This window comes from Gymnoscopelus microlampas, assembly GCF_963454915.1.
Source record: "Gymnoscopelus microlampas genome assembly, chromosome: 14".
Lineage (NCBI taxonomy): Eukaryota > Metazoa > Chordata > Actinopteri > Myctophiformes > Myctophidae > Gymnoscopelus > Gymnoscopelus microlampas.
This window is the reverse complement of record NC_139951.1, coordinates 27,419,528-27,491,270: the sequence shown is the minus strand read 5'-3', so window position 1 is coordinate 27,491,270 and position 71,743 is coordinate 27,419,528. Positions and strand designations below refer to the sequence as shown.

The following is a 71,743-nucleotide window of genomic DNA, read 5'->3' as shown; positions in this document are numbered from 1 at the left end:
TGGGACCGGAGGTGGTGGAAGGCCCCATCGTGAGGCCTCCGCTGAGGGAATTCGGCCCCAAACACCAGGTCTTCATGAGCGCTCACAAGGGCCTCTACCATCAGTTCTACGAGGATATGGTGGATAAAGGGAGAGCCGCCAAGCCAGACCTGGTGGTTGGATTTCATCCTGGTATGCCCCGTACACACAGCTCAAAAACGTTAAAAATAAACAAACTAGGGAACCTCCTCCCTGTCAGGTGATAAGAAGCGGCTTGCTATAGCTCTCATGCATTGAAGGAGGCATGAGCTCGGCTCTAGGCTCTCTCTAGGCTGGCAGAGGGAGTGTAGCGCCCAGGATTACTTAGACAATTGGCACTGGGTGAAAAAATAGGTCACAAAATCGTGGGATAAAAAATGTAAGTAAAAACAAAAAAACAGCATACAGCAGCTTCAAACGGGATCATCCAAAATCAGGCGGTCGGTAACCAAAGGCTTGCCTCCCCTTAAGCCAGGCTGATGATCTCCACTCCTCTTTTAGAGGGGCGAGGGGGGGAGGGGGGGTCTAGCCTACACAAATTTACGGTCCCGGCACTTTAAAATCCTAAGTGTTAATTTAACTCAGAGAGTGCACAAATGTAACCATTCTCTGAGTTACAAAATGGATAAATGAACACCGAGGATTTTTGCTGTGTTTTCATCAGTGCCAGGCTTTTATTGGGCATCTGGGGTGATTCATGACAACAGCCGTGCCAGGCTTTGGCTGGCGATCGCTGGACTCAGCAGTGTTTTCGGCAGGCCGCCATGCTGCGACGAAAGTCTCAGTTCTCCCCTAGGGACCACCCAGACACACTCTAGTGCCCAACGCCCTCCCCGGCTCTACGCTCCAGCTGTCTACCAGCTCACCCCTTTAAATCGTCCCCGCTCGCCTCAGTCAGACCCTTTCAGTCCCCTGTTTGTGCAAATGAAAGCTGCATAATACGCATAGATTATAGTTGGTATGCGCTGAATATCAGGAAAGATCGCTGCCCATGAATGTAATAGTCATCATTAATGTTGTGATTTATTTTAGGTACAACTAACTCCAGTCCAAGTCATAAACCCAAGGGATAACATCATTATTGTTGATTTATACAAATAAATCCAAGTAATGATAATAATTAAATAAAAAATTCAAGTTGGGAATTAAGCATGAACATGGCGCTACCTATAGAAAGCATTACAATAATTATCATAATGATAATAATAGTTATTATTATTAGTAATACTTTGACAAATTTTAGTTGTAGCAGTAGTTGTCAAAGTAGCAGTGATGTTGTTTTTGTTGCTATCATTGTATCACAATATTTCTATAAAATGTCTGGATGCTTTAGGCTAGTTTGACATTTTTATTTGTATATCTGCGATATCAAAGCACCATTATAAGGCAACAGTTTCTCCGAACAAGACATATAGCATTTCACAATTCATCCCTTTTGCTGCCACTTTGTCTGCCATCTGAGCAACGGCATTCATAGATTAAGGTCAAAGAGGTCACAGACCACCACACCTCACAGACAGCTGTGCTCAATACAGACCCTCTAACCTGCTAAGCACCAGCAAAGCCCCCCACCCAACCCAAACCCAACCCTACTGCAACCCACCCCGAACAGTCATAACCCCTGCAGTCTCAAGTGATCAAGCTAAATATACAGGAGCCTGTCATCCTCCAAGCTAACCCGGCAGATTGCCAGCATACGTCTCATGCTGCAAACCTGGCATAGAACTGCGTTACGAATTTATGACCACAGTTTTAAGAGATAGACCCAGCTAGCTGTATTGGAGACCCGAAGAATGAGACTGACTGAAAGGAGTGGTGAGCGAGACAGAGAGCGAGGATGAGAGAGAATTCGAAGTCATAGACAGAGAGAGATAGACGTTCAGGGACAGGAGTGAGAGTGGCGAACTGAGATGAAGAGAGCAATAGATGAAGAGACCAAAGAGACAGAAAGAAAGACGGGGCGGGCAACTCCTCATCATGACAGATAGCTAGAGGAGAAGGACTACACACAATAAGTATAAGTGTCATCATAGCAGCAAACCACAGAAAGCATGCACCTCATAGCAAATGATTCCAGCTTCTATCTGTGTGGAATACTTCAGTGAGCTTACAGTGACTGTACCAAGCACAGAGGCTTGGCACAGTCACGGAAATGCCATTCAGTTGACTGAAGTTTTCCCCATTCATCCGAAAAAAACATATTCTTCACTGCGGTTAAAAAAAGAAGCAATGAAGCGCTAGGCAGTGGTTTAAAGTAACTAAGTACATTTACTCAAGTACTGTACTTAAATACACTTTTTAGGATTTTTTACTTTACTGTAGTGCTTCCAATTTTCAATACTTTCACTTTTACTCCATTACATCTCAGAGGCAAATATTGTACTTTTTTTCTCCACTACAATTATTTGACAGCTTTAGTTACTTGTTACTTTGTAGATTTTGATTATTATTACAAAACCACTTCAGCCCTATGCATACTTGGGCTATTTGAAAATAGCCGATCTACAAGCTATTTTCAAAGCGTTTCTTTATACTTTTGGAAATGGGACATTCTGCTAAATGAGTACTTTTACTTTCAGTGCCCAAGTATATTTTAATGCGAATACTTTTGTACTTTTACTCCCCTAAATTTTGAATACCGAACTTGTATTTGTAACAGAGGATTTCTACATTGTGGTATTGGTATTTTTTACTTAAAGGAATAGTTCACCCAAAAAAATGCTTATTTTCTATCAATTACACACCACCATGAAGCTTTGAATTCATGGAGATATTTTTGTTTTTAATGCAGTCCTGAGCCAATAATTTGATGACCGGGTGTCATTTCTGGTAGGAGACTCAAACAGACTCCTTTGAGTCTCCTACCGGATAGTACATTAGCATCTTTCCACCGGTAATCAAATTATTGGTTCAGGAAGGCGACAAAAACAAAAAAATCTCTATGAATTCAAGGCTTCATGGGGTGTGTAATTGATAGAAAATAAGTCATATTTTTGGGTGAACTATCCCTTTAAGTACAAAACGTGAGTACTTCTTCCACCACTGGCACTAGGCCTACTCAGTGTTATTTTTATCTTCATACCAACTTCAAACGGTAGCCAGGCAGTTATTGCAGTGGTTAACGGTCATCATGGTGGTACCGTGTGTGTGATACCTTATCTCCTGAGGGGCTAGACGCTTATTTGGTGGTAAATGTTTGATGGACATCAGGATTGTAACCTCTGGGCATGCTGTATAATAACATGCATTATTCACACTCAAATCCTCTCCCTGTGGTTTGTTTTCCTCCCGAGAGAGATGTGATACCCTCGGTGTTCCAACACCGTGGACCTTACAATACACTAACCCTGGCAGTGGTGGAAAAAGTACTCAAATGTTTTACTTAAGTAAAAGTATCAATACTGCGATGTAGTAGTACTCTGTTATAGTAAAAGTCTGGAATTTCGAAATTTACTTGAGTAAAAGTACAAAAGTATTGGTATCAAAATGTACTTAAAGTACCAAAAGTAAAAGTACTAAAATGTTTGAAAATAGCAGATCTACAAGCTCACAACGCATCGCGATGCGACGCGCTGTGAGCTTGTAGATCGGCTATTTTCAAATAGCCTAGGTTTAAGATAGGACTAAAGTGGTTAATGTATGTTTTATAATGTAATAATTTCTCTGCAAAGTAACTAGTAACTAAAGTTTTCAAATAACTGTAGTGGAGTAAAAGTACAATATTTGCCTCTGAGATGTAGTGGAGTAGAAGTAGAAGTATTGGAAATTGGTAATACCCAAGTAAAGTACAAATACCTCAAAATTGTACTTAAGTACAGTACTTCAGTACATGTACTTAGTATCTTTCCACCACTGCTACCCTGGCAGGCAGCCTACAGTCTGTGCCTACATATCACACATCTCATTCATGCACACAAACATTATGCACGGGTGACTATGGACCAACATTTATTTCAGCTGAAATAAAACACACAGAGAACATAATCATCAGCTGCTATTTAAAGCAATACTGGGGGTGGTTGACAGGAGGTTGATACGAGATAATTATGACTTTTTATAGATTCATTAGTAAGTAGTAAGTAAGTAAATTTTATTTGTAGAGCGCCTTTCACAGACATCAGAGTCACAAAGTGCTTCACAACAATAAAAGCAGAACAAAATACAAAGTAAAACAATCAGCATTTAACCAGTCAGCCGGTAATTACACACTACTGTATCCCTGTCATGGAGAGACTAACCGCAGGTGACTTACGACTGTTGCCCCCTGACACCCTTGGGAACTAATGGCTTCCAGAGCCATGTGACCCATACTGTGGGTCAGGAGCCTATATCTCTTGTTTCAGCATACGAGGACATGACGCTAGTACATCACAGGGCAGGGTTTTTCAGGCCAAGGACCCCTTAGCTGAGAGAGAGATGAAGCAGGGACCCCCCCCCCCCCCCCCCCGCCCACTACATATTGTATAACATTGAGTTGCAGATTAAACGATCCAACCCTTGACGCTGAGTGCCCAAGCAGGGAGGCATCGGGTACCATTTCTATAGTCTATTGGTATGACTCGGCAAAGGGATTGAACTCTGACCTCCCAGTCCCAGGGGCGGACACCAGGCCACCGAGCTGGTTGACCCCTAACGCTCAGGGAAAGTGACATCTGTCTGTTCATTCGTGGGGATTATCGACTCCTCTCTGACGGCGAAATTGCTTGAGTGACTGTCACTGAATCGTCCGTTTATGTGCGCAATCATCACCTTGAGCTGAAACGGGAAGTGTAAGGTTACTCCAGTCAAGTGGAAGTATTCTAATGAGTTCAGCACATTTCCAGTTAAAAAATCTTGAATACTTGAGTATTTACTTGAGTATATACTTTGCCCAGCAACTGATTAAATAGGCTGGATGAAGTAAAATGTCTTCAGTGACGTATGTGGAAAGTAATATCTCTCGGCTAAGGGAATGATATAGCCGGCTGGTGTCAAGACTGTGAGTGTTATCAGACCTAATCCCCATAATCCCTCACCTTTCTGTCGGAAAAGGTCTTCTCTTCTCTGGCTGTGGAACTGCAGTACAGTACTTGGCCTGTCACAATCCTATCCTACATATAATTAAAGAAAACTCTGTCCGTCCGTCAGTCAGTCAGTCAGTCACACACACACACACAGAAAGGCCGTCTGTCCCGCATGCTTTCCCTCAGTGGCTTGAGCAATAAGATCTCAACTTGCACACTGGCATTGACCATTAGCATATGCACAAAATGACGACCCCCGTTTTTCACTTTCCCAAAATGTAAGCTGTTTAGTAGGGGTCCCCAAGGGGTCTGCAAAGCATTCGCTCCTCACGGCTGCGCAGGAAAACTTCTCTCTCTCTCTGTCAATGGCAATGACTGGAGCTGCACTGTGTGTGTGTGTGTGTGTGTGTGTGTGTGTGTGTGTGTGTGTGTGTGTGTGTGTGTGTGTGTGTGTGTGTGTGTGTGTGTGTGTGTGTGTGTGTGTGTGTGTGTGTGTGTGTGTGTGTGTGTGCGCACGCACATAACTCAAAGTCTGCAAATACTTTGAGTGCGCACATCCTCGGGGATGGACTAGTTGTTACATAATAATCTGATTGCAAATTATTTGAGATAATCACAATTATTTTGCATAATCATCAGAATCATTTTCATTCATCTGTATGAATTCTTCTGATGAAAAATATTCATACATTCCACTTTTTATACTTCAGCCCTACTTCATCAGAATGTCACACCAAAATACTATAGTGGAAAATAGCAGATTTACAATCTCAAGATGCATCGCTGGCTATTTTCACTATTTTTTTATGTTTTTAAAATAATAATAAAAAAGGAACGGTTTTGGACATACAAGGTTTCCACCCGACAGCAACGATTAGCTGTGGTAACCTAGTAATAAGTGATGTGTGTTTGTGTCGTAGGGTTCCATGCTAACCAGGGTCTAGTGGAAGGGTGGCTGCCAACTCTCCTGCTCCTCAGAGACTATGAGATCCCTTCCTTCTTCACCTTCTTTAGGTAAGTTATGTTACGTCAAAATTATACACTTTTCACATTTAATAATATAGGCTACAAATTATGCATTTCCAACCCTCTATACACAATGTTGAATATATGAAGTTTGTTGGGCTGAAAAGACAGCAATGACGTGTTAGAATAAAACATTTTATATACCCAACAAGTTAACATTTACCTGTTTTATCACATTTTAATTTTACACATGTATTTTAACCAAAATGTTCTTTTTGGAGACAATAGTGATTGATTGATTGATTGATTGATTGATTGATTGATTGATTGATTGATTGATTGATTGTCAAGGTTTCATTTCAGAGTTCTCTCTGAGTCGAATAGATACCATTTCTGTTTTGTTGTATTTTTTCATACTTGTATACAGAACAAAAAATATACAGTGCCCTATAAACACCAATATTTATAGCATTTCCAAATTTGAGTCCGAAATGTCAGAGCCTCGATTGAATGACTGACTGCCTGACATAATTGATCGATTTTTCCTCTTTCTTCTTTCCTTTGTAATTTATTCTCTCAATATTTCCCCCCCTTCAATTCATTGATTATGTCTCTCTTCACAGTGAGTCAGAGCTGACGGCCTCACTAGAGATACTGTTGGAGTTAGAGATGCACATCAAGGGCAGTGGACCCAATCCTTTCACATCTCACAAACCAGAGCAAGTCCAATCTAGTCCCAACATGACCCCTGTCTACTGCAACTCCAGCTGTGCCTGGTTCCAAGGGGCACTGGAAACAATTAGGACTTAAAATGAACTATGTTGGCTGCCACATATTCATACCTAACGGGCCTTTATCTTCAACAGGGGTGGGCAACTTTGATGATGGAGAGGGCCACTATATTTCCACACTCACTCCAGAGGGCCATATTGCATATATTGTCGGGCAGAAATGGATAAAATGTGATTTGCAAATCTTTACATCTGTTTATATATTTTTATATTGCTTGAGTGACTGTATTTTTATGTAAAATAACATAATATTGCTGATCCAACGCCTGTGTTGTACAACACTGCCCTCTAGTGGAATAAATCAGTTTGTCAATTTGGATTATTTTAAATTTTATATTTTGCTTCTATAACTTGCAAACGTCCATGTCATACACATGCGAGTTCGCGCGCACACACACACACGCACACGCACGCACGCACGCACGCGCGCACACACACACACACACACACACACACACACACACACACACACACACACACACACACACACACACATTTCATAAATAGGCTAAGTGAAATAATATTTTGACAAAAGCCTCATTGAGCATTGGTCATGCTTGGTTGTGAATGTGTAGCCTATTCAAGGCCTAGGGCAGTAGCTCTCAAAGTGGGCTCCGGGGACCCTCAGTGGCTCTTGAAGGAGTTCCAGGGGGTCCCAAGGAAATTTAGTTAGTACAGCATCAAAATCAGTATAACCACTTTAACCCTATTTTATACTTTGACTATTCAACCTCCTGTCAACATCACCCCCTCTCTAATCTGCTCTTTGTCCTGGAAGATGCTAGAAAGAGCTATAGGCTACTAGTCTAGATCCATAGCCTACCCTAGAAAGTCTACAATTTGCTCTTTTCTTTGTGACATACTGTAGGCTACTGATGTTTGTATGTTTGTAGGCTATATATTGTAAATAAATAATCTTTTTGGTGTTACCTGTCTCAGTGGACAATTGTGTCTTTTGTTTTTTGTAGTACACTTAGTCTAATTGTGACTACAACTCCCGTGGGCTTTTGTCATTGAAATTTTTGACACAGGTGTGACACATTGATCAATCAAGTGATGACACCCTGAACCTTCACAGGCGACTGTCACATTCAGTGATTGCTTTATGCCTGAAGAAGGTCTATGACCGAAAGCTCTATACAAACTAAAATAAAAAAAAAGTTTTTTTGCACAGCTTTCAGTAGAAAACTGTCTTTTATAGTTCATTTGGTTTCCTTTTGGCTCCAGCTGCAGCACCTCAGCCAAGTCGGCGGTCTTTTCACTATTCTGTCATACTTAACTTTGGCTATTCGAAAATAACCAATCTACAATTAATCTCACAGTGCATTGCAATAAGTTGTGAGCTTCTCTGCTATTTTCGAAAAACGTACGTAAAAATCTTCATTATTATTAATATGATTTTTGAGTGGTGCCAACCACTCCTACATTTGACCGTGTGTGTGTCTGTCCATCCGTATGTTTGCGGACGTCCTCAACATGTTTGTGTCTGGCCTCAACAGCTGCAGCTGATTGCAACACAAAGATGCAACCAGTTGCACTAATTAAACACAAACAGGAGTGCAACACATGCGCATAATGAACTCATCAAAGGCACCACTCACTTCACACTGGGTGTGATTTTTTTAAATGTGGATCATTTTGAAAATTGTTAACACAGATTTTCTCTTATGGGACTTTACAAAATGTTTTCAGATGTGTGTCCGCGGCCAAATACATATTAATCTGTCGTTCATTGATATGATGTTTTGCAGAACCTGGCCTAGCCTAGTCTAGGGCATTGTCTCTCAAAGTGGGGTCCGGGGACCCCCAGGGGTCCTTGGGGCGGTTCCAGGGGGTCCCCAGCAAAAGTAGCTAATATAGAGTCACAATCATTTTAACCACTTTAACTGTTTTATACTTTAGCTATTCAAAAATAGCAGATCTACAAGCTCATGCGCAGAGTGCCGTGCTATGAGCTTGTAGATCTGCTATTTTTGAAAAATCTTGAAAATGTGTGCAAATAATTGAATAATATTTATATTTTTTTAAAGCGAACATTTTTAACTCAAATCTTTACTTCTGGTGGTGGTGACTAGAATTATGTTTTTAGATGGTGGTCCGCGGCCAAATACATATCATTTTGGGGGTCCTTGACATAAAAAAGTTTGAGAACCAGCTTGTCTAGGTAGGAGGCCTTTCTCACCTCTTGCAACCAGCCCAGAAGGGTCTGGAGGTGTCAGATGGTTCTGGAAGAGCAAGAACAGGTGCTATAAATGGCAGCCCCCCTTATCCGTCTGTCCAACACTCACAAGTCAAGCTAACTGCAAGAAGAGAGAATCAACAGCGTGGGACTGACTGCTCTACACTATTTCCCATGATGGAATCTAAGAGGTATGCGAATTAAAGCGTCATAAATATGTACCAGCCTACTTAATTCTTATCAGTGCGTGCATGCGTCTTATTTTATTTTTATTTCAAGACCGAGCGTATAGCCTACAGAAAGTTTCACCCCCAGCACTGTAGGCCTACCTATAGAGACCATTCAAAGTCATTTAGGAATAGAAAGAAATGTGCGTGCCAGTTAAAATGGCAAGCTGACCGTTTCAACTGCCTTAAACTAGCCTCTAATGCTGTTCAATTCTTTTGTTTATAACTTCCCTAGAATGCAATGATTCCATGAATCTTTTTGTTATGCCTTAATTGTCTCTCACTTGAATATATGCTCCACCCGTCCCTTCAGTATTACATTTATTTATTATATTTATTACATGTAGGCCTACCATAGGCCTATTTAATTTATCTGAACTTATATATAACCATGTAAACCATGCATTCCATTCATTATGCAATTCTTAAATGCACCAATTCACCTCCTCCTCTCCTCATATGGCAGAACAGAGAACACATGGCCCACTCTAAGAATAGACTTGCAAGAGAAGCTACTGTATAGACAACTGGTTCTCAACTTGTGGGGCCAGGGCCAACATGAGGATATAGCAAGTGGTTCCCCCAATAATTGGCATAACACTAATATTTTAATGATAACATAACATCAATAAAAAAATTAAGTATGTTAACCCCCCCCCCCCCCCCACTGCATATTGTATAAAATTGTGTCGCAGATGTAACTTTTTCATAGAATGCATAGCTTCATAGACTTGTTTGACAGAACTATCATCAGTGTATGTTGTATTTTCAGACATTTAACCAGTAACCACTTCGCTCTGTACTTGGTCTGTTCTTTTTTCCCTCTATACCAAACGTCTTTACCAAAAATATTTTTGGCTAAAGTTCTCCGCAAAATAGGGATGCTAGGGTTCAAGTGGTTGATGTAAAAAAAAAAAGAAAGCCTATCACACAAAGATTTGGTGGCCCCCCTGTAGTAACTCTGAGGACCCCCTAGGGGTCCCAGATCTCCTGTTGAAGGCCCCTGGCCTACTACATTAGTTCCATTGATCTAAGTTGGAACGCAATTGATCATTAAAATGAGCATGCTCTGAGGATGCATGCGGCTCACCCAACTGATTACTATGATTATTATTATTATCAAATATTTCTACATATAAGTCTCTATATAAGTGCAGTAGCGGTTTAAAAAGAGTATTGTTTGGATTAATAATGTATCCTTCCTCTGCTTGTCTCTCAGTAGTAGAGCTGCTCCGGAGACTAAAGCCAAAGCCGTGGCCTTCAAGTCTCCGAAAGAGATGTTTGAAAAGATGGAAGAATCTTTTCAGTTCTGCGCAAGCTGTGAGAAGCGACCAAAACAGCTTTCAAAGTCACAGACCCTCAAGCGTTGCACCAGGTAAAAAAGAGCGCTCACCCTGCAAAAAGCTGTTCAACTTTTTTTTTGTCATTTCACATGTGCCAGTCATCTCACTTTTGGTTTTCTTGCTTTGCTCCTGTGGTCCTCTGGTTGCACAGATGTCTAAGTGTGTACTACTGCTGTAAGGAGTGCCAGAAGGCTGACTGGCTCCAGCACAAGAAGTTCTGCTCTCAGCTGCGTCTCGTGGCCATTGACAGAGTTGTGGAATGGCTTGTGTACAAAGGTAAAGCACTGCAACAAGTGAACTGACATGAACATTTTACACGTACTGTAAACCACCTATTTCACCAATACAAGTCTTAATTATGAATACAAAAATGTTTACTGTTGGACTGAGATGATTATGATGTAATCTTATTTTAGAATGATTAATTTGGTTGGAAGGAACTGAAAGGAAAGAATGAATACTGGTGGTGACTAACTGTTAACAATAAAAAATTAAGAGGGTCACAGATGATTTATTTTTAGTACAACCCTCTTCATTTTTAATCGATGAACAGTTCATTAGGACAATGCACCAGACGTGGTCAGAGCACGGTGGTGGTAACAGAAACAAATACTGGTGACTAACTGAAATGTTGTTTCTCCCTGCCACGTTATCAGGAGATCTGCCATTTGCTACTGACAAATGGTCCAAGCCTGAATCTGAGATCAAGGGCTGGGATGACTGGCGTGCCATGCAGGGAGACCTCGCGCCACGCCTCGATCCCATCGTGTCTGGTGCCAACATGAAAGACCTGTGGACCAACGCCGGCAAGTCTAGGCCAGAGGACGAAGACCTGAAGCAGTCACTGTGGAGAGTTTCCAGCGAGTTCTTCTCCAGGCCAATGACCATAGCCTGGGGGATGAGACTGTTTGGCCTCAACCCTACAAAGGAACCCCTGACAATTCACCTTGTGGGAGTAGGCCATAGTGAGACTTTGGGAGCCAGGTTGACGGACTACGATGAACTGAACCGTATGTTCCCCGGACACAAGGGTGTGGTGGTGGTGATGATAGGGCCAGAAATTGTGCAAGGGCCCATCGTGAGGCCTGCGCTCAGGGGGTCCGGGCCCAAACAGAACGTCTACATCAGCGCCTACAAGGGTCTCTACCATCAGTTCTGGGAGGAGGTGGTCGAGAAAGAGGAGGCAGCCAAGCCAGACCTCGTCGTTGGATTTCACCCTGGTAAGAACTCCTTCTCCAATCATTGAATGTACAACTTCCAAAAGCAGTGATCTGAATTATGACAAATTGTCTTCTGTGTCTATGAAATATAATAGCAAACTTATAGTACTTACACCAGTGGTTCTCAACCAGTGGTCCGGGGACCACTTGTGGTCCTTGATGGGGTTCCAGGGGGTCCCCAGACAAATGAATAGTTAGGAACCAAATTGAACCGTGTGTGTCTGTAACTGAGAGGAACCAAATGGACCCTAACGGGTCCATTTGGTTCCATTTGTACACTCTCAGAGTTAAATGAACACTGATGATGATACTACTGTGTAGATTGGGACCCCCAAGAAATCAAAATGGTTGAGTCCCTGGCATATCTTTTCAAATGGGGTCCCTGGGCTAATATGTGTCAATTTGGGGGTCCTTGACACAAAAAAAGTTGAAAACCACTGACTTACACAATTGTTTTACCATCGTTATAACCAACATACTTGCAATAAGTAAAAACTCCTTTTGCTTATGATGTTTTAGATTTTTTCATTTTGAATCTTTTTGTTGTCCAGGGTTTGATGCTAGTCAAGATCTGGAGGAAGGTTGGCTTCCAACTCTACTGCTCCTTAGGGACTACGACATCCCCTGTCTCTTCACTACTCTCAGGTAATTGCTGCACAACATTGAGGAATACATGGTTATGTGTAAATGATTTATAATCTCATTACCCCAAAAAATGTAGCTGTATGAAGTGATGCTCTGGTGGCTTAACCAGCTAAAGATAAGACACTGTACGATCTGCCCCTTGAGGGAAATACAGATGTCGTAGCAGCAACAAGGTTGACACTAGAGAGGCACAGGGAAGATTAAAAAAACAAACCAAGGTAGAGTATAGCAAAAAAATAAAAAGATACACTTGGGTTCTGGTACTACTATCTGCAATGCATTGTTGGATGAATGTATGTATGTACAGTTAGTTAGTTAGTTAGTTTATTTATTTCGGTCATGATTTCTTTTTACAACAAAACATTTGTACATACAGTACATCTTAGTCAACATGGTGTACACAGTGTATCAATACATACCGTATATATAATGTCTATCAGTAAATATATGAATGAATGTCTATGAATAATGAGTGTGTACAGTCTATCAACACTGAATATGAATACAATGTAAAGTTGAACAACAAACAGTGTATGAATGAGTTCTGTATATGCATGGTCTATCAACAGTCTTTCAACAATGAATAAGATATTATGTAGTTATCCTAACAAGTACTGTATATGTCAATATTCAACCATGTGCATCTTAGTAGTCTGTGTACAAGAGTGTATATATATATGCAAGTGTGCCAGAGTCCACATGGTGCAGTTGTCAAAAGTCAATAGTCAGTCACAGACAGTGCAGTTCTTAACCACTTAAACCCCAGCATGCCTCTTCAGGGGGGAGCCTTCGCCAACAATGATTGATTGCCATGGAATTTGCTGTGCACATTCATTGCAGGATGAGATCGCTAGATGAACCCTACTGATTGTGGTAACCATGCACTTTCCTCTAGTGCAGTGGTTCTCAAACTTTAAGATCTCAAGGACCCCCCTTAACTCTGACAGTATACAAATGGAACCAAATGGACCCGTTAGGGTTCATTTGGTTCCATTTGTATACTGTCAGAGTTACAGACTTGTACGGGTCAATTTAGAACCCCCTAAAAGAACCCTGAGAGTCCCTGGACCCCACTTTAAGAAACACTGCTCTAGGGCCATCCATCCTTCAGCCAAAACATTTAGTTGGGTGTAGGGAGAATCATGGCCTATAGGCGCTGCTAGTGGGCTTTTTAGACTCTAGTGTAGAATTACGGTATGTTACACAAAGCACTGGGTTGTATTGTAGCGAATTGGAGGCCCGGAGCTGGGCTCGAACTCGGGGCCTCCCGCTCACCAACCCAGCGCGCCAACGGGCCATGCCAAGAGAGCTAGCTCCTTAGGAGGAGCGAGTTATGGCCGGGTCTTTTGTGGTGTCGCTACAATATGCTTTGTCTGACATATTGTGGTATTCATCCAGTTGGCCTATTATCAACTGTGTGAATGTGTCTATGAGGATCAGTATCCCATAATCCACGTGGATAATGGCTGACGGTCACTTCCTGTTCCCTTTGCAGCGAGAAAGAGATGACCTACTCCCTGCAGATCCTGTTGGAGCTGGAGATCGACCGGAAAGGAAGTGGAGCCAACCCCTTTGCCTCGCTCAAACCAGAGGTAGTGGGGATGTGTCCCAACAAGCCAGCCGTCTACTCTAACTCCCACTACTTCACCTTCCAGGGACTGCTGGACACCGCCGAGGAGATTGAGGAGGAACACGACGAAGAATGAAAGAGTTGTGTAACCCCCGTACTGGCTGTTAGGACTGAAAGTAATGTCAGGAGGATGACATTTATCCTTGTATTTACAACCTCGCCCGTTCCAACTATGTGAATTAGGCTTAACTCAGTGTTTCTTTTCACTGTGACTTATTGTATAGGCATAGTCTTATGTTTTGAGAACAAATGAGTGTGTGTTGGACATTTGCATTAGCAGCCTCAGTGTGCCCAGTATTTCAACTGCCATTATGTTGAGATTTGAATTAACTTTGTCGTCCATTGTAGTACTGTAGATTGGTAGTCAAATGGCCGCTAGTTAATACCATGTTACAATCTGCCACATGCAATACAGCAATGGAAGTGCTCTTTAGTCTTTACTCCTTGTATAGCATATTTCATACACCAAGGCCAATTGACAGTGCTTTACATGAGGCATAAAAAGTGTGCTGTGCAGTGATGCACAAAACTGACCAAAATGATTTTTTACTGCCCTGCGGCGAATGCATTGGAAAGAGAACTGTACACTATTAAACAATATATTTCAACTTTCAACTGCAAATAGGTTGCATGGAGTACTCATATTTTTGTTATTGGTGTTGTTATTCTTAAGCAGGACAGATTTTAAACAGATTATTTACCTGGATGCCAACAATTACTTTTCCTTAAACTTGGTACAAAAACAATGATGAAACACGATTAGTTTAATAATTTCATTGCACCAGTAATGTTTCAATGTTAAACAATTCATTGCATTGACAATAGTATTTGACAATAGTAACTAACAAATAGTAACAGTGAACCTAATTCACCTTCAAAAGTGTCACCTTTTGTAAATAATAAAAAAATGGTATGTCTTAAACACCTTTGATCTGCAACACTTACACTACTTCAGTCAGGAACGCATCATAAGTACATTTAACCATTTATTGCGACAAATGGAATACGGTTAAACTTCGTGTTAATGGCTCCGCTCTTAAGATGTTCCCTAAAGTCAGGGAACGCTATGCAAACCCCCCACTGGTATACAAGAGTGGGCCCATAGCAAGACATTTAATCAGAATAACGTGAGTCTCATAACGTGTAATTGGTGCGTAAAAAAGCATGGCTGATTGAAAGCGATCAGCAGACTGACAGCTGAAAATCTGCACATATTGTAGGAAGTCTTGCAGCAAGTGTTAGTTTTCTTACTGTATCATTCAAGTGAGAGAAGCTGTCTAGACGTGTACTGTGCATTATGTTAATCCATGTTTGTGAATTGCACCGCAAATATGCTCTGTCTGAAAAATGTTAGTCCTGTTCGACATGTTGACCAGTTAGGCCAGCATCAGTACAATTATTAATAGTTAACTGGAGGGGACCCTCACCAAGTTATGTCTGCGCCTGTTTACATTTAGTGTTTCTGTATGTGAAAAATTAATAAAATGCAAATCATGAAAAATAAACTGTTTGTCACTTGCTGATTTGAACACATCTGTATGTTGCAGTTTGTTTAAAATCCTTTTTCACAAGATGCAGAAGTGTCTTAATTTTCACACCATTTTGTATATACAGAGACTGAGATAAATTCTCGTTTTGACATATTTGATACACTGATAAGGTTCGTTTGCCCAGCAAGTTCTGACCAGTTTGACAATGGTAATGGTCATTTTAATCATACAGTGATTTAATGAAAAATGCACCTACAGGAGGATGGTAATTCGCACAACCTTTGCAAAACATTTACCATCAGTTCAGGGAGGTTTAAAGGAGAATTCCGGTCATTTTAAGTGTTATGTTTGATGTGTGTCAAATCACTTACCAACGTAGAAATGAAAATCGCGTTACTCGACAGATCCCCCTGTCAACCCCCACCGTTGCCATGATACTCCTATCGTGGATAGCCCAAATTCGCCTATTTTAACAAATGTAAAGTCTGTTTTTTTCTCCTAGTACTCATTGTGGAGTCCCATGATAACGTAACAGGCGCTAAAACTCCCGACAAGCTAACGGCTAATAACAGAACGAGCTAACGCTGGGGCTGCTTATCTCTGCATGGCAGCCCCAGGTTGCCAGGTCGGGAGAGAAACCAGCAACCAGCATTAGCTCGTTCTGTTATTAGCCGTTAGCTTGTCGGGAGTTTTAGCGCCTGTTACATTATCATGGGACTCAACAATGAGTACTAGAAGCAAAAAAACAGACTTTGCATTTGTTAAAATAGGCGAATTTGGGCTATCCACGATAGGAGTATCATGCCAACGGTGGGGGTTGACAGGGGGATCTGTCGAGTAACGCGATTTTCATTTCTACGTTGGTAAGTGATTTGACACACATCAGACATAACACTTAAAATGACCGGAATTCTCCTTTAAGCTGTAACAATATACTTTCCTGAAATAAGAGAACTTTTACATCTTTTAAGGCTCTTCTCAAAAAATGGCTCATGGATAAACAAACCAGTGACCAAGTTATGTTTAGGCAATTATTTTGTTTACTGTTTATTTGATCTTATTCAATATCATCATACTGTGTTTTCTTTTTATTGTATTATTGTTGATGGCTGTTTTTTTCTTGCTGAAGGATGAGTATTTCATATAACATGATCACATCATGTATGTATTGTTCATTAATTTATGCTGTCCCTCCCAAAAAACAACAAATAAAGCAAAGTGAATCTAAAATAGGCTGCCCAAGTCCAAAATTATTAAGAATGTAATTCATACAAAAAAAAGTAAACTAACTGGATCTTCTATCAACATTGAGCCTAAAATAATATAGGCATTTCAAACTTTAAATTGTGGATATTGAGTTTGTCAGTAGTGCAAACATCTAGCTTCTGTTTCTTCTACAAGGCACAAACCCTCCCCAAGCACCTCTCGTTTTAAAAGTATTTTAAGCCAAGGCAGCACTATCTTTTCTTTCTACTGTTTTACAGATGAGAGTATATCTTGGACATTTGCATTAGCTGCCTCAGTGTGCAGGAATTCAACTGCATTTTGTCTAGATTTGAATTAACTGCCTCGCCTTACATTCATATTTTAATGAATGGCTCTTGTTCATTGAACCTAACTAGTACTTCAGCCTCTACCAATCCTCTCACACACACACACACACACACACACACACACACACACACACACACACACACACACACACACACACACACACACACACACACACACACACACACAGTGCACCACAGTGACCAATATGAGAGACAGTATCCAAAGGTCCTCAAAGTGAATTACTACGATCCCATTGTTTAGCACCTAAATCAATACATTCAATAAAATAAAGTTTACAATAAATTACCTTTATATAATTGACATTATAAGGGAAATGTGGTGAGATGAGTAAAATTAAGTCAAGTCAAAGTTTATTGACATAAAGGACAATAAATGGTCTCAAAGGCAAGCGAGTAGATTAGTGGAAGAGGAAGACTGCTTCACAGCCACAGTGCAGTGAAGGCAAAGGCATGTTTTCTCTTACACTTTATACAGCACTATGGAACAACAGAAACTGATTGGATGGCCTCAATGTCCAATAGATGAAGTGACTGCTGAGAAGGTCAATAAAGTCTAGTGGTAGAGAGTCACACAATAATAATTTTGTTGCGATGTCAGGTAAAAGTCCATGCCATGCCGATTTTATTCCACATATTTTAAAGGTAACAAAAATGTTCAGGTGACATTTATCCGCGTTGGAAGCCACATATTCCAAATAGGGTGAAAACAAGATCCACTCCAAAGAGAAAAAGGTTAACAAAAGTCATGAATGCAACTACAAACTCAATGGCCCAGATACAGCAGCTTGGTGGACACCCAGCGGGGCGAGGATTGCCCCTGAAGGTGAAAATAGGCGACGCAATAGCTGTGAAAACATACAGAACTACAGAGATGATCAGGAATATAAACACAAAACGGTCCTGGTTAAAGGGTAATCGGTACCTCAATTTCTTGAAGATGTTAACAACAATGATCGTCAGGATGATGGGGAAAGGGATGACATATGCGACGATGCACGCGATTAGAGCTGGCATCCCGTGATACCCGGTTAGCGATATGAAAATTATACAGCTTACAAAGGCCTCCATAACCTTCCAGAATCCAGGCAAAGCCGCCAGATAGCTCCCCTTTTTCTTCTCCAAGAGTTTATCCCACAGCACCTCGGCGAGGTAGGCCGCGCCGCACAGGAAAGCGAACGCGGTCTCCACCCAGGCATAGAAGCACGAGACGCAGAGGTAGAAGTTGGCGTAAATGACGGCGACGGACAAGGTCATGAGGCTGGAGGTCATAGCCATGCCGGTGGTGAAGTCCGGCCAGTCCATGTAAAACATATGGAACCGGACGTCGAGTTTGAACAGTTCAACGATGGTGATGATGAGGGTCATGATGGGACAGAAGGCCCATGTGAACATAGCGTAGATCCAGTAGCTGAAGCTGCTCGTGAATCTGAGGGCGCTCAGGACGAATATGACCACGCTAAAGATGATCTGAAGCATGTGCAGGATCCCTCTGCCAGAGATCAGAGAGGTTGGAGTAAACACTGCCTGAGGCTGTGTGGTAGTGGTAGTAGTAGTAGTAGTGTCCAGACATGATTCCATCTTCTTTTAAGTTGTGTGAGGGCTCTCCTCACCTTTGTTGTGTAGCTTACTCAGGTGGCTGATAAGAGCTGGCTTGCAATGGTGAGCCTTCAGGGTCTATATGCTCTCTTACTGCCTCAACTGCCCTTTTGCTTAATGTGAATTAGTGTCACATGTTTGCCTGTTTTGCTGGAAAAACAAAACAAAAAACAATAGTCTATTCACATGACAACATATGAGCAACAGTCACACACTGCGCACGAGAAGCAAGCTAGCAGATGTCTCCTCCAGTCAGTTGTCACATACAAATTCACCAACTCACTGAGACTGAGAGAAGCAACAATACCAATGAAGACTGAAAAAGGTCATGGAACACATTATATTGCCTTTCCAGTTCTAAGTTTGGTAGACCGTTTTGCCTTGTGAGAAATTGAAAATAGATGGCCCAAGTCATAAATTAAGAACGTCACTCAGACTAAAATGTTAAAGTAACTGGATCTTCCATCTACAAGTGAATGTGAGTCAACTAGTGAGAGAACACCCTTGGTCTTTGTTTGCTAAGATATGGTACAGCCGAAATAATGTAAAATGAAGTTTTAGATATGAGTGTATATCTTGGACATTTGCATTAGCTGCCTCAGTGCCCAGTATTTCAACTGCCATTATGAGGATAATTAATTTATTTGGGGTGTAACTTTTTTTTTTTGCTGAGGCCAGAGTCGAGGGAATTACAGTGATCTAAGTGTGATCAGATAAAAGCATTAATGACTTGTTTAAGGTCTGTGGTTAACAGGAAGGACTTTATTTTGGCAATACTCCTCGAATGGAAGTTATCAATTTACAACTATATTATTTGGTTAAAGGAAAGGTCGGAATCAAAAGTCCTGCATGCACCACAATGACCAATATAGTGTTTCTTCTATACAAGTGTCTTCTGCAGAAAATAAGGCTTTGCCTTATTGCACATTTATATGCCTTATGCCTTATTTTACACTTATGCTATACCTTCTCTTTTCTCTTGACATTATTATGTTTTGTGGACACTTGTTGAAGGCTTCTTATTTATATATATTATTTTTAAATCTTCTCATAGTGTTTTATTACTCATACCTTTGTTTCTTGTACCTTTACTTTTAGCACCTAAATCATTCAAATGCTGTCTTTACAGTAAACTACCTTCAATTAACAGTATATAAGGGAAATGTGGTTAGTCCAGTCAAAAGTAGGGTCAAGACCAAGTTTATTCATAAAGCCCATTTTAAAAGAAAAAGTGTTGCACAACTTCAATAATAAAGAAATATCAATGAATACATGCAGAAGACAATTACAATTGATAGAAGATAATGACAAAGAAAGGACCATAAAATGTTTTTATTGTCATGTTAATGGTCTCAAAAGCTAGCAAGTAGATATTTTAAACAGGATTAGTGGAAGAGGTACTCCTGACTGCTTCATAGCCACAGTGCAGCGAAGGCACAGGCATGTTTTCTCTTACACTTCATCAGTGGTGTAAAACTAAGTACATTTACTCAGGAACTGTACTTAAGTACAATTTTGAGGTACTTTTACTTTACTGGAGTATTTCCAATTGTGTATACTTTTACTTCTACTCCACTACATCTCAGAGGCAAATATTGTACTTTTACTCCACTACAATTATTTGAAAAGTTAGTTACTTTGCAGATAATAAACTATTACATTATAAAACATATATTAACCACTTTATCCATATTTTATACCTAGGCTATTTGAAAATAGCCGATCTACAAGCTCACAACGCGTTGCATTGTGACGCGTTGTGAGCTTGTAGATCTGCTATTTTCAAACATTTTAGTACTTTGGTACTTTAAGTACATTTTGATGCCAATACTTTTGTACTTTTACTCAAGTGAATTTTTAATTCCAGACTTTTACTTGTAACAGACAGAGTACTTCTACATTGCAGTATTGATACTTTTACTTAAGTAAAACAGTTGAGTACTTTTCCCACCAATGCACTTCATACAGCACCGTGGAACAACAGAAACGAGAGTTATGCATATAACTAAGGTTTTACAAATTCTGGATGACCGCCAGAGGCAGAGTTTTCAACACCTGGATATTCATCGTGCGCGATGAATATCCAGGTGTTGAAAACACTGCCTCTGGCGGTCAGAAGGAATGACATTATTTTTTTCCGATGTCAGGTTAATGTCCATGCATACCAAATTTCTGAATTGTGCTATAGGCCTACAATTTCATTCCATGGATTTTAAAGGTATTAAAATGTACAGGTCATTTACGCACGTTTGAAGGAGAGTTTTAGCATAAAACGCAGAAGGAGAGTTTTAGCATAAAACGCAGAGGTTTTAGCATTCACATCCACGATGGAAGCCACATATTCCAAAAAGGGTAAAAACAAGATCCACTGCAAAGAGAATAAGGTTAACATAAGTACATATTGCAACCACCAACCGGAAGTGCAAGATACAGTGTGCTATATAGTCGTCCCTGTGAGTGTCCACCCAGTTATAGCCTCGTCGACAGTTATAGGATTTAGGATTGCCCCTGAAGGTATAAATACTCCACACAATAGCTAAGAAAACATATAGAACTACACAGATGATCAAAAATATGAACACAGCACGGTCCAGGTTAAAGGGTAACCACTTCTTCAGCTTCTTGAGGAGGTTTACAACAATGATCAGCAGGATGAAGGGAAAAGGAAGAGTATGTGCAATAACGCACACAATTAGCCACCCGTGATTGTAATATGCAGTCAGTGGCAGTGACATGAAAATGACACAGCTCACAAAGGCCTCCATAACCTTCCAGAGTCCAGCCAAAAACGCCAGATAGCGCCCGTGTCTCTCTTCGCAGCTCTTAGCCCACAGCACCTCGACGAGGTAGGCCGCGCCACACAGGAAAGCGAATACGGTCACCACCCAGGCTTCGATGCACGTGGCGCAGAGATAGCAGTTGGCGTAAATGATGGCGACGGACAAGGTCATGAGGGTGGAGGTCATAGCCATGCCAGTGGTGAAGTCTAGCCAGTCTATGCAACCACTGAGCAGGACGTCGAGTTTGAACAGTTCAATGATGGTAATGACGAGGGTCACGAGGGGACAGAAGAACCAGGTGAACTTGCAGTAGGGCCAGTAGCTGTAGGTGGAGACCCAGTAGCTGCCGATGGAACCCGTGTAGAAGCTCACAGCGAACGCAATAATACCCAAGATGATCTCAAGAATGTGCAGGATCCCTCTGGGAGTTATCAGAGTGGCTGGAGTAAACGCTGCCTGAGAGGAAGTCTGCAAAGTCTGAGAAAGTCTAGAGTCCATCTTCTTTGAAGGTGAGAGCGTGTGCTCCTTGCCTTTGTTGTATAGCTTCCCCAGGTGGATGATAAGAGCTGGTTGGAAGAGTGAGCCTTCAGGATCTACAGTATATGCTCTCTTACTGCCTCAATCTCCCGTTATGCTTTGCATGGTATTCATAAATGGACATTATGTAAGAGGCTAGAGGCACTGGCCATGAGCGTATTATCTTGTCAGGGAGGCATTGCCCTATCTCTGTGAGTAAATATTCTGGCATTTCTGTAGCGCCTTTATTGAAAGTTCTTTACAATGTGCTTTTACAGTACATTCACACATTCACACACTAATGGTGAAGGCAACCATGTACGGCACCAACCTGATATTCTGGAGCAGTTGGGGGTGTCTTGCTCAAGGACACTTCGGCACAGAACCTTTAGGTTCCCAGACTGCTGCTATTCTGAGGCCATGGGTGTATTATGTGAGCCACTGTCTGCCACTGAATGCCATTTAAACTAAAATGTTAAAGTAACCGGATCTTCCATCTCCAGTGAGTGTGACTCAACTAGTGAGAGAACACCCGTGGTCTTTGTTTGCTAAGATACAGTATGGTACAACAGAAAGAATGTAAAATGTAAAGTTTTAGAAATGAGTGTGTATCTTGCATTAGCTGCCTCAGTGCCCAGTATTTCAACTGCCATTATGAGGATACTGAATTTATTAGCGCTTTTCCAAACCAAATAATAAAGTGCTTTACAGAAGACGATATAAAAAGACACAAATAACAAAGCAAAAACACAACACAATATTAATAGACAGATAAAACAAGTTATAAAATTAGAGCTACAGTATCATGTGTAAATAAAATTAAGGAAAACGCTTGACGTAGAGGTGTGTTTTCAGAAGCGATTTAAAAGAAGGCACCAATTTTGCTAGCCATAGTTCCTCAGGTAGGATGTTCAAAAGCCTGGTACCCGGCCCGCAAAAGCCTCAACATTCAGGGGGCATTGAACTGATTGGATTGACATAGATTATAGGCTTACAGATGTGCAACTTTCCTAGGTTGGTTTTAATTTGTAGATTTTATTGTATTGTTTTATTAAAGGACAACTACAAACATTTTCAACCTGTCTTCATATAATTGGTCCTCACAATGCTCATTATAATATGGCACCATTTTTGTCGATGGGGAATCCAAACTAATAGCCAGTGCAGGCTTTCTATTCCTGGAAAGTTAGCATGCTATAATGGAAGCCATTGTTCTCGCTTTAATAATGAAACAAAACCTGCCTAATGATGATGTCACTGGTAGGTGGGTTTCTGAAGTGTCCACAGCCCTCCTATGAGACACAGGCCGAGTAGATTTTTCTTTTACCATTTTATCATGAGCATTAGTGAGGACCAATTATATGAAAATAGGTTGGAAATGATTGAAGTCGTCCCTTAAGTATTTATTGTCAAGTGTGTGATTTACTGATGAGAGCAGCTGTGATTTCTAAATCTTAAAATTGCTTCTAATGCTCACAGGCAACCAGTGGAGAGCAGCCAAGATGGGTGTGATATGGCCAGGTTTCTTAGCATTTGTTGAAGAAGTAGTTCACAAAAAAATAACATATTTTCTATCAATTACACACCCCATGAAGCCTTGAATTCATGGATTTTTAAACGTTTTTGTTGCATTCCTACGGCAATAATTTGATTACCGGCGGAAAGATGCGAATGTATCTGGTAGGAGACTAAAGGTAGTCTCCTTGTGTCTCCGACCGGAAATACACCCAGTCATCAAATTATTGGCTTAGGAATGCGACAAAAACAAAAAAAACTCCATTAATTCAAGGCTTCATGGGGTGTGTAATTGATAGAAAATAAGTAATGTTTTGGGTGAACTACTCCTTTAACAGTCTAGAAGCAGAATGCTGTACTGTACCAATTGGAGACGGGATCTAACTTTTGTTTGCCTGAGGCCAGAGTCGAGGGAATTACAGTGATCTAAGAGCGATCAGATAAAAGCATTTATGACTTGTTTAATGTCTGTGGTTAACAGGAAGGACTTTATTTTGGCAATACTCCTCGAATGGAGGTAATCACTTAACAGCTACATGTTATTTGGTTAAAGGAAAGGTCGGAATCAAAAGTCCTGCATGCACCACAATGACCAATATAGTGTTTCTTCTATACAAGTGTTTTCTGCTGAAAACGGCTTTGCCTTATTGCACATTTATATGCCTTATTCCTTATTTTACACTTACACTACACCTTTTCTTTTCTCTTTACATTATTATGTTATGTGGACACTTGTTGAAGGCTTCTTATTTATATATATATATATATATATATTTCAATCTTCTCATAGTGTTTTATTATTGTCATTGTATGTTGTGGTGGCACAGTACTTTTGAGGACCTCACATACTTTAGTTTCTTGTACCTACACTTTTAGCACCTAAATCATTCAAATGCTGTCTTTACAGTAAACTACCTTCAATTAACAGTATATAAGGGAAATGTGGTTAGTCCAGTCAAAAGTAGGGTCAAGACCAAGTTTATTCATAAAGCCCATTTTAAAAGAAAAGGTGTTGCACAACTTCAATAATACAGAAATATGAATAAATACACGCAGAAGACAATGACAATTGATAGAAGATAATGACAAAGAAAGGACAATAAATGGTCTCAAAGGCTAGCGAGTAGATATTTTAAACAGGATTAGTGGAAGAGGTACTCCTGACTGCTTCATAGCAGCAGTGTAGTGAAGGCAAAGGCATGTTTTCTCTTACAGCACCATGAAATAGCAGTGGTGGAAAAAGTACTAACATTTTTTACTTAAGTAAAAGTATCAATACTGCAGTGTAGAAATATACTTCTGTCAGGACAACTCATAAATAGAAAAAGACAATGCGATGAATTGGATCTGCTTTTAGGTACTCTGATAAAGCGCATTTCCCAACCATAGGAATCCCCAGTACATAAACAGCAGATCCAAAAACAACAGGTGGTAGCATGGGGTGGTGGAGGGTGAGCAGCAATTTAGCACAGTACTGAATGAATGACAGCAGCACAGCAGCAGTGTGCAGCTAAAGCAAGCAGGATGAGAAGTGCAGACTTCCAGCTTAAATAGAGCGGTCTGAGAATGAAATGAGTGTGAGTGGATGAGTGGATGTGCACGTGAAGCTGATGCGGTCCAATAGTAGGCCACCACACAGCTGTCAGTTCCCTGACAGAACTTGCTCTGCGCATGTCTGTGACAGGCGTGTCGCTCATTCTGTTACAAGTAAAAGCCCGGTAATCAAAGTTAACTTGAGTAAAAGTACAAAAGTATTGGCATAAAAATATACTTAAAGTACCAAAAATAAAAGTACTTGTTATGCATACAGAATGTCCCATTTCACAAGTCTAAAAAATATATATTTTGAAAATAGCAGATCTACAAGCTCACAATGCGTCGCGATGCACACATTGTGAGCTTGTAGATCTGCTATTTTCAAATGGCCGAAATATATATAGGGGCTGAAGTGGTTAATGTATGTTTTGTGATAATAATCTATATCTGCAAAGTTACAGGTAACTAGTAACTAAAGCTGTCAAATAATTGTAGTGGAGTAAAAGTACAATATTTGCCTCTGAGATGTAGTGGAGTTGAAGTAAAAGTATTGAATATGGGAAATACTCCAGTAATGTAAAAATTCCTCAAAAGTGTACTTAAGTACAGTACTTGAGTAAATGTACTTAGTTACTTTACACCACTGGGAATAACAGAAACTGACTTGATGGCCTCAATGTCCAATAGTTGGAGTGACTGTCAGTAAAAGGTCAGTAAAGTCATAGTGGTAGAGAGTCACACAATACCCTCATTATAACGACATGATGTCAGGTAAATGTCCATGCATACCACATTTCTGAATTGTGCTGTACAATTTTATTTCACGGATTTTATAGGTAGTAAAAATGTATAGGTAATTTATCCACGTTTGAAGCCACATATTCCAATCAGGGTAAAAATAAGATCCACTACAAAGAGAATAAGGTTAACATAAGTAAATACTGCAACCACCAACCGAAAGTGCAAGATACAGTATACTATATAGTCGTCCCTGTGAGTGTTGTCCACCCAGTTATAGCCTCGTCGACAGTTATAGGATTTAGGATTGCCCCTGAAGGTATAAATACTCCACACAATAGCTGCGAAAACATATAGAACTACACAGATGATCAGAAATATGAACACAAAACGGTCCAGGTTAAAGGGTAAGCACTTCTTCAGCTTCTTGAGGAGGTTTACAACAATGATCAGCAGGATGAAGGGGAAAGGAAGAACATATGCAATAACGCACACGATCAGCCACCCGTGATTGTAATATGCAGTCAGTGGCAGTGACATGAAAATGACACAGCTCACAAAGGCCTCCATAACCTTCCAGAATCCAGCCAAAACCGCCAGATAGCTCCCCTTCTTCTTTTCGCAGATTTTGTCCCACAGCACCTCGACGAGGTAGGCCGCGCCACACAGGAAAGCGAATATGGTCACCACCCAGGCTTCGATGCATGAGGCGCAGAGGTAGCAGGTGCCGTAAATGATGACGACGGACAAGGTCATGAGGGTGGAAGTCATAGCCATGCCAGTGGTGAAGTCTGGCCAGTCTATACACGCACCGAGTAGGGTGTCGAGTTTCATTAGTTCAATGATGGTGATGATGAGGGTCACGAGGGGACAGAAGAACCAGGTGAACCTGCAGTAGGTCCAGTAGCTGTAGGTGGAGACCCAGTAGCTGCCGATGGAACCCGTGTAGGAGCTCACAGCAAACGCAATAGTGCCAAAGATGATCTCAAGAATGTGCAGGATCCCTCTGGGTTTTATCAGAGTGGCTGGAGTAAACGCTGCCTGAGAAAACGTCTGCTTAATAGAGTCCATCTTCTTTGAAGGTGAGAGCGTGTGCTCCTTGCCTTTGTTGTATAGCTTCCCCAGGTGGATGATAAGAGCTGGTTGGAAGAGTGATTTTTATGCTCTCTTACTGCCTCAAACTCCCTTCATGCTTTGCATGATATTCATAAACGGACATTATCTGAGAGGTTAGAGGCGCCGCACTGGCCATGATCGTACTATCTTGTCAGGGAGGCATTTCCCTATCTCTGTGAGTAAATGTTCTGGCATTTCTATAGCGCCCTTATTGAAAGTTCTTTACAATGTGCTTTTACACACACACACACACACACACACACACACACACACACACACACACACACACACACACACACACACACACACACACTCACTCACTCACTCACTCACTCACTCACTCACTCACTCACTCACTCACTCACTCACTCACTCACTCACTCACTCACTCACTCACTCACTCACTCACTCACACACACATTCACACACTGATGGTGAAGGCAACCATGTACGGCACCAACCTGATATTCTGGAGCAGTTGGGGGTGTCTTGCTCAAGGACACTTCGACACAGAACCTTCAGGTTCCCAGACCGCTGCTATTCTGAGGCCATGGGTGTATTATGTGTGAGCCACTGCCACTGCTGAGCCATTGCAGAGTGACGAGTGGAACGCAACAACTTCTACAATGGACTCCCTCAACTTGATGAGCAGAGGAAAAATACTGTGTTATAAAAGGCCAAATAAAACATGGGCTACGTGGCAAAATGTTGACTTAGGCCTTGGTTTCGTGGCCGGAAGAGTGGGCTTTTTCCTAAATGTTAAACAAACAACAAAAAGAATACATTTAGGCCTGCGCTTTTGAAAGTAGGGTAATCGTGTACATGATTTGAACATGCTTGAACATTTTACAAATTCAACAAGTGCTACAAATTAATTGCTGTAACACCTGTGGATATAGCCAGTCCTTATGGCACAAAACAATAAGTTGAAGGGTAAAGTTATCTGACAACGATGTACCGTGCATGTTCAAATCATGTTCCAAATCATGTACCATTTTCCAAAGCATATTTTTGTTCTTTAGTTTTTCACATTTTTGAAAAAAAGCCAATTTCACATTGAGGGGCCCAGACTTCTCAGGTGCCATGCACTCTTCCTGCATCCCTTGGTTTGACCCGATACATTATAACTCTATGGGTTTGACACAGCCTCCAATCCTGGTGTAATTTATTATGTTTTATTTTATTTTATTTTTAATATTCACAGCGTGAGTTGATGTTGAAGTGCAGTTGTTGTACTAAGTACTGTATACTTGATGCAAATACCTTTGGAGGGATGGATATCACCGACCCATTATCAACCTATTTTATACATTGCCATATAGACCAATTATTTGTTTACTAACATTGAGCCTGGACGCACAGGTGATTGTTTCACGCAATCAATTCCCAACCTGTTTCGGGGTGCACTGGTTTCAGCACACCCCAACCCCCTCTTGTGTGTGTTGGCTAGTGAGACGCGTCCTAACGAGACCTGATATAATGGGTTTCGTTGCGCGCATACTGGCTGCGTGCAGCCAGTGTGACGTCGTCTGTTAAGGGGTCTATAGTGTCGCCTGCCCAAAAAAAATCTATAAGCTCACAATGCGTTGTGGGCTTGCAGATCTGCTATTTTAGAAGCAGTTCTTTGCATATGAAATGCCCAAAATAGGGTCACAAGGTTGAAAAGTGGTCAACGGTGATTGGATCTCTTTAATTGGGTGTTGTTTGCCGTTTTTATTTTAAGCCTCTACCTTTAAGCCTTGAGACAATTCAGACACGGTTAAGACTAGTCGATATTCTAAATCAAAACAACAGGGATGTCAGTGCCTCAGGGCCTGTGAATGTAGCCTTCCTTCTACGTCATTGGTTCTCAAAGTGGGGTCCGGGGACCCCCAGGGGTCCTTGAGGGAGTTCCAGGGGGTCCCCAGCTAAATGATAGATTCCATTTGTACACTCTCAGAGTTAAATTGACATAGATTTTACAATATAAATTGCGATCCAAGTGATAGAAATGCCATTAAATGGGGGTCTGTAGCCCTAATGCATGTCAAACTGGGGGGTCCTTGAAATTAAAATGGTTGAGAATCACTGCTAGAGCCGTAAAAAATCTTCTCTTATGGGGGTCCCTGGCATATCTTTTGAAATGGGGGTCCGCGGGCTAATAAGTGTCAATTTGGGGGTCCTTGTCATGAAAAAGTTTGAGAACCACTGTTCTAGGTCACATAGGAAGAGCCAGTGATCACATGAACCTTTGCAAAGTGGCCGCTAGAGGGAAGCAGACTTCAGTTTTTTTTCTATTGCAGTTGGTTTCTGCACGGAAATGTGTATGTGTGACACGCTACAATCTTTCCAAAAAATAGATCACTTATATTGTATTCTCTCGGTTGTTGTTGCTGGCTAGTCTTTGTTGTTTGCACACATCAGCAAGCTTGTCGAAATGACAAAGGAAAATATATTTGTATTTTCGTCAGAGCCAACGTCCTGTCATCATGGCTGTCATGGTGTTTTCGCAGCATTTGTTTCCAGAGGACGGTAAATAGAAGGCACAAACAGGAACCACGGTTGCCATGTCGGCTTATTATGAGCGACTTTGGGCTTCTTTTTCTGTGAAGTTGCTAGTAAAAATTGCTAGTTGCGGGTTACGTTTTTTTTGGGTTTGTTTCTAAAGTGTAGTCACTCAGCTTTCAAAAATTGTAATTATTATTATTATTATTATATAGTTTTTTTAAATTATTTTTTAAACCAGTGTTTTTTTTCATGAAAATGTTTTGTGGCAAGGAGCATGTGTGTTGTGAGAATGTAAAAACAAAAACAAAAAAATCAAATCCACATTTTATTGCAAGAGTTTTTGAAAATAGCCGAAAAGTGCATGTGCAGTTGCTTCTTTTGGGCTTGTCTTCTAAGGACCGGTTGCTTATTTCCCTCGCAGAATCTGGCAACAACACACAAACAGGAACTTGCTGTCAGAAAACTGCTGCCACTGAAATTTCATCAACAACAAAAAAAACTGAAAGAATCTCTTTAATTCTCTTTATCTTCTTGCATGCAACTCTGGCAACTCTGGCGGAGGCAGTCGCTCTGTTAGAAATATACCTGGTGGTGATGATCATCTCATTCTCCTGGGCGATCTACTTCATATTCGTCTCCAAGCCTGTGTTGGGGAAGAACTAGCCTTGTGTTGAGCTAACCTAATGACTGGGACTAATAGAGCCTTCAGACAGACTCTACTGTCTAGAAGGAGGAGATCAAGGACGTGAAGGCAGACCCAGCAGTGGTGGGACAAAGTACTCAAATGTTTTGCTTGATTGATTGAAATACTTTATTTAGAAAGACATGGAAACAGTACATGGAAGTACAGTTCACTATATAAGGTCCACTAAACTGGATCGCCCATAAAAGCACAATGGCTTTAGTAAATGTATCAATGCTGCAATGTAGAAATATTTTTTTAGTAAAAAGTACAAAAGTGTTGGTATCCGAATATACTTTAAGTACCTAAAGTAGATGTACTAATATGTTTGAAAATAGCAGATCTACAAGCTCCCGAGCTTGTAGATCTGCTATTCTCAAATAGCCTATGGTATAAAATAGGGCTAAAGTGGTATGTTTTATAATGTAATCATTTATATCTGCAAAGTAACAATTGTAAATAATTGTCGTGGAGTAAAAGGTACAATATTTGCCTCTGAGATGTATGTGGAGTAGAAGTAAATTCAGAAAATTGTAAATACTCCAGTAAAGTAAAAGTATACCTCAAAATTGTACTTATAAGTACAGCACTTGAGTAAATGTACTGAGTTACTTACTTTCCACCATATTGCAGCCTATACAGGGATGGATTTCTCTAAGTTCCTGGACGCTGACTTTGAGGTGAAGGACTGGGTGAATGGAGCCTTCAGAGTGGTTCAGAAGGATGCTCCAGGCTCAGGGAAGGCGGACACACACGCTGCCACGCTGGTCATGAAGCTGCAGCTCTTCATCCAGGAGGTCAATAATGCCATCGAGGGTAAGTTTGGTGTTGATTGAATACTTTATTAACAGTTTGCAACTACTGCAGTGGTATGATATTACAATGATTGCTAATAAAGGATAACACAAAAAGCCATAGGGGCTTGTTTCCGTTGTGGTCCTGTGTTCTGTGTATTCCTGTGTGTGTATATGGTGTTCATGCTGTCTCCAACGTGTCAACCTCTCTCTGTTCTGTCTCTGTTCAGCCTATACATTACTGCTGCCAATTTAATTCTCGCAAGAACAGACTACATGTTATTATGGAAAATTATACTCAATTCCTCACTGATCTTTTTGGGGTTTTTAGTTTTTGCCTTTTCAATCCAAGATACATGCAAAATATATGCTCATTTTTCTTGGATAAGAAGGATCTGTGAGGTGTAGCCTTGGATCAAGGCTATCGTTGATGTATTTTATCGAGTCAGACTTTTACTTTCGTATCTATGATATGCAAATGTCAGAGTCGATCAAATACATCTATGATAGTCTTGATCCAAGCTGGCTATGTGAGGTGAAGAGTCTGAAGACAGAATGGCACCTACTTTTCTTGCCTGTGATATACTAACGAACGCATGCATTTCTCTGTGTGAAGAGAGCAGTAACCAGGCCCTTCAGAACATGCCCAGGGTGCTGCGAGATGTGGAGGCTCTGAAACAGGAGGCGTCCTTCCTCAAGGAGCAAATGGTCCTAGTGAAGGAGGACATCAGGAAGTTTGAGCAGGATACGGTGCAGTCCATGCAGGTACGTAATTGTCTGTCTGTCTATCTGTCTGTCTGTCTGTCTGTCTGTCTATTCAAATGAGCTTTATTGGCATGAGAAAACATATTTACATTGCCAAAGCAAAAGTGGAACAAAACAATCAAGACTAATGAAATATAAATGGGAATAAATTAATGTGTAAACAGAGCTGTGTTACATTGCAACTTAGAGGGAAGACTATCGTACAAAAATAACAGAAATATAGTTATACATCCATATAGGAAAGGTTAGCTTCGTATTAACTTGGTATCCATCCATCCATCTATTGTGTGTGTCATCCTGTCCCACTTGTGTGTCAGCACCGTGGCTTTACTAGCACCAAGGCAGTACTACTCTCTGTGTTATTGTGCCCTTATGCAGGCCTACCTTCCTTTATAAAAAAAGTGTTAAATTAACATCATGTGATGAAGCAAATAAGCAATCTCCCAACACTCATCACATTTCACACTCTGCACTCCTCCCAGCTCTGTAAGGTCCCATTGTTTTCAGTTCACATGACAATGGTCAAAACGAATGCCCAACCTTACAGTAAGCAGCGGACCTTATCACAGCACCGTGGACCTCCAGAGAACTGCAAAAAGTTGGCATTTTTGCAAGGCAGACATAATAGAATTTTAGGTTTTAATTCTATTCTGTTTGTGTGGTTTGTATCCAACAGGTCTTGGTTGAGATCGATCAGGTGAAATCCCGAATGCAGGAGGCCGCCGAGGCACTGCAGGAGGCCGACAAATGGACCACGCTCAGTGCAGACATCGAGGAGACCTTCAAAACTCAGGTGACAAAAGGAAATGAAGATGTCATTGTCTTGAAGAGATTGCCAACTTATGGCGACCGGTTTAAACCTTTGTCTGTAGTTCCATAATTTAGCATTATTTTCGAGATCACTTGACGTGATCACAGGAAACATGTGACTTTATACATTTGCCTAGAATAGAACCTTAACTATAGGGTTGAGAGGGTAGTTCAGAAATGTACCATATTCACATGGAAGCTATCTTTCTCTTACCGTCCATCACATGTGTGAAGGGGTGGGGTTTCCCATTCACCAAGTATGATGTAAGCAAAATGGATACCAGCCAAGCTCAATTAACTGTATTTTTGTCAATCTGCCATATTGGTAATAAATACTTGCCACCCAGTGACTATACCATAACAATGTTCTATGAACGCTAACAGTGAATCTGCTCCCACCCTGCACTAGGACTTTGCGGTGATCTCGTCGAAGCTGACCAGTATGCAGAACAGCCTGGCCATGCTGGTGGACACGCCAGACTACTCGGAGAAGTGTGTCCACTTGGAGGCTCTGAAGAACCGGTTAGAAGCCATGGCCAGTCCCCAGATAGTATCAACCTTCAACTCCATGTCTATGGGTAAAAACAACAAGTGGAACACGCTTTTGTGCCCCTAACGCATGAAACCCACAGGACGCACAAATGCTGCTTTTCTTCCACTCCATGTTAATGACGGTTGCCGTTCTCACCGACCGATATTCCTCTCTGGGCAGAAAAAAACGCACCCGTATTCTCATAAGATAATACATTATGGGATTGTTTTAAATTATGTTTTGTTTTTTTGTCTTTTATTTTTCTCTCATGGGTGGGTCAAAGTTTTTTTTTCTCTAGAATGTCTGTATACGAATTGTGGTGCCACTTTTTTTTTAATATCAATAAAAATCATAAGATAAATAAAATAAATACATTGTATATAGTTTGGTTTGGCTGTGATCATTGCCGAGAACAGTCGCGTGTGCAATAAGACACTTTTGTTGGTGGGTTCTGTGCGTTAAGTGGCTGTAATATTCGCAGGTTGGATATTTTGCTCTTTACATCATGCTCAGTGTTTCCCATCCCAAGTTTGACTTGAGAGCAAAATGATCACTGTGTGAATATGGTAAATTTAACATTCACATTTTTGTTCATCACTGTTCTAATTGACGGGGAATATGTCGGCTAAACAACATTTCCTGTTTCCTTGCAGACCAAGCAAAGCTGTTTGTTAAAGTCTTCACTGAGATAGACAGAATGCCTCAGCTCCTTGCCTACTATTACAAGTGTCATAAGGTATGGAAGAGACGCCAATGCATGCAATTCGTATGACAATTACTCATCAAGTTACATTTTGTAATCGTGACAGCCCTAGTCTAAATGTGTGTGTGTGTGTGTGTGTGTGTGTGTGTCCAGGGTCAGTTGGTGAGCTTGTGGCAGGACCTCGCCCAGAGTGAGCTGAGTGTGAACCAGCAGCTCTCTGAGTTCTACGACACCCTGCTCTCCACTTGGCACTCTCAGCTGCAGTGGAGCAGTCAGGTACTGCAGGCCTGTGTGTGTCGGTGATGACATGAATACATTGACTTTCTTTACAATACGACCAGTACAGTACTATCCATGATGAGCACGATCCAGATGTGTTAGAGGTGTGGTGGTGTTTTGTAGCCAATCATGCCAACCATTATTCAAGTGCTAATGCAGAAAATGGAAAATCTAGTGAATTAATAGGCATGTAACGATTCACTGAACTCACGATGCGATTCGAATCACGATACTAGGTTCACGATATGATTTTTCACGATTTTTCAAACACAAAAATATATATATACATATTTTTCTTTTTACACAAATCTTTTTTTTTTTTTTTTTTTTTTTACAATACTGTGTTTTCTCTTATCCTCTTTTCAATACAGTAGCAAATGACTGAAAACTTTTTTAAATTTCATTTTATTAAACTCATTGAGTGCCAGGATTGCCAGAATTATTTCAGAATTGATTCTGAAAAGTGCCAGAGTTTTTTTCACAGAAAACAAAAAGTGCTTAGGAAGCGAGATACAGCCTTTTTCAGTTCTAAGTTAAACAAGGAGTGGATGGAGCTGCACATCTTCAGATGATGATATCTTGTTTGGTTTTTTACTATTTTTTCAAAAACACGTCAAACACGTTAATGGCACCCAGCGCCATAGCGGTAAAAACACGTGAAACACGTTAATGGCACTCAATGAGTTAAATCGATTTAAATTGTCACAAGTTTGAATCGATTTGAATCGATTTATGATTAATCGTTACATGTCTCTGAATTAAGAATCAAGAGGATTTATTTGTCACTCACTCAATATGTGTTGTCGTGGCATGTACTGCAATACTGTGCCTACACTAGCAATACACAAGCAATACAATTATATGCACAAGATAATAATAGACATACTGTATTGAATTAAAGAGAACAAGAAAAATAGTGTCATAACTGTGCTCCGTTCATCATCTCTATTACATGCTTGTATGGCATGCTTATTGTCTCTGCACACCAACAGTATTTCTCATGCGTACATGCTCTCCGATAACCCCCTCGTCAGGTGTTCAAGAATCCGTACGAGGTGGTGACCGTTCTGCTGATCCAGACGTTGGGGGCCACGGTGCCCTCCATCCCCGTGTGTCTGGGCACGGCCATGGAGCACGCCGCCCAGGAGGAGCGCCTCGACACGCTGCTGGAGCTCTACCACACCACCGCCGCCTTCGGACACAGCCTGGAGGCCGCCATGCTGCCACACCTGGGTTTGTCCACTTGTCATAACGCACAAGCAACTCGTGTGAATAATAGCCACATGGACGATACTTTAGATCAGTGGTTCTCAACCCTTTCAGGCCAGCGACCCCCCCCAAAAAATGATCTTTTAACTGGGGACCCCCGCACCCTGATAAGCACTTGGAATGTAGGAGTTGAAGGCATTACATTTTCGGTTCCACAGATAAATATTGTGAAAATAGCAGATCTACAAGCTCACAATGCCTTTCCTTGCGAGGCGTTGTGAGCTTGTAGATCGGCTATTTTTTGCCTCTTTCTTATATTATTTGACAAATAGCCAATGTTTCACCAGTTCTTTGCCTGACCCAGGGGGTCTGGCTTACATGAGGCTTTGTACCTGTTTTTTCCATACATGGGCATGGTCACTTTGTCCTTAGGCCCCAGCCATAAAAGTCTGTCCCCCTTTCGTCCATACATGGGCATGTTTTGTACCTGTTTTCTCCATACATGGGCAAAAAAACAGTTTTTTTGTCACTTTGTCCTTAGGCCCCAGATCATGTCACAAGTTGAGAACCACTGCTTTAGATAAAAGCATTGGCAGCTAACCCTGTAAATGCCGATGCGCAAGACCTACATATAATAGGCACAATTCAATACAAACCCATGCATGACCCATGATACTGTTCTGTATGATTATTTATTAGATACAGTTGTGTATATAAAGTGTCAGTGTGGATAACGGATGAAAGGTTGCAGGAATAATATTAACTCGAAAGGAAGAAAAGTCTTCTTTTTGTGGGGGCTTTGCATAAGCAAACAGTTTTTTATGTAAGTTATGTAAAATAGAAGAACAGAACGCTGGTTACTGAAGGCACAAGAATGACCGATGGCTTTAGCTGTTTAGCTTTCAGGGCGTTGAATTTTTCCCCTCTACACCAAATGTCTTTGGTGTAAAGTATAATTATTCCACATCCTTCCGCACTGCGTCCAGGTGAAAACAACTTGTTGAAGGTGAACGAGCTGGTCAATGCTCTGTACGACCCCTACAAACCCTATCAGCTTCAGTATGGAGACCTGGAGGAGGCACACCTCCTCATCCAGATCAGTGCTGTACCTCTGGTTAGACACCACACACACACACACACACACACACACACACACACACACACACACACACACACACACACACACACACACACACACACACACACACACACACACACAATGCATACTCGCTGTATGTGCATTCTTACGTTATACAAATTATTCATTACATTGACAAACGTGCACACACACAAACACACACAAACGTAAGTGCGTGTGTGTACATGTCAAAACACGTGTTGCATGTTTGCATACTGTATACACACACACACCCACACAAGAACAAATGTGCGTGTTTACAGGAAACTAAAAGCTAATAGGTCTTGTTAAAACCTTGTCTCTCTCTCTCTCTCTCTCTCTCTCTCGTCTCATCCAGGAACATGGGGAAGTGATAGATTGCGTAGAGGAGTTGAGCCACTCAGTAGGCAAATTGTTTGGCCTGGCGAGCGCTGCTGTGGAACGCTGTGTCAAGCTGACTGATGGACTGGCCGTGTGTGGCCTCCTTAAGGCTCTCAAAGCCCTCTTCACAAAGTAAACAGAATGCTTCATTCACGGTCATGGGTCATGCTCTTAAGTGTAGTTGGATAATTGTGTCCTGACAAGAAGCTGCTGTGGAACGTTCTTTATCCTCTCTGCTTTGTGATCAGCCCAGAGGAAGATGATCAGAACAAGGGGTTTCATTCCAAATTGTATTTATTGACTGGAGTTATTATTATTATATTATAAAGCAATAAGCCACAAGAGGCCAGGGTTTACAGTGGATTTTAGAACAGAGTCTTAGTGAAGCACAATGCGGAGTGGAGTAGTTATGACCTTAACATTTCTGAAATCACAGTAGCTTATTGCTGTTCTAAAATGGTTACCAAATATGGCAACATGAAAATCATAGACTTATAACAACTAAACAGACAGAAAATAGTACCTGCGACAGCCTTGACAAACAAGGACGTTCCTGTGCAGATACATGGAAGGTACAGGCACAGTATCTGGCTTGTTTTAAAGTGATATAACATAAAGTAATGCAATTGTTATAAAACCTTACACATACACCGGACACAAAGGAGCTCTCCTCTCACATTGCCATAGGACAAACTAAATTGCGACCGGTAATGCATCCATGGAATGTTACAGTGAAGATTGTAAACAAGGCATTAGCGCAGTGATACTGATGCATGCGGTCAAGGTGTGTGTTTATTGGGTATTTTACAATGGAACTCACCCAATTAACCCATTAAGACCTGAGGCTGCGGTGGCAGCGGTGGCCTAGTGGTTAGAGGGGCGGCCTTGATACCGGAAGGTCCCTAGTTCGATTCCCCAATTCATCACATCGATCATGAATCACCGCTGAATAGCCCTTGAGCAAGGCTTCCATGCAGGGTCCGGCTGGAAACAAGTTTCGTACTTAGTCCGACACCCTGGGTAAACAACAAACTTTGCTTTACTTTGCTTTGCTTTGCCGACGCTACCACTGCCTTGTAAATCAGTAGTTCTCAAACGTTTTCGTAATTCAAAGTTATTAAACATTTTTCAAATACTTTCAAGATTTTTCAAAAATAGCAGATGCTGTGAGCTTGCGTATCTGCTATTTTTGAATAGCCAATGCAAAAATCAAAAGTGACACAGATGCTTTCCCAGTTATAATGGGTAAAATCAGAATGAAGGCAGTTTTAAGATAATTACTGTGCTGCATCATGTCACAGCTTTGGTATAGTGGCTTTTTGACTTGCATCCAGTCTGAGAGAGTTTGTGCTTGCCGTGTTTCCAGGTATGTGTCAGACTTCTCTACAACGCTGGGGTCCATCAGGAAAAAGTGTAAACTGGAAGAAACCCCAAATTCCTCCGTTTTCCAGGAGGACTGGACGGCTTTCCAGAACTCTGTCAGGTGGGCGTAGGAGAGGTCGAGATGGTTTCAGGATTCTGTTTTTGCTCGTAGACCCATGTGAAAACCCATGTCACCATTCTGTCAGCTAATAGTAATTACCCATTTTGGGCGGGAACCCCTATTTGTAACTATACCTTTCAGGACGGGAACACCTTTTGGGGTTCTTGTTGCTATGTACAGTACAGTATATAGCAAATATTTGAAGTTTTTCAGAAAACTTAGGTCGGGATTTAGAAGGTGTTTTTAGAATCGTTCTCAGGATCTAAATGGTATAAATAAAACATCTTGTGGATTTTTTTTCAGGCTTATCAACTTACGCTTGAAACCCACCCCCCAAAAAAGCGGTGTCCGTGCGCTTGTCTTGCGCACCCCTGTGGGTTTCAAACGTTAGATAACTAAGCTAAATAACAGCTGTTTCTCTGATAGTGTCTCTGTTGAAGATGTCTAAGTAACATGCAGTAAATGTTTCACATTGTCCTCGACAGGATCATCGCCACTTGTGGAGAGTTACTGAGACAGTGTGGAGCCTTTGAGCAGCAGCTGTCAAACAAGTACGAGAAATGATTCCACCCTCATTATATCTATGTCAGGCGTCAGATGGAATATCATTTATCCTTTACAAACAAGTTGACATCTCTGAAACCGATACAAACCTAACTAATGTCACCGAAGCACATTCTCAGATTGAAATGACTATATTTACCCCCCAAATATAATTCAACATTCCTTCCCATAGGATCTTGGGAACAGCAGGCAAATACCTATCGGATTCATACAGCCCGCGGAGCCTGGCTGGAATCCAGGAAGCCAGCTCCACAGAGCGGAAGAATGCCATTAAGAACCCTTGGCAGGAGTACAACTACCTTCAGAGGGGCAACATGGCTGAATACAACAGCTTGATGGAGGTGCTCTACTCCTTAAAGGTATGGAGTCAACAATAATATGTGTATGTGAATAATAAAGTATTCATCCAAAACAACATAATGCAATTAATGGAGCCACCCACAATATTATAAGTATTCTTCCAAAACAACATAATACAAATTGACACATACAGTACACAGCAGATGATTGCTGCCTGGCATGATAGTTAATGACGTTAATGGTTACAGTTGTGAGTCATCTGAGCGCCTTAGCTTTCAAAATATTTAAGAATCAGAATCAGCTTTATTGTCACATCACAGGTTTTTCAGAAGTAAAAAAGTGGGTGAAATTCGTTTTCGTGCATAGTTCCCATCGTATCGTTATTTCCATAGAAAAAAGAAGGGGAAGACGGGGGGGGGGGGGGGGGGGCACAAGTGGGAAGGGAGATCAAACAAAAGGGAGAAAAGAAAAGTTATCTATATATTTACACAAGTATCTGAGATAAGATATAAAGGTGTGTGAGCATATAGCTGCAGACGTATACTGTGTATGATATACTTATGGACGTTAGTTATGGTGCTAGAAAAACAAAACAATAAAAAGACAAAAGTCAGTGCGTTGTACATGGGATTAAGGTGCAAAATGTCAGTGCGTGTCGACCGCATAATCCACATAAGGTAGACTGACACTGGTATGATCTGCCATGAGACAGGCATAAGACAGGATGGATACACCTGTTTTTATACACCCATCAAGGACAGGTTGTATTATGTATGCCTTTCATCCATCTGTCGATAAGCATTTCCTTGTCACCTCTCTGCCACCATCATTTGGGTCCAATTTGAAAGAAATATCATATGGGTTCAGTAACAACATAGCATAGCTACTGACACTGTAATGATATCAGTGTATTCTGTGATATCATAACACTGTGACTGTGTGTATTTTGTACAAACTGTATTTCTATATTGTGGTATCGCTACTTTTTATCTATGTAAAATCCTGGGAGTAATTTTTCCACCACTGGAGGGAGTAAAGAGAGAGCCATATGAACTGCTGACTTGCTTTGTTTCCTTAGGAGAAGGGTACAGGTAACTCCAGCCTGCTGGCTGAGCCCAGGGCGGCCCTGACCAGACTCAACCAACAGGCCAACCAGCTGGCCTTTGACTCTGTCTTCCTTCAGATCAAACACCAGCTCTGCCTTGTCTCAAAGATGGAGGTGAGAGCTTGTGTCAAGTTTCCAGGCTATATGACTTTGAAGCGTTTTCCAACGAGATTTGAGTACATAGACGAGAGCGTGCGTGCGCGCGCGTGTGTGTTTCCGTCTCCGCACTTTTATTTGAGTGTAGTGTCTAATCTCATCTTGTGTTGTTTTGACCATGTGCCAGAATCAAGAGGCAGGTGGTTTTGGGGAGGGCTACACTGAAGACCTGCCTACCTTCAGCCTGTCACCACAGGAGTACATCACAAATGTAAGTACTATTTATTCAATTCATTTATTAATTATTTAATTCATCTATTCAATTATTTTAGGCCATAAAATGACTAAATGATAAGTCCATCACAAATGATCTTAACCCAAACAGACAAACAAATTTACCCAGCAGTCAAAAACACAAGTTTTCATTTTGTGCGTTCGGAGTCAGCTGATTGCTTGGCCCCCATAAGTGCTGCTTGCAGTGTTGTCGAGTACCGTGCCATGGCTGCTTGCCATGTTCTCAAGAACACAGCCATACATCCGCCAAGGGTGAAGTCGTCGGTTGAATGGGTTTCAAGATATGCGAAGGACAGTCACACACCCAGTCACAGAGATTCTGTCCATTTATAGGTGGATAGACTAGTGCAGACCCGTACCCGCATGCTAATTTTGGAGCACCACACGTTTTTGCATCATCTGTGTTGCATCATTTCCGCCATTTCACGTAATTTACGGGCGACGTCTGTCATTCCCAGGTGACAAATTTGCACGTTTTTTCAACTTTGCACTGACGTTGCATTTAATTGTGGTGGTCTCTGGTTCCGGGGAACCCCTGATCTGACCAAGTTGAAATATGACAATGAACTTCCTTGGGGCTTCAGCAATACATTTGCCAAGTTGAAGATGATTGGTTAGGATATGCAAAAGAGAGACACACAATCACACTGTGGAATTTATAGATAGAAGTTGGATCAATACATTCACATTTTCAATGTGAATGTCAAGTTGTAAATAGCTCTTACAAGAAATCTTCACAAGTAAACTGATTTGTTTACGAAAAAACATTATCTACCAGAGGGGATTGCGAGCAAAAACACTTATCACATAAGATGAAGTCGAAAGGTTTGTTGATGGCTGTCATATGAGTAGAATGAACGTGATACCGTAGCTCCCAGACAAGCGGATGTATCGAGCTACCTACAGTATGTGTCTCTGTCTTCTCCTCCTCAGATAGGACAGTACATAATGTCTCTGCCGCTCCACTTGGAGCCCTTTGTGACTCAAGAGGACCCGGCGCTGGAGTTGGCCCTGCATGCTGGAAAACTGCCCTTCCCTCCTGAACAAGGTGACGAGCTGTCAGCCCCCGACTCTCCTCTCAGTCCGTCTGCTCTCCTCGCATGCTGCCGTCTGGGGCTTCTAGCCAAATAGATTCCTTCTGTTAATTACAGTCTCTTTTTTTTTGGTCAGCGTGCTTTCTTTTTTCCCTAGGGTTTACTTTGTTTACTCTACCGTTTGCTTCTTACTTCCACATTTCTCTCTCTCCCTCCCTCTTGTTTTTGCCTTCCGCATCAGTCCTTGTTTACATCCTCACATTGGTGACACTTGGTGCCCCGGGTACAGTACATCCTCCCGGCCTGGCTGTGTCACGCTTTGACGCCACGGTTTGACATCACCGCTGTCCTCCTGCCCTCTCAGGTGACGACCTTCCAGAGCTGGACAACACAGCTGATTATTGGCTGGGCTCCATCGCGCGGGCGACCATGCAGACGTACTGCGATGCCATCCTGCTCATCCCCGAGCTCAGCTCACACTCCACCAAACAGCTGGCCACCGATATAGGTAACCGGACCCCGTCTCTCACTGCAGACATCAGACATGACATTTACTGACCCATTTCACCAGGTCACCACCATGCGGATCAGCAGCACCTGTACTTATAGATCCACATTGAGGCATTTATGAGTGGTTATGAGGTAATAACGTCTCTTCATTGTGGATTTATTTTTGTTGTATAAGACTTTATAAGTCTTTGCTCCTGTTGCGAGCAATCTCGGAACCCAGATTCAAATGAAAAAGGAAAAACAGCGACCTCTGTTCGTCCCTCCTCAGTTGACTCTGGGCCAACGCTAATGTGGGACCTGTGCGCACGGAAACAGGGTTTAAGTCTGCCTTCAGCGCTCCACTTCCGGGTGGTGCGACTATGATTTCATTCCCACTAACAATATTTCTACACGGAACACTAACACCACTTCTCCCAGAGAACATGGATCGTTTTGGTTATAAGCCCACTTGTTTCTATGATGAAAGAGTAAGTTCAAATGTGAATATCTTTCCGTGGTTTTGTCTGCTCCGCGGACGCTATTGTTAAATTAGTTTCCGGTAGTTTCCAGTAGGGAAAGATCGACGGACACGTGAATCCCGCCCACTACATTTGATTGGGTAAAGCACGGCCTGCTTCCTGATCTGAAGGCACGCCCACTCCCACACAATGTGTACACGTTAGGACGAAGCTTCAGGACAGATTCTCTCACGCAGTGCAGAATCTGTTCTTGAGAGATTAGTTGTGAGTGACACACTGCTGGAAAAATACACCAAAACAGGACACCGCCAAGTGTTCCATCTAAGATATAGTGGCATTCAGAGTTGTGTTCGGAGTTGTTTGTTATTTGTTATTAACAATCCTAGGAAACGATAATGTTCAGTAATAACAGTTCCTAATGTATAGACGATTCATATGAAGTAGTCCATAAGTCATATGAGCTTGTATAGCCGCTATTTTTGAAAAATCGTGAATATTTGTGCAAATCTTTGAATATAATATTTTTTAAAGCGAACATTTGGAACTCAAATCTTTGCTTCTGGGGGGGGTTCCTGTAACAAAAATATTTTGATATCGGGGGTCCACGGCCAAATACATATCATTTTGGGTGGTCCTTGACATGAAAACGTTTGAGAACCACTTGCTGCAACCGCTCTCGCTGCTCTCCACAGACTACCTGAGCAACGTGATGGACGCGCTGGGCCTGCAGCCGTCTCGCTCCCTGCAGCACATCCTCTCCCTGCTGAGAGCCAAGCCAGAGGACTACAGGCAGACGGCCAAGCTGCTGCCCCGTCGCCTGGCCTCCAGCATCGCCGCCCTCAGGGGCCTCGACCACTGACGGGGACAGGCTCATTATAGGTGATGGGGAACACGGGGTGGACAGAGGTCCATGATGGGGGGGGGGGGGGGTCACCACCATGGGGGTGCAACGGTTTGACGGGTCTCAGATTTGACTGGGAAGAGCCTTTCCAGTTAGCTCGGGTTAAATGGATAGTTCACCCAAAAACATTTTTTTTCTATAGATTAGTCGCCCCATGGAGACTTGAACTCATGGATATTTTTCTTTTTTTTACACATTCCTAAGCCAATAATTTGATGACCAGCGGACCGGTAGCTCAGCGAAGCGGTCCTACCGGAACCGCTGCCGGTCATCAAATTATTGACTTAGGAATGCGACAAAACCATATCCATGAATTCAAGTCTCTGTGGGGTGATTAATCGTTAGAGAAAAAAAGTATTTTTGGGGGTGAACTATCCCTTTAATGTTTCTGGGATGAGATCAAAGTACTGTATTTGTATTTTGGTGTTCATGCCATGAAAACGTATAAGCCTTGTGGTAATGCTAGAATGAATGAATGAAGACTTCCACTGTTGACAATGCCTGGATGTCCATTGACAAAGGAGAACATGTCTTGAATGCATCATTTAAAACCTGAGATGTCACTCGTGCTTAAAGACAATTAAAGAAAAAGTCTGGAAATGTGTAGTAAGATTTCAAATCTTCATTCCATGTCTCCATTTTAAGTAATTCAGGCATCATGAATGGGGTTTGTCTATCATTTTCTTTGGATTGGATACTGTTCTCTTCAAATGCACAGTAAAATCTTCACTGTTTAATTTAACTCTTAAGAGTATAGAAATGGACCGAAGGCTTAAATTAACACTACATTTCCAAATGGTGTTTGGGTTGTTGTGTTATATATTCATCAACTCATTTAGAAAAAATGTTTAGGCATAAAGGTGATAGACTTGTTATGAATTGTCAGATGTCTTTCTCTGTGTTGTTGTTGTTTAAGGTTAACTTGATATAATGACTCCATTTGGTAATGCTTCCATGTGTTAACCTATAAGACTTGTAAGTGAAAGAGATGCTATACATAATTCTGTGCCATTTGTCTTATTTTCTATTATTCTGCTGTTTATTTACTAGAAGAAATTAATGGTTGGATTCATTTGCTATAATCATAATAAACGTAATAAACCTGTTTGTCTCCAAAACACCTGGGTGATGTTTTTCATGATTTGGATTTGTAGATTTCCACTCAGCACGGATGAACGTGAGGTGCTTAATGCATAATAAGCAGAGCTGCCAAGTGCCAACCCTCCTTGATTCTGCAAGAGTTTCCTCGATTTCAACCGCATCTCCCTGAGCACTCCTTGATTGCCATTTTTCCTTGATTTCCCCTTGATTTGGTATCAAACTCCAATGTATTTGTATTATACTATTATGATAATATAATAATAAAAATAAATTGGCGAACGTTTGGAAAAGACAAAACATTATTTTAAAGCTACATCAAGCACTCAAACATATCTGACGCAAAAGGGGATCGAGTTGCATGTGACAGTCATTATGATAACTATAAGCTTGCATATCACTCTTTTGAACTGGCAGGAGAATGTATGCAAAAATAAAAATGCTTTCTTTTCCTCTTAACCACTTAAACCCCAGCATCGGTATTGTGAGGAAAGCTTTTGCTGAAAATAGCAGATCGCATTGTGAGCTTGTCGATCTGCTATTTTCAGCGAAAGCTTTCCCCACAATAACAGAAAATACACAAGTATTGAGTCCTGGGGGACTCCGGTTACCCATATGGGGTTTAAGTAATTAAAGCTACATCAAGCACTCGAAAATATCTGGCCGCAAGGGGATCTATGGTTGCATGAGACAGTCATGATGATAACTAAAGCCTGCATATCGCATATATATATATTTAGAAATAGCAGATCTACAAGCTCATAGTGCTATGAGCTTGTAGATCTGCTATTTTTGAAAAATCTTGAAAATGTGTGCATATTTGGAATATAATATTTTTTTTAAAGCGAACATTTCTAACTCAAATCTTTGCTTTTGGGGGTCCCCCCCGGCATAAAACATTTTCAGATGGGGGGTCCGCAGGCCAAATGTATATCAATTTAGGGGGTCCTTGGCATGAAAAAAGATTGAAACCCAATGGCCTATTGTGAAGAGGGGAAAGCCATCCCTCGGATGGAGGAGGAGAATGGCTCCAGCACAGCATCACATGCTGCTGATACCTGCTCTGCTCAAAAACATGGACCAGTGTTTGGCTGTGACGTCAGCCGTCACCGCCCTGCCCAGTGCCTGGCTGCAGTATCTGTGTGACTACAGATGATGGAGACCAGGGGGAGAGGAGCGGCCTTGTTGCGATGAATCAACACTGGAGGAGGCTGGAGAGAGGGGGAAATAACAAGCCCTGATGACGGGACGATGGGACAGCTGTTAAAAACTTTGCTTTATGGAGATACCAAAACATTACATCTTTATCCGCAAACCGATGAGTACTTTTTAAAGCCAGATCCAATAAGGAGCGGACGGGCTTAGGCTGGTCTATTATATAGCTACTGATCTGCGGACCACCTCAGTAGAGGAGGAGAGGAGAGCAGCGTCCCTTCCACTGGATCAACGCGATTCCATGGGATCAATCAGAATATGGTGGGTTTTTTTTTTTACAGCCGTGGCTCATACTCGCGGTTAAACGCACTTTGAAAAGCGTCGAAATCCTGAAGGGTGGAGCTGCGGTTTGTTTTAATAAAACATGAGAAACATTGGGGATCTCGGTTGAAACGGTGATTTGCTGTTGATACACGAGAATCATTATTTTGATGGTGAACTAATAGAGGAGCGAATTATTTTTTTTCTCGCGTAACCTAACGTGACACCTATTTAGATGTCCTCTTCTTCTCGCTGGACCGACGGGTCCAGATGATCCCAGATGATCCACTTGGATCGGGACCACACCACACTATATACAACACCCCGGTGGATCGCCTCCATCCATGGAGCGTGTTTATGCAATCCGACGCAGTGATGCAAGTGGGCTGGTGATGATCCGTGGCTCTTTTTATGTTCCCGTGCTGTCATGATCATATTATTATTACCATGGTCTCCCTCGGAGCATGTTATGGAGCCATATAGAGGGTTTTAGAGCTATGATTCTATTATAGCTCTACGTGTGCTGTGTGAACATCGGTTAACCTGTCGTGGTTGACTCGACTCGCCATACAGTAGGAATGGCAGCGGGAGGAGCGACGCTCTAAGAAGAAGGAGAGGAGGACCCTGTCCAGGAATATTAGGCCTAATTGGGGAAGGGGAAACCCGTGTGGATCGGGGGGATCAGACAAGACAGCCATCATGTCGAAAGCCGCCGCCAGCAGCAAGGAGAAGAAATCCTTCAGCAAGAAGCTGTTCCGGAGGAGCTCGGTCCGCTCGGTGGGGAGCTTCATGAACAGAGTCCTCCGGACGCTGTCCACTCTGTCTCACTTCGGCACGGAGGAGCACGCCTCGTCCGCCGACAAGAAGGACGATGCCACTTGCTTCATCCCCACGGCCACCCACCACGGGGGGTCCGCCGTGCCCTCCGACGACAGCGACTGCGGGGGGTTCCTCCTCTTCGGGGACAAGGTGCCCGGGGTGGCCGGGCTGAAGAACCACGGCAACACCTGCTTCATGAACGCCATCCTGCAGTGCCTCAGCAACACCGAGCTGTTTGCCGAGTACCTGGCTCTGGAGCAGTTCCGAACAGGAGGGGGAGACGGGGGTCTGGGTCAGGGTGCGACCACCACTACCACCCCCACGGGCAACAACGACGTCAAGTCCGGCTCCAAGACCACCAGCAACGGGGTCCTGGTGCAGAAGAAAGGCAGCATCAGCCAGCAGGACTCTGGTGAAGTGACCGAGCAGCTGTCTGGTCTGGTCAGGGCGCTGTGGACCTTCGAGTACACCCCTCAGCACAGCAGGGAATTCAAGGTAAGTTCAGGAGTTATTATTATGAGCACATTTCAGCTGCGATTTTAATTGGACTGAGTTCTGTGTTGTGTTTGAACTGGATAGGATTACATTATGTCCCCTGTTTTTATTGCTACCTCAATTTATATTGCATTTTTATCCTGATTTTATTCTGACTTTTGTATTTCATTTGTATTCACAATTCTGAAGTGGAGTACAAATGAATGAGTACAAGAACATATATTTGCTGCTACAAGCTGTAGCCATGTGACAATAAAACACACTGAACATTATTCCTCCACAAGTAGCCTATTAGGCCTGTTAGCCTGCATGCAGGAAAAGGAATAAGGAGTCCTTTATATACACCTGTAGAATATACAGTATAGCCTAAATCTCTAGTCAATGGTAATAATGTTAGAATTTGATCACTGCATGATATATTGGTGGCCCAGACATATTGGCTGGTCTGGTTTTGGAGGTGATTTCACTAAAACTGTGCTACCTTGGAATTACATACAGTAGGCCTATAGGCTACTTTGGATAATTATTATTTCTGTAAGTTAGTACATTTTTTAATTAGGCCTAATTAATCTCATGCATTTTTCCCCTTTAGGCCATTTATTCTTGCACACAGACCAATTATAGTTGCAATCCATGTAATAACCATTATTACTCAACTATAGTAGGGTCAAAGATAGCTAGTTGGACTAGGTATTATCCTAATACTGTTACTGTACATACACACCTAGTGTTAATTTATCCTTTTGTAACTCTGAGAGTACAGACCCATAACAGGTCAATTTAGTTACAGGTGTGCAATCTCAGAGTTAAATTAACACTGAGGATTTGACTGTGTACTTTGGGGGGCTTACAGGTAATATGTTAGAAGTATTAAAGTTCAGCTGGGAAAAATAATCCACTTCAACTATACTTCTGTATTCTAAATGCCTCTTCGTAAAACATCCAAACACCAGTCTATATAGCCTATTAGCCATTTTAAAACATTTGGAATAGTCTTCATCAGGACTACACAGACAGGTTTCCTTTCCAGCACTGCAAACAATGTCTGTCACATTCACAAATGTTACTTTTCATCAGGGAACAGGGCCTGTATAGTTTACCTGTTTCTTTTAGACTCTTGTCCCATCTTATGGGTTCAAAATAAAAATAGGAGGGGAACTGAACATTGCTTATTCCTGACACTGCTACTATTTCTGTCCCTTTCTTCCTCCCTTGGTTGTCAGCCAGAGTACAATCTGTCGATTTGATATAGATTAGTCACTTTAGAGTGCGAGGCCTTGATTCCAGGGTGTGAGCTGGCATCAGAAACGAAGCACACCCTCTGAATATGAAGAACGGTGCTAAAAGGGATATTTCATATTTGTATCTGGTTGATATCCTGGTCCAGGTGTCTTCATTTATTAATTTCAGGACTTGAATTTGGAGACAATGGAGGCAGGATTTGATTGCTGCTGTGCTGTTGTATGTAAATGGAATTGTAAACAGTTTCTGTGTGATTGCCTTCAGCAGGCACAGCCTTTCAGCCTTTTCAACACTGAAGCAGTACAAGTGAAGACTAGTGTACAGAATTCTGTTCCTTTTTTTTGCATTTAGTTGTTTCTTCCCCCTCATATACACCTGTTAAAAGCATATCAGGTGTGCAAAATGTCTTCCTAAATATTTGAAACTCCATAGGACTGAGACAAGTTCTTTTTAGACTGACTGAACATGCTTTCCATTCAAGCTGACCCAGATGCACTTGTTAAAATGTGAACTCTTCCTTTAAGGTATTTGGAAGAAAAAAAATGCTTGTGCTTCATTCAATTGATTTTTCTTTGCTGCACTACCCAAACCCTATATATCAGAAACTTAAATGCAGTTAATTGAAGTTCACTGAAGCATGCCATTTCCGATGCTCGTGTAGATTACAGGAGGCCCAGTGACCGCATGTGAGGTTGCCTTGCAGCTCCATAGCTTATTGTCCAGGACCACAGTATCAGGCTTTATTGAAAGCACTTAGCACTGCTCATTAGGAATACATCAGTGGTGATTACACAAGGGAATGAGACATCCATTTGGTCTCAGAAGCATTTGGTTTGAGCAACATTGTTTTCAAGTACCACCCAAACTGACTAAACTCTTAGTCTTATATACAAATTTGCCAGGATGAGTTTTGTCCCAAAACAATTCCCCCAATTTGAAAAAGGCAACTATACTGTTAACATAAAATTAAAACTGACAGTTATCATTTTATAAAGGATCGTAGAAGACTTTAGTGCCTGGCTGAAACGATAATGTTACATTTACCTACTGGTATGTTCGACATTAGCCTATATTGACTTATTGAATGATTGATGCTATCGATATAATCATTGTCACAATAAGCAATAAAGGCTGAACTTAAAGTTGTTGTTTTCCTAGATTGCTTGTAATTTTCTGCATCTGCGCGTATTGTATGGTTTACTTTTTTTAACAGAACACTGTGTCACTGAAATTAATCAATTTGTAATGGATTGATTGGGCTTTTTTGTCACGCATAAGTACCAGACACAAAGTATCAACAAACTCAGTTGTCTTGGACATGTTGCCAACTTGACAGCAGTGTGGAAGGTGCTATGTGCAGGACACACTATTTTTGGTAGGACTGTAAGCCACTGTAAATAGACACACAGAACATTGTGCCAGAACTGCTTCCCTTTTGTTTCCCCCTCATTTTGGCTCACACTTTAAACTAATAAAAAACAGCAACACCTTGACTTAACCACTTACAACCTGGCGTCACTATTTTGGGCATGTCATTATTATAGGCGAAAAATAAAATATATATATTTCAAATTCTTTCATAATTTTTCTTTGGGCGACAAAAGCTGATCTACAATCTCACAAGTCACAACATGTCACAGTGCAACTCTGATATTTTAGAATAGCCAAAGTATAAAAGGTCTTCAGTGGGTTAAAGAGCTATTCTCTGTGTTCAAGCCTTGGGATGGAATGCTTGCACTTTAAGTATACGCCACACTTTGCGTAAAGTGTGTCTTGCCTTGGTAATGGGTTGAAGAAGAGGAGCAGTAGTCCCATGAGGCAGGCTCAGAGGCGCATAATGCTCGGTCTCCTCGCCTCTTTGACCTTCCGTGACATCTGATAGGCCTGCTCCTATCAGTAGAGGTGACTTCGCTGCCTGCCCCCGCTGCACGGCTCTGCGAGCACACGCTGTTGTTGAACGTCAGTGGCTAATGTTAAAGCTGTCGATTTCCGGCCCCGCTGTCGCGGGCGTGTCGACGAGGCCTCTCCCAGGCCTGCTCTTCATCACAGCCACCACCCACGTCTCCATCACCTCCACCACCAACCTTCAGGAATAACGCTGACCGTGGCATCCTGGGGGGGGGGGGGGGGGGAAAGAGCCTGCTGAATATTTCATGACGGGCCCCACTGTGATAGGAAGAGAAATGGTGCCCGTTTGAAAATGCTTTCTGTTTTCCTGAAGCTGCTCGCTAGGATCTGATGGGTCTGTGTACCACTGTGTTGTTCTCTTGTTGTGTGCTCTTCAGAATGTGGTGTCCAAGAGTGCCCTCCAGTTTCGGGGCAATGCCCAACACGATGCCCAGGAGTTCCTCCTGTGGTTGCTGGACAGAGTTCACGAAGATCTCAATAACATCGTCCACCCTGACAGCAGACCCCCCAGGAAGGTAAAAAAAAAAACGACCCAAAATTATGTACATCATATTTGAAAAAATCTATATTCAGCAATTTACGTAAGTAAACCATGTCCTTGGGTCTTCTAAGACAGTGGTTCTCAACCTGTGGGTCGGGACCCCCAGGGGGGTCCCCACATGATTTTCGGGTGGTCCCCAGATGACAGTGAAGTGACAATTTAAGGACTTTTAAGACCTTTTTAATACCTAAAACAAATGACCATTACTGCATCAAAAGTAATCAACAAACTGTACTATAAAAAGTGGTCAAACATTGGTCAATCTGTCAAATAATATAAGAAAGAGGCGAAACATTTGAAAATAGCCGATCTACAAGCTCACAACACCTCGAGGTGTTGTGAGCTTGTAGATCGGCTATTTTCACAATATTTATCTGGGGGGTCCCCAGTTCAAATATGATTATTTTGGGGGGTCACAGCCGGAAAAAGGTTGAGAACCACTGTTCTAAGACTCAGTTTTAAGAATAGTCCTGTCCCAACATTTTGATCAATAAGAACTACAGTATATACTGAGATTATTGTATTTGTGACGGTGGCCAGGTTGTCACATGTAACTTGCCACTTCTTTTTAGAATGCTGACACTCTTTACTTTGTCTCAATAATAAATAAATAACAATACACATTAAACTCACAACAATAAAATATCAGTTGCACGGTAAAGTGCGGGGTGCGTAATTACTGTGAGAATAATACTGTTTGTTAGGTACTGCAAGACTACGCCACCTTTTTATTTAAGAGGTAGGGTCCTCTGTAACACTCTTTCTTAGGCTATTCACAGGTTCGAGTTTACCCAGGTAAGTACAATACTTTTAAATGAGAACAACACTTCAACACATATCCCTTGGAGAAAGCTGGACGGAAACAGGTTTGTATAAAAAGGTAATCTATTTTATTAAGCTAATACAGTGGCGTCTATAAGCCATAAAATATTGAAAAGCATAAACAAAATATAACACTAATTCTAAAACCTCAACCTCCTAATGCGCCCACTAACTAACTAAAATACAGGAATACAGACAATCACCAAACACTAAAAACAGACAGGGCTTGTGCAAACTATAGCAAATAAATAATGAATTTAGCGTTAAAGTGCCAACTATTACTGAAGCAGTAAAGTGCCAAGTGCCAATTCAATTGCTATATGTCATATACTCATCACGGTTCAATGCAAAAGGTGGGAATGTCCTTATATGGGGTTTAACTGGAGCGGGGGTTTAGGCCAGGAATCACTGTCTCTTCTTGTCTTCGTGCGTATTGCCTGCAATCATAGAAACTAGAACCAGTTCATCTGTTCAGGTATATTTCACATATGAGGTTTAGGACCGTGGGTTTATAAAGGTAACGTTGCATAGAAGGACACTTACTCGCCCGCCAGACTGTACGTCTGGCTTTGAGGGTGTGAAGCGCGCAACGTTATCGCCACTGGACCTCTCCTCCGTTCCTTGGTTCGTCTGTCTGTCCTCCCCGTCTCTGCTGCTACTGCGCCGTCTGCTCACCGTCCGCTGCTGGTGGCTTGGTACGTGCCGCGATCACTGTATTCCCCACCTCTGCTCCGTGGTATGTCTGCTCCTCCTGTGCACAACCGTCCCTTCTGGCTGTCACTTCCACACTGCCCTGTATGCCTGTCTCTCTGCTGTCCAAGTGGCTCGCGCTCACTTTTGAATAAGGTGGGCCACACCCTACTCTGCCCTCATTCGCTCTGCCACCAGCGTGACCTGGGGACATTGGCCGTCCGCTGTCACAAGGCCAATGTCACACAGCCTATAGGGGAGTCCAATGTCAAGTGGCTCGGGGACCGGGGGGAAATACATTGTCAACCATAAAACATGCAGTGCAGAAATATAGTTAAGAGAATGATGTTTTTAAGTGCGTAATACAGGTTTTTCATCATCAATAAAAAATGTTACAATTTGGTTTCACCCCCCTGCTTTGACCCTGTCACATATTAATAATTTGATAATAATGTAACTGCAATGTGTGCAGTATATACTTATATACATTTTGATCCTGTGTATTTTGTGATTGTCCCTTCTAATGGACATTTTAAATCTGTGTAAATGTCTCCATGCAGCCTCCACTAGAAGATGAAAGTGTCCCTGAGGGATCTCCTCTCCCAGCACCTGCCTCCTTTGTACAGGAGCTGTTTCAGGCTCAACACAGGTCAGAAACCTCATCATTGTGTTACCAGGCTAATTTGAGAAGCTCTGCACTAATTGTTTTAACCTTCATGATTCCCTAAGAATATCGAATCAGATTACAAGGGTTTTTCTAAAGCACACTGTCTCTGTGTATACCCCATCTTGTAGCTATCAGAATTTTTATCCCAGCCCACTCTGACAGGGTTTTTTATTTCTGGTGTGGTTGGGAAAAGGTGCTGACTGTTATTAAATACCTTAATGGTCACTGTGCCTCATTCGACTGAGAGCTAGATGAAATCTTTCCCATATACATTCCTCCATGTACCTAGAGCAGTGGTTCTCAAACATTTTTGGTTCACGTCACCCCTGTAAATAACTTTTTCATCCACTCCCTGAATTACATTGTTACTATACAGGGTATAGCACCTCATGTCATATTAAAATTACATAAATATGTAAATATTTCCCCAAAGATACAGTATGTACAGTATCTTAAGATATATACAGTATGTATCTTAGGACAGATTGAAAATAATTGTTATACTTGACATTTAACCACTTGAACCCCAGCATCCCTATTCTGGGAGGAACATTGGCCAAAAATAGCCGATCTACAAGCTCACAACGTGTGACACGTTGAGCAATTGCAAGTGACATTGATACATTCCAAATATTATCAAAGTATTCTGAGGCACCCCTGGACTTGCGTCAAGGCACCCTAGGGTGCAATGGCACCCACTTAGAGAAACCCTGACCTAGAGTACAGGTTAGAGACTTAAAAGCTGTCCTGCAGACCATCCATTCTATGATCTTATTTTGTTTACTTCACAAAAAACAAACATTTAAAACAAACACACTTCTCTATGACCTGCTGTCCAACGAGTGGCTGCAACGGATTGACCGATTGACCGAAAGCGCATGGGACTCAGTGTGCAAAGACCTATACAGTTACTCTCATTCTCACCTGGGAGCTGCCCAGTAAAACTCGCAGTCATACTATGCTCCACTTGAGCAGTCGGGGTTGAGTGCCTTGCTCAAGGGCACTTCAATGGTGTGTATTTTGGGAGTGGTGAGTGTCTGTAATTCACTTCTTCTCCCCAATTTAGTCATTATGCCAGTTCCCCTTGAACCACGAACTAGACCAGGGGTTCCACTCCTTATGCCAAGGACCCCCAAAATAGCTACATCCAGGTAGCCAGAGATTCCCTCGATATGTTTTCACTTCACGTTTCTATGTTTTATTTCTGTGTTTCGATGTAGGTCCTCTTTGACTTGCCCTCACTGCCAGAAACAGAGCAACACCTTTGATCCTTTCCTCTGCATCTCACTGCCCATCCCAGTACCTCACACACGGTGAGGATTGTGTGTGCGTGTGTGTGTGTGTGTGTGTATATATATATATATATGTATGTGTGTGTGTGTGTGTGTGTGTGTGTGTGTGTGTATATATATATATATATATATATATATATATATATATATATATATATATATATATATATATATATATATATATATATATATATATATATATATATAGTTGAAAATGGATTGCAAAAGAGTGTTGTCAAACCAAGAAATTGTTGAAGAGCTCTACTTAGATCCGTCAAGGAAGAGGCTAAAATTGGGAAGGTCTGTAAACTTTGAAGTGCTTGTTCAAATGATTGTCGCATTAAACAGCTGTTTTATTTCATATTCTTCTCTGCCTTCCAGGCCTTTGTACGTGACGGTGGTGTACCAAGGAAAGTGCTCTCACTGCATGAGAGTGGGCGTGGCAGTGCCTCTGTCCAGCACTGTGTCCAGGCTGAGACAAGCTGTAGCACAGGAGACCAAAATCCCCACCCAACAGGTGCGGTGACACCATTTATTTTGGTGCTAAACGTCTCTTGTAACGATTATACTAAATAATTGTGATTCTCTCAAATAATTGTGATTCTCTCAAATAATTGCGATTATGTAATAATTGTGATCTGTTTTCCTGCGAGACATAAAACACGGCACACATCATTGTAAATCCTGAGTGTTCGTTTAACGCTGAAAGTGTACGAATTCACACGTGCGTAAAGGTTAAATCAACATGGTATAAACACATGTTGCCCTGTACTCCCAATAGACAACACAGAATACACAGAAGGCACTTTAATTTAACACATTATGACATTAAATGGCATAGAATTTTACACAGGGAGTTAGTTATATAGGGATTAAAGTGAAGTTCCACCAGGAACCTCTCTTCCTAACTGTGTGAGACCATCAAATGGTTTCAGTGTTCAGGGCACGTATTGTTTAGGTTAAGAAATAGCTTCACATTTAGGCAAAGTGGAGGCTGAGGGTGAATGGACTGCAGTACGGGAACCCATGACCCATGTCCAGTTCAGCATCGGTACTGTGTCATTTAAAGTGAATGCCGCCAAAGCCATGAAATAATACAAATGGCAGAGAAAGGATGTCAGTGAACTGTCGAAGAATTTACAATTCTGTTACATAGCTCAGTGAAGCGGTATGTTTGATCCCTCCATGAAATATTGCCTCTTTGGTGTTTCAAGGCTTTTCAATTCCAGTGAAAGCCATTGGGTATGGCATGTGGTATTTGCTCGATTAAAAATTCATCCCGTTTCATTCTGTCTACACCTCTATGCACACAGTGTATTACATTGTATCTATTACATTTTTAGCTTTCTTAAATAAATCCCGTACTACCCGGATTTATGTACGGATTTCAAATGTTTTCTGGGTTTCCATCATGCCTTCTCTGAGCTGTGTTATATAACACCCGTTTCTATGCCGTGCCTCTGTTCCGTGTGTCTAATCAGATTGTCCTGACTGAGATGTACTATGACGGCTTCCACCGTTCCTTCTGCGACGACGAGGATGACCTTGAGATCATCCAGGAGAGCGACTCCATCTTTGCCTTTGAAACACCTGAGTTGTTCAGACCGGAGCAGATCCGCTCACAGCGAGGAGGAGGAGGTATGTCTGACATTCTGATTCCTCTCAAATCAGTTTAACATGCAGGCCAGACTGAGTATAGATTAGATTACACAGGAATCAACAAGAGAGAAATGCTTTAAAACCGGAAGCCATTACACAAACTTGCCTGCTATGGTGAATTTCCGGTAGGAAGAAGCACACACGGTTTTCAACTTGTTTGTGGTTTTCTTTTTGTTGACAAATGTACAGCGTATGCACTGCCTACAGGGAGTCCGCATGCCAACCTGAACCAGAACAACTTGAAGTATGGGACGGATAATAACAGGCTATCAACACAAACACAAGAGGCTGGAACACCGCCTCCGAGTCCTAATAGGAACAGTGGCCAGGCCGATAAGGCCGATAAGGTGGTCCTGTTGGTGTGTAACAGAGCCTGCGCTGGACAGCAAGGACGCAGGTGAGACCCTACCTAAACAAACAACACATCCCGGATTGGAACTTTAAATCGAAAAAAAAGAAGAAAAAAAGAATGACCCTAAAAATGCATTGTTTGTTTGTGTAACTGTTGCAGGTTTGGAAATCCGTTTGTGCTGTATCTGGAGCGTATGGTGACCTGGGACGTACTTCAGAAAGAGATCCTGGAGAAGATGAAACACCTCCTGCGCCCTGGAGTCTTTGTGCAGGTGCAAACACATGCACGCGCGCGCACGCACGCCATGTTTGAAGTTCACAGCTAATAACTAATGTTATTGACGTGTCTATTGAAATGTAATTCTCCATGGCTGTCTGTAGGCGGGGCCCTTGAGCCTGCGTGTGGTGGGAGTGGTCGGGATCACATATCTGCTGCCTCAAGAGGAGCAGCCTCTCTGCCACCCCTCTGTGGAAAGGTAATGTCACTTTACAACCAGCAGAGGGGGCTCAGGTCTCACCAGTGGTGGTGGGTTTATGAAGTCAAATTAAATCATCCTTTAATGGACTCAAACTCTGAGCTATACTGACCTCAGAACTCTTGCTGAGACATTTTTATGGTGTGGAACACCTAGCGCTAGAGTGACTGACCAAATTTCTTTGGCTAGGATATTTGTTTTTGCATTGAATCATGGATAAATCCTCTTTACGTTCTTACTGCTTGTGGATCGTCTTAGGGAAGGGGTCTTCAATAGGCGGTCCGGGACCCCTAGGGGGTCCTCAGAGTTACTACAGGGGGTCCGCCAAATCTTTGTGTGATATATATATATATTTTACCATAACCACTTGAACCCTAGCATCCCTTTTCTGAGGAGAACTTTAGCCAAAAATATATATATATATTTTTGGCAAAGAGGGAAAAAAGAACAGTAAACGTAAACAAAAAAAGTTGAATCTAAAACACAATTTTATTCTATATATTCTGCATCTCTCTCAGCTAGGGGGTCCTTGGGCTGAAAACGTTGAAGACCCCTGTCTTAGGGTCTTAGATCTTAGGATTGATTCATGACTCTGCTTTTTGCCCTCATTGTCATTCTGGATGAGAGAGAGAGCATATTATGACTAAAGTGTAACATAATTAATTGCAACAATTCTGTGTTTTAACAGGGCATACAAGTCCTGTGGTCCTGGAGGACCACCTCATGTCAAAATAGTGGTTGAATGGGACAAAGAGACAAAAGACTAGTAAGCATCATGACTTCATTAAGTGTCACACATCTCAGAGGGTGATCATGTTCTGTTGATCGTGTTTTGTTTGTCATGTGCAGTGGTGGAAAGTAACAAATAAACTGTGCTCGTTCCTTCTGCAGTCTTTTCAAGCGGACTGAGGATGAATACATCCCGGATGCTGAGAGCGTGCGTCAGGTGAAGGACCTGCACCTCCAGCCTCAGACCTGCTCCATTGCCCAGTGCTTTCAGCTCTACACCAAAGAGGAACAGGTTGGCTCATTATATCCTACTGTCCAATATCAATATCTGTCTGTCTGTCTGTCTGTCTGTCTGTCTGTCTGTCTGAAAATGTTATTTTTGCTTAAGTCAGCTCCTCATGACACAGGCCACCTCTGGTAAAATCGCCTATCTCCTAATTGAAAAGGATCATGCTGTTCCCTCCTCTTTTAGTATAATGGCCTATCTCCCGAGTGTGACTTGGGCCAAAATAGGCAATTTGTCTGGAGTAAATCAGTAAATCATTTCGCCTAAGTCAGGTTTAATCCTATTTAAACCTATTTAAATCTCTTATGTTACATAACTGACAGACAGTGTTATTTTTATGTTAATAGTGATAATTTGTTATAAATGTTGGGTGAACTGATTAAGAAATATCATATAGTTTTGTTTTGGATCCGTTTTTATTTTTTTCTGAAATGATTACATAGGCCATTACATTAGTTTAGGAAGGTGACGATATGGGAATTATTTTAGCCATTGGCATACAGTATGCAAGGAGTGAGGAAGCTGTTTTTTCATTTTTCTCATATTTAAGCTATTTATTATTATTTCTGCGACAGGCTATGGGATCTGTTCTATTGGTTGCTGGTTGTCAGGACGACTGCGGTGAAATGTTGGGAGTGGCTGACGGGAGCAGCTCCAGGTTTTATTGTCTCAAGTTGTCTAATCGTGCTCTCTTGGGATCAGGGCTATACACATACACAAAGCAGGAGAGACTGAGAGAGAGAGAGAGAGAGAGAGAGAGACAGTGCATAGAGAAGCTTGGGAGCCAGAAGAGAGAAGAGTTTTAAGACGTATGGAGCTTTAGGGTTTAAAGTTCAAACAGACGTCCTGCGTTAGCTGATCTAAGTGAGCAGGAAGCGGTGTGGTGTTGGATCGTGTACTGAAGGTACGGGCAGGGCCGGATTAACCCTTCGTGGTGCCTGGTGCTACGACCCTTTTCGGTTCCCCCCGGTTGCTTCAAAATTTCGATAGTTCAGTCTTCTTTCACTTTCTCCCCACCGTTTGGTCCCCCCCCCTCCTCCCCAAGGTTGGTGCCCTGTGCTTCAGCACCTAAAGCCCCTCCGTTAATCCTGCACTGGGTACAGGGGTACAATGCAGGACAGGATAGGCCATCACCAGTGTTTTGTAAAGAGTGTGGGCAGCAACCGGAAGCCAGTGAAGGGGACACAAAAGAGGGGAGAGTTTTTGTGAGGTTGAACACCAGGCATTCTGCGTCATCAGTGCATTAGTGAGCATGCTGGAAGGCCTGGTGGCTTCGATAAGGAGCTGGGCAAGTCTGCCCCTTGGTGAGGCAAGTCCTGATCCTTCGTATGTTGTAAAGCGTGAACCTAGAGGATCAAGTGATTGCTGCCGATGTGTGCCTGGAAGGACAGCTGACTGTCCAGGACCACACCCAGGCTGTCGGCGGTCGGAACAGGAGTAACTAAGGAGATGAAATTGTAAAGATCCTGCAGGGGGCAGTATCTTAGCATAGAGCCTGAGCTTTAATTACAAAATGGGATCTGTAGTCACTGTAGTTGCTGTCCCCAAGTCTTTTCAAGTCAACTTTGGGTGCACACATCTCCAGATATGGACTAGTATCAATCATCAATGTGTCCGTACACGGACAAATGTGTCCCTGGCAAGTTTTACATGTAACATTATAATGTTGTCATTTTGATCATAAGACCCAATTACTGAATGTCCAGGTTTTCCTCAGAATATGTATGACAATGATGTACTATGACACTATGGCACATTAGGAGTCCACTAGGACAGTGGTTCTCTAACTTTTTATTGTCAAGGACCCCCATAACTCTGATAGTGCTCAAATGGAACCAAATGGACCCGTATGGGTCCATTTGGTTCCATTTGTGCACTCTCAGAGTTACACACCTGTAAAGGTCTTTTAAGGCTATAGCTCTTTATGTGTTTCTGGTAATATTATTGTCCATGGCAAAAATAGAATTTTCTCAAAAATGTCCACCACAAGCCAGCATGGCGAGGACCTGTGACTAATTTATAAATTATATTCTGGTAATAGTGAATGACTGCATGGAATGGTTGTACAGCAATGGTTGTTATTTGTGTTGATGTGAATACTAATGGAAGTTTTCCTTCGCAGGGTAGTATTCTTTGTAGCGCTGTAACGTTCATTTCCACATGCTGTACTATGCTGTGTTTAAACCCGGGGTGTGTTCACAATATACTTCCAGCTTGCTCCGGATGATGCATGGCGCTGTCCGCACTGTAAGCAGCTTCAACAGGGCAGCATCAAGCTCAGCCTGTGGACCCTGCCAGACATTCTCATACTTCACCTCAAACGATTCCGACAGGTACTGATTAGGGCATAAAGGAGCACAATGGACATAAACTCTTAAGCTGTACTTTGTTATTCCAGTCAAGTAATGCACATATCGCAGAACTGCAATCAATCAATCAATCAATCAATCAATCAATCAATCAATCAATCAATCAATCAATCAATCAATCAATCAGTCAATCAATCAATCAATCAATCAAGAAGGGGACTGAGGCTAGAAGGGGATTGGGGAGGTGGAAGATTGAGATTAATGTTATATCTTTACCTTTTATCTTTCATATAAGCTTATACAGTACAAAAATGTAATGTTTTTGCGTCGATTCGTTGATGTATGAAAAATAATACAACACAAATAAAAGAAAACCCGCTTCTCGATTAATTGAACTAAGTAATCAATGAAATAATCGCTAAGACGATAATGCTAATCATCTATAGCAGTGGTTCTCAAACTGGGGTCGGGGACCCCCAGGGGTCCTTGGGGGGGTTCCAGAGGGCCCCCAGCTAAATTTGTCTGTTAAAAAATAGCAGATGTACAGCTCCCGCTGCACGACTTCATTGCATATCTGCTATTTTTGAATATTATTTTTAAAATCTTGAATGTATTGGAAAATGTTTTGCATACATTAGAATTTTTTAACACACATCTTCTCTTCTGGGGGTACCTGGCACTAAACCTTTTAAGATGGGGGGGGTCCGCGGCTAAATACATATCTGATGTGATGCGTCTCCCAGGACGGGGACCGGCGGATGAAGATGCAGAACATGGTGCGCTTCCCGCTGAACGGCATGGACATGGCGCCCCACATGGTGAAGAGGAGCCAGAGCAGCTGGAGTCTGCCCTCCCACTGGTCGCCGTGGAGACGACCTTACGGCATGGGCCGTGACCCAGAGGACTACCTGTACGACCTGTACGCCGTGTGCAACCACCATGGGACCATGCAGGGGGGGCATTATACAGGTAACACCATCCATTGACCGTCACTGTCGGGTGGAAACCTGTCCAAAATTGTTACTTTTCAGAAAATTGTTATTTTAAATAAGAAAAAGAGGTTGCGCATCAACAATGGGTTTTCTCAGTGGTAGGCCCAAAATCCAGTATATAGGAATTGAAAAAATCCCCAAAAAGGTAGCACATCCAAAATTTCAAATCAATGGAGGACAAAGCACTCACATTTCCTGCACCATTCTCTTGGAATCGATTACAAAAAATGTTATATATATTGGAATTGATCATTTTAATGAATACATTGGACACCTGCTTGCCATAGACGACTTGTGTTTTTAAACGGTGCTTTTACTATCTTATTTACTTGTTTACTTTGTTGTTTTTACATGTGAAACTACCCTATATGTATGCTGCCTTCTTTGCCAGCTGGCCCACTTGAAAAAGAGATGAAAATCTCAATGTGGTTTTACCCCAGGTAACATAAAGGATAAATAAAAATAATAATAATTGTTGTTTCATTGTCATTTTCCTTTTGTCTTGTAGCTCACTGTAAGAACTCCATTGATGGGCAGTGGTACTGTTTTGATGATAGCGATGTCCAAGCCATATCTGATGACGACGTTTGCAAGCAGACTGCCTACATCTTGTTTTATCAAAGACGCGCCACAATACCATCGTGGTCTGCTAACAGCTCTGTGGGAGGTATGGCGTGAACTATTGTTTACTCAGTTTAACTGCACTGTTAAATAATGCAATATCCTATTCAAATGTCTTGCTTTACTCATTTACATTGAAAATGAGGGTCTCGACCAGCGGTCCGGGCACCTATAGGCTCCCTGACAGCACGTTGCGGGTTCGAGTCTCGATCCCGACGGCCTTTGCTGCATGTCCCTCCCCATCTCTCTCCCCATTTCCTGTCAACCTACTATCTTATCAATAAAAGGCATTAAAAAAGCCCAAAATAAATCTTAAAAAAAAATAAAAAAATGAGGGGCTCTGCTCTCAATGTATATTCAATAAATAAACGTTGAATGAATGAAAAACCTTGTGCGAGGCGCCTCTGCATGTTGAACCTTCTGTTTCGGCCCTCAGGATCCACCAGCTCCTCGCTCTGTGAGCACTGGATCAGCAGGCTGATGGGCAGCCGTCCGCCTAGCCAAGCCTCATCTGGCTCCTCCAGGCGCACCTCGCTTGCCTCCCTCTCAGAGTCAGCTGAGTTTGCTGCAGAGAAGAGTGAAGATGACGGTATGTTACATTCAGGAGATTGGACATTCCCACCTTTCATAGTTTTTTTTGCTTCCGTTTTGTGACAGACACATCCTACATAATTCAGTTTTTTTTCGGTACTGTGACAGACACGTCTTACATAGTTTTATTTCCTGTACTGTGACAGACACATCCTACATCGCCTTTTTTCTGTACCGTGACAGACACATTGACATTGTCCTGAATAATTCTCTTTGTTACATGTGCTATTCTATCAAGCAGGCCTTTCCACCCGACCAGCAGTGCGGGGCATGCAGAGGCAGACATTTTCATCAAGGTCTTCCATGGCCAGCCCCCTGGCACTTAGTGAGAATGGCACCAAGCCCCCCTGGCCTATCTCTGCCAAACTCCAACGCCGCTCCAATTCTCCATCTCGCTTTTCCCTGGACTCCCACTCGTCCTCCCCCACACTGGAGAGGATCGGAGAGGCTGACGACAAGGCCTCGCCCTCCTACTTCAGTGACAAACTGTCTGGGGGCAAGGCAGCAATGGAGGGTAACCCGAGTGGCAAGAGGCTAGTGGAGCAGGGTAATTCCAAGGCTGCATCCCAAGCAGAGCAGAGAAGCTCTACTCAGGCTGGGGATAACAACAACGTAGCTACTGCTGCGGATAAGGGCAGTCCTGGACATGGGGTAACGTCCAAGGAGTCTAAACAACGGAGTGGGGGTGGTAGCGAGAGCACCGGCGCAAGAAGGACTTCCGCCAAGGCCTCTTTGGAGTCCGAAAGGAGCCCCAAGAAGCGCCCTGCCACCTCGTCGACCTCCTCCAGCTCCCCATCGCGTGCGTCTCCTGCTATTGACAAGTCGCCGTCCCGAGCACAAGCTAGGAGTGCTGCCACAGCGTCTAACCCCAAAGACAGAAGCCCTTCAGGACCTCCTAAAACTAGCAAGGCTGCGGCCTCCAAAACGGCCACTCCTTCGAAAAAAGGGTCAGCCCAATCCCAGGAGACGTTACATCCTGAGTCCGCACAACAGAGGAAAAGCGGTTCTCCAGGATCACAAAACTCACGCCCTCCAAGGAAATCGTCGCCCAGAGGGGCAGAGAAGAGCTCAGCTTCAAGCAGGACTAAGGCAGCAGACAGGAGCGCCAGCCGAGAGTCCTCACGGACCAATGCGGCGTCTGAAAAGAAGGTCAACCATGGGGGCTCCTCCTCTCGAGCAAATGGAGGTAGTTCAGCTCGGAGCGGAGAAGGTAGCCGGGCGGAGGGCAAGCCGGTTCGCGGTGCGGAGAGCAGGGCAGGGGGCCGGAGTTCCAGTAGCAGCTCTTCATTGACCAGCCTTCGGTCTTCGAGTGTCGGGGTCTCGCCTGCGAACGCGACCCCGTCGTCAAGAGGACCTCGGAGAAATAGTAAGACTGAGGACAAAGGCTTGTCATTCTTCAAGACTGCCCTGAGGCAGAAAGAGACCCGCAAGTCAACTGATGGGGGTAAATCTGGGGCAACGGAGGCTAAAGGTGGACCAGAGGATGGCGTTGGAGATGCACCTGGAGAGAGAGTCGCAGAGGGAGCACTCAAGAAGGCCCAGAACACATCTTCAGAGACCCAGACTAATCCGTCCGCAGTCAAAGACAACGAATTGACCAAGGCGTCTGCTTCGGCTAAGCGTTCGTCGCTGCTCTCCACCAAGTCTAAGTCTTCCACTGCAGAGACAGAGAGTGCCCAGGCCTCTACCAATGGGAAAGATCCACCGAAGAAAGAGCCTGCTAAAAAGACTACTATGCCGTCTAGAAAGATCCCTATTAACAGTACACGGACCACCCAGAAGCCCAAGTAAAGTGACTTGGAAGGGCTGATAACTATTCTATTATTCTATCCATAGTGCAGCTCCAAGATGTTTCCAAACCATTTGAAGTGGTTTTCTTGTCAGAGGAAATGTTCAAAGCACCTATAGCTTTCAATTGGTTAATTATTACCAGCTGCCATATTGGACAGTTACTGTCCAATTTGTTTAATAGTTATTTAGGAATGGATTTAAACAAAGCACTTTGTATGGTTTGCATTGAATTTGAAGTATATTATATAGTATTGTATAAACCTACGGACCACACATGTACAGTATATTGAGTATAAAGCATTTCTGCCTGGTTCTGTCTGTAGCATACTGTGGCAAAGGTGCGCGGGTCTCGGGAAGAGGTACAGTAGAGCAGTGGTTCTCGAACCTTTTTCAATTTCAAGGACCCCCAATTTGGTATTGCATTAGACCAGTGGTTCTCAAACTTTTACATTTCAAGGTCTCCCCTTAACTCTGACAGTGTACAAATGGAACCAAATGGACCCGTTAGGGTCCATTTGGTTCCATTTGTACACTGTCAGAGTTACAGACTTCTAAGGGTCAATTTAGACCCCCCTAACGGAACCCACAGAGTCCCTGGAATCCCCTTTGAGAACCACTGCATTAGACCACAGACCCCATAACTAGAGTGTACACTCTCAGATTTATAGACCTGTGAGGTTTCCGTGTGGTTCCTAACTATCAATCATTTATAGCTGGGGACCCCCCTGGGTTTCCGGACCCCCACTTTGGGAACCACTGCAGTAGAGATGAAACTGTGGCTATGCACAAGACAGGCGTGTATGACGGCGGAAGGAGATCTTTTTGAGATGTACGTCAACATCGAATGCTCAGTGACCAAAGGTAGTTTGCTGGTTGTTTCCTGATGTGCTGAGGCAGCGCGGTCATTTAAAGATTTCCAAAAATGTCCCTAAACATACAGTACAGTTCTTCTGAGACTGGGAGATTGAATTAGGAGCCTTGTATTAAAAGCAAAACATCAGTGCCTCAGATAATCATTATGTCATGTATTTAATGTCTATTCTAAATTGTATAACGCCAGGTGTTGCTATATTTATAATGCAATTTTGATATTTATTAAGCACTGAAAATACCTGTATTGTGTAATACACAAGTAACCCTGCTTAACTGCACATGCGGTTGACATGTTGAATCCTATCTTATGCTCCTTGATGTGTTAGTATTTGTGCAATGACCTTTAAAGCAGCGTCTACTGTATGTGCATCCGAGATGAGACATGTCATCGTTGAGGCCCAGTCCAAGTATAAAAATGGAGCACGTTACTGGTGTTAAAAGTCTGAAGACTACGGTTCGTAATGGTATTTTAAATGTGATAATTGAAGAGTTTCACTCCCAGCATATTATATATCCACCTAGGAGAAAAAAAATGTTCCCAGAAGTTAATCATTCCATATCTGTTAAATAGAGCTTATTCTGATCCATACAATTATGATTTAGTTTTACCTGCTGTACTTTTAGAATTTGTACAACCCAGTCACAATTTATACACTTTGTACTATGAACTTTTTGTTGTTGTTGTTGTTCCCGCTTTTCTCCAAATGGTGGATGTGTGTCACTGTGGAGTGGAACTCTCCAGTTTATTGCCCCTCCCCGTTGATTGCCCTCAAACAACCCCACCCACCTCCACCCCTTTGCTGCCCCCCCAGCTGCTGACACAAGGTACTGCGGGTGCACACAGCCTTACGGGGAACCACTTTGTTCAGACTGCCACACATCTCAAAACATTCCTCTCAGATGAACACAGGGTTTATGTCAAACAAAAACTAAAAAACAGAAGCCACTGCACATACTGTACACACACACAACCAAGATACTCAAAAAGACAATTTCCTGGGATGTCTTCATTGAACACACCATACATGTAAATATACGCATTATGTATGTGTGTTTGAATCTAAAACCATCCTTCTCTGTCTTTTTATCTGTAACATCACGGCTTGTGCACATCTTTAGCTTATCCGCGCTACAGAGCAGATTCCATGTTGAATGCACTGACGTTAGACTGAGAAAAGAGATTGCCATTTATGAGATGTACCACAGCAGTTGTTGCATGATAAATTGCTTATGCATGCACTTAACTATGCAAGCAATTCTTGCTAATGCCCACACTGAGTATGTAAAACTTGCTACTTTTGGATTTGTATATATTTCTAACTGTATATTTTTCCAGATGCCAGCATCACAGAGCATGTTTAGGCATCCTTTATAAATGCTTTGTTTGCACATTTCTTCAAAGTAATATACATTTTGTATGAATGATAGGAATTGCTCATTCACCCTCTCAAAGTAAACCAGTTCACTTGCAACTTGTTTTCCGGGCTGTATTCATTTGTCTCATTTTTTTTATTCCAGTCCACTTTTAAAGAGATGAGTACATCTCTTTAACCACTTACCCACAAAAAAGTCAATCTGCAAGCTCACAATGCATCACACCTCGCCACGTTGTGAGGTTGTAGATCTGCTATTTTCGAAAAATCTTTGATATTTTTCGAGTTTTTTTATCTTTATTTTTGCCTATAATGACATGCCCAAAATTGGGACGCCAGGGCTAAAGTGGTTAAAGTTTTTATACAGTATGAGTAGGGAAGGAAGGAAACCGTCGGAGAGTTCACAAATTGATGTAACAATTTGAATGGCCTCAAATCTCTCCATTTATATTATATTGGGTTTAAGAAAAAACATCAGAGTTCTTAATTTCTTTGATGCCAATAGCTGAAAGATTTTGGTGACATTGGCCCAAAGACTGCTGTGGTATTCATGGACATTATATTCTCTAATAATTAATCATATGTTGGTTTTACTTATTGAATTACCAACATTGAGACAACCATTTTGGATGGAGACCCAAAGAAATTATTTTGTAACGGCAATGATGACATGTTTTAAAAATAGCCTGATTTATACTGTTTTCAATACAAGAGACTTTATTCACTATAACCTCTTCATATTGATCAAATTGGTGAAAGGCAGTGCAAATATATCTTGTTTCAGTACATGCCTAACTTTAGCAAATCCAATACAAGCATATTGGCATATCTGTAATCCAGATCCATAAATACTGTAACACTAGTGAATATAAAAAAAATGTTTACTGGCACACACACACACACACACACACACACACGCACGCGCGCACGCACGCACACACGCTCACACATACGCATGGTCTTTCTCAATCTCTCTCCACACACGCACGCATGCACGCACGCACGCACACACACACAAACACACAGAGGTCTCTGGTTACCAGTGTGGATGACAATGCAGTATTTTGGCTTGTGAATACACACAGTAGCCACCTACGTAATTGTCATAATTGTATGCAGATTTATACTTCTTCTAAAACGTTTTGTTTTTATATTCCATCAAAGTGGAAAAACAGTCATTGCTCTCCGATCTCGGTCTGCAATGCAGAAATATGTGGAGCAACTAGAAAAGCTTGAGATCAATACACAGTGTCCATCATGTAAAAACAACCCCTAAACTGAGAAGGAAAGATGTTACCTATTTTTCACAAATGCATGAGAATGTTTATTCCCATATATTTTTTTGATTCTATGCTGTGATTTAATGTCATTTTGATGAATATCTTCTAACTTTTACAGACTTCACCACTTTTAATGGGAAAAGGCACATCTTTGTTGACATTGGTTTAGCAATGCAAGAACAAAATAAGAGAAGATTATGTCTTAAAATAAAGTAAAGGTTTTGTTGATTTTATAGCTTTGGTTGAATTATTTTATTTCTGTTCAGTTTTTACAATTCTAGTCTTAGCCACTTGGTGGAGCCCAATTTATGTCAAGGAGCCACTTGGTGGAGCCCAATTTATGTTAAAAATCCTTGTACAGTTCAAATACTGCTTGGGAAATAATCACTAAACCTGAATTTGTCCCTTATGACCTTCACATTGAACTTAGCCTTTATTAAGACATATTGTACTGTCAAATCTAACGAGTAGATGACAGGTGGTGTATTAAATTACAGCTGCATCATTTATTTATTGCTGATTCAATTATGTCTGTATTAGTTTGGATCAAGGCTGAGGACATTAAGAGTTAATATGCCACCTTTATCTTTTTGTCCTTTAATTTTGTGTAGCGCTGTCATCTGTTTTGGGAATTGCATTTTTACCCTCACTTCTCACCTCTAGAGCAGTCTGAGGAGAAATAATGACATTGCTTATGCTTTTTGATGGGGCTGCAACCTGCTTTGACTTCACATGGTCTTTGATGGATGATTGAGGAGAGACGGCCTAGCTTACATCATAAAAAGATGTAAACCCTTAATTTGTAAAGAAAACCACCAGCTTGTGCCATTAATATGCATATGCTGTACTAATATGATTTAAACATTCACACGCTGCAACCTGGTGTGAGATATGTTTCTTGCAGAAGCCAAGCTTATTTAACGCTGACGCTGAAATCAATAATCATTTGCCAATTGTATCAGTTCCAAGAGAACCCCAATTTGAATTCCTAAGTGGAGCAATTGTCAACTTTTATCTGAATTTAATGCGCAAAATCTCTTTCCTGTCTTTTCAGTGGAACACATTAACACATTTTTATTCTCATGTTATTGGGCTTCACACATTGTAGACAGGCAATCTCATCTTATTGATCAATCTTCTGTTAGTGTCTCTAGGGGCTGTCTTTAATCCTTGATGCTGCTGCAGAAAGACTCCATTTTAAGACACTCTCTCGCTGGATATATCTCCTGAAATGTGGAAGGGGAAGAAAAATATGAAGGGTAGCATCCACTTTGACTACTGTAGCTCCGACTAGTCACATGCATAACAGTTAGAAAGATAGAGAGATCAACTTGAAGCTGATGTAGAAAGATACGTTTGGTGGAACGGTGCCTCTTAATTTCCTGGTAATGGCTGCTGGTCATGCCACAGATGTATGCAACAGACAATCCTCCAAAACAATCTCCTCAATTTATTGCCCATATACAGAACACAGATGATTGTCTATATTTAACATAAAATACGGGTCAATGTATCTTTTACCTATTCAGTTCTTTAAGTACAGTAATATCACATCAAAGCTTTAGTATCTAAACAGACATTATTTGACTGAGATCTGTGATTATAAAACAGGTGCAAAGCTGTCACAGCTGTTTGCAGACCTTCCTTGGATGTAGCCTCCTAGGAGATATCTAGGGAAAATGTATCACTTACACAGATAGTGTGAAAGCATGCACATCCAAAGGATAAATACTAGGTGCTGGACAGAAAGAGAAAAATCCACACCCGAATATGCTACCATAGAAACATCTTTGAATTGTCAGCTCTTCAACACAAGAGAGGCTTCACACATACACATACCTACCCAATTACCTGATGCTCCAGTCATGTGATATTGTATTTGTCTTTGAATAATTGTGCTATGTTTGCGCTATGTCTTTAAATGATTGTATGAGCATGACAAAATGCAGGTATAATGTATATCACACAAAGATTACTTTCCGGACAGGTGTGCTTGCCAAGAAAGACATCAAGATTTACATGGCAACTTAGAATACACAGCTATTATGCTACTATCGAAGTGAGATTGGATTCAGATTAGTTGTGTGGCCTCTTCTTTTATTTATTCACAAGATTGATGAGTGAGATAGAACAGAAGAAATAAGGAAGGGGGCATCATAAAAAATTGCAAATTATAATACATCCTGTGCACATTGTTAAGCACACTGCCATAACCACTCATGCCCATGTGGAGATGACATTGATAAGGATTTTATTTTACTTATTGCAGCATTCAGTGGCTGTGGAAATATGTAGGCCATATACTGACATGATGACAATGATTTGCACAATATGTACAATTCAATTCAAACTGTATTCACACAGGGGGTTCATAGAGTACATACAAATCACTGACATCACACATACCACATTAAACATTAAAAAAAGCAAAAAACTTTAAATCATGAATAGAGGCTGACTCCAGTGTTTACGCAGCCTGGACAAGTACCGGAGACAGCTCTTCCTAGGATTGACTAAGTATATCCTCAATAATACTGTTGCGGGACTCATCCACGTGAGACATGAATCCATACATAGTGCCTTATGAGAGCCTCACGAGTGTGGATTCCACACGTTACAAACAAGTGACAGTCACTATGCCATCTATAAGTAGAATCCTCAGGGCATCATTGTAGGCCACTTTAAGCTTCCGCATGCTACCTTTCTTGTGTGTGCGCTACAAGAAAGCTGTATACATGCAAAATGCTTCAAAAAGTGCACACTTGACAGGACCTGAACACATACTGAACCCGTGAAGCAGCATATTACCCTGGGCATAAGGTTTGCAGCACTGTCTATAGATATCACTATCCTAAAATTGACTATGAAATGAAAAACATGGTCTGTCCTTCTGTCTGTCATGCATTTTTCTCTTCAGTGAGTTACTGTTGTTCACCTTTCCCAAAGGTAAGTTGTGCAGGCATTGTGAACAATTACTTAATTAAGACTGCTGTGGGTGGAGACAACTCATTAGAGCAGTGCCAGGGTTAATTGATTGGCAGGTGTTAACAAATTGTCTAATTGTGCTCTCCTCTCTATAGTAGTAGCAGTGTGCTGGTTCTAGCTGTAGACACACCATGCCGGCAGAAAGAGAGCAGGAGATAGCTGGCTCATCGGTGCAAAGTTATAATATTCCAGATTATGACCTAAATGTAGGCGAATCTTTCACTTTTTCATAAAAGCATAAGCTTGGGGCCCTGAACATTTTTAGAAATGCAGCCATCGCAAAAACGGTTAACTTTCTACCATAACTGAATTGTCTGTTTTGCATCATATCTCCTGAAATAAATGTGATAACACCGAATGGGTGATACTCTACACTCTGGACTCCACCAATTTGCCTACTGGCAAAACAGATTCACACCACCCCGCCCACCTGGAGAAGAGAGACTCCTGTGTGCTAATGCCATTTATACCACAGTTCAACATTCTACAACATCCCTCCAGAGTCCAGACCCAGCTCCAGCCTAAGCATCTCAAGGGGAGTGAAGGTGGGTCTTCACTCAGTAGAAGCATAACCTTATTTATGATTAATTTTAAAATTAACGGGAGCATACTTTACAAAAATGCATAGCCTATCATGATAATAAAATAATATCAAACTGCTGTATATGAAATCATTTTATATTGAAACTGAGTAATAATAAAAATAGATATACTGGAATTGCTCAGGAATCCAATAAAACACATTTACACGTTTTAATGGAAAGGTTACAGAAATGTTGTCCAATGTTTTCCAAAGAGATCGTTTGCCATTGTTAATATATATATTTTTAATCTCACTAAATAGTTTCAAAACATCATTAGCTGTAATGCTCCTCACCATGTAGCCTTGTGGTAAGTAAATAGGCCAGAGCATTGCCAGCAAAACATTGTTGTTTTTCAGGTTCTGTGGAGAAAGTATTTTAGAGACTGAAGAGCAGACAGAGTGAAAAA

At 41.9% G+C, this 71,743-nt stretch overlaps 6 protein-coding genes across 7 annotated transcripts in view; 3 read left to right on the top strand and 3 right to left on the bottom strand.

Annotated features, from left to right (window-relative positions):
• mss51 (MSS51 mitochondrial translational activator) overlaps nucleotides 1-15,161 on the top strand; it is a 23,348-nt gene extending 8,187 nt beyond the window's left edge. The window contains exons 5-13 of the mRNA XM_084078279.1: nucleotides 1-171; nucleotides 5,942-6,035; nucleotides 6,611-6,789; nucleotides 8,974-9,148; nucleotides 10,407-10,559; nucleotides 10,679-10,803; nucleotides 11,184-11,747; nucleotides 12,299-12,392; nucleotides 13,888-15,161. The exon at nucleotides 1-171 is cut by the window's left edge and continues 393 nt beyond it. Of these exons, the coding sequence (XP_083934405.1) occupies nucleotides 1-171; nucleotides 5,942-6,035; nucleotides 6,611-6,789; nucleotides 8,974-9,148; nucleotides 10,407-10,559; nucleotides 10,679-10,803; nucleotides 11,184-11,747; nucleotides 12,299-12,392; nucleotides 13,888-14,098 (1,766 nt within the window). The 3' untranslated portion in view covers nucleotides 14,099-15,161. The remainder of the gene's footprint in view (nucleotides 172-5,941; nucleotides 6,036-6,610; nucleotides 6,790-8,973; nucleotides 9,149-10,406; nucleotides 10,560-10,678; nucleotides 10,804-11,183; nucleotides 11,748-12,298; nucleotides 12,393-13,887) is intronic.
• A 2,591-nt stretch (nucleotides 15,162-17,752) lies between these two features.
• LOC311060149 (myeloid-associated differentiation marker-like protein 2) lies at nucleotides 17,753-18,664 on the bottom strand (the record flags this gene model as incomplete). Its single annotated transcript, XM_084078278.1, has 1 exon — nucleotides 17,753-18,664. One exon carries the CDS (start codon nucleotides 18,662-18,664, stop codon nucleotides 17,753-17,755), a length of 912 nt encoding a protein of 303 aa, XP_083934404.1.
• A 2,327-nt stretch (nucleotides 18,665-20,991) lies between these two features.
• Nucleotides 20,992-21,960, bottom strand: LOC311060148 (myeloid-associated differentiation marker-like protein 2; the record flags this gene model as incomplete). The annotated part of the gene is made up of 1 exon (XM_084078277.1): nucleotides 20,992-21,960. One exon carries the CDS (start codon nucleotides 21,958-21,960, stop codon nucleotides 20,992-20,994), a length of 969 nt encoding a protein of 322 aa, XP_083934403.1.
• Nucleotides 21,961-25,887: 3,927 nt separating this feature from the next.
• Nucleotides 25,888-27,019, bottom strand: LOC311060147 (myeloid-associated differentiation marker-like protein 2; the record flags this gene model as incomplete). The annotated part of the gene is made up of 2 exons (XM_084078276.1): nucleotides 25,888-26,906; nucleotides 27,013-27,019. 2 exons carry the CDS (start codon nucleotides 27,017-27,019, stop codon nucleotides 25,888-25,890), a joined length of 1,026 nt encoding a protein of 341 aa, XP_083934402.1.
• Nucleotides 27,020-29,820: 2,801 nt separating this feature from the next.
• Nucleotides 29,821-43,380, top strand: cog7 (component of oligomeric golgi complex 7). Of its 2 annotated transcripts, none has more exons than XM_084077930.1 (18): nucleotides 29,821-30,136; nucleotides 30,686-30,868; nucleotides 31,463-31,611; nucleotides 32,288-32,404; nucleotides 32,831-32,999; nucleotides 33,607-33,689; nucleotides 33,810-33,932; nucleotides 34,970-35,168; nucleotides 36,131-36,258; nucleotides 36,620-36,774; nucleotides 38,009-38,125; nucleotides 38,611-38,676; nucleotides 38,862-39,048; nucleotides 40,068-40,208; nucleotides 40,378-40,461; nucleotides 41,418-41,532; nucleotides 41,883-42,026; nucleotides 43,179-43,380. In XM_084077930.1, exons 2-18 carry the CDS (start codon nucleotides 30,697-30,699, stop codon nucleotides 43,343-43,345), a joined length of 2,316 nt encoding a protein of 771 aa, XP_083934056.1. In that variant the 5' UTR covers nucleotides 29,821-30,136; nucleotides 30,686-30,696; the 3' UTR covers nucleotides 43,346-43,380. The 2 variants fall into 2 exon arrangements, with proteins under 2 accessions (XP_083934056.1, XP_083934055.1); XM_084077929.1 differs by having other exon boundaries at nucleotides 29,821-30,146.
• Nucleotides 43,381-46,660: 3,280 nt separating this feature from the next.
• LOC311060591 (ubiquitin carboxyl-terminal hydrolase 31-like) lies at nucleotides 46,661-64,242 on the top strand (the record flags this gene model as incomplete). The annotated part of the gene is made up of 16 exons (XM_084078818.1): nucleotides 46,661-47,275; nucleotides 50,803-50,940; nucleotides 53,039-53,127; nucleotides 54,366-54,458; nucleotides 54,819-54,954; nucleotides 55,919-56,075; nucleotides 56,304-56,493; nucleotides 56,608-56,719; nucleotides 56,829-56,923; nucleotides 57,612-57,689; nucleotides 57,815-57,944; nucleotides 60,152-60,271; nucleotides 60,991-61,216; nucleotides 61,748-61,906; nucleotides 62,297-62,449; nucleotides 62,693-64,242. The coding sequence occupies 16 exons, from the start codon at nucleotides 46,661-46,663 to the stop codon at nucleotides 64,240-64,242; spliced, it is 4,041 nt and encodes a 1,346-aa protein (XP_083934944.1).
• Nucleotides 64,243-71,743: the final 7,501 nt, after the last annotated feature.

Coding starts and splice junctions, on each gene's coding strand:
- cog7 (XM_084077930.1), top strand. CDS start 30,697: ATGGATTTCTCTAAGTTCCTGGACGCTGACTTTGAGGTGAAGGACTGG. Junction 33,690..33,809: donor ACTATTACAAGTGTCATAAG/GTATGGAAGAGA, acceptor GTGTGTGTCCAG/GGTCAGTTGGTGAGCTTGTG. Junction 33,933..34,969: donor AGCTGCAGTGGAGCAGTCAG/GTACTGCAGGCC, acceptor CCCCCTCGTCAG/GTGTTCAAGAATCCGTACGA.